We start from the raw sequence: 65,928 nt of genomic DNA, 5'->3' as shown, positions 1-65,928 counted from the left end.
AAACAAGCAAACTGTGGTCATTATTTTGTTCTGGAGATGGTCAGGAGCAGGAGGGACAGAGTGTTCTCAGGCATTACTCACCACCCACATGGGCTGGGGCTGCTCCTGGTGGCCGGGTCCTGCTCTCCCAGAACCTTGCAAGTCTATAGTAGGCCAGCAGGGTCACCCCTGCTGCTAACTCTTGTTTGCCACTTCTCTGCTGGTTAATGGTTAGAGGGTAGGCAGTGGCCTTCACCATTCAGTGGCCCCCTGCCCCCAACCATTAGCCAGTGGGAGGCTTTTCCAAGGATTTTGAGTAAACGCAGCAATGCTGCAAATTAACTTCCCTCTGTGTTCAATTCCCTGAAGTTTTACTTCTTTTAATATCAAAATGTGATTGGAGTTGCATCAGTGTTTGCTGTTTGCTGTTGGCAGAGAAGCTGTGGATACTTCTAGCACAGTGACGCTGACCCCTGGGATGAAGCAGGTGCTTAGCTGAGGCTGGGGATGAGTCAGGCGAGGGGCCCTGGTCAGACAGATGTGGAATGACATCGGCTAAGTGCTTCTCAAAGATTATCTTGTGTAGTCTTCACAATGACTCTGTGAAGTGGGTACTCTTATTGTCATTCTTCTTTAGATGAGGAAAATGAGGCTTAAAGGGGTTAAATGAACTGTCCTTGAGATTCAAATCCAAGACAAGCTGACTCTGAAGTGTAGAACCTTCCCTCTTCCCCACATTTTCATTTGTTCTCTTTTGGTTGCAGGTGACAGAGGTCAAACTCAAACTGGTGCAAGCACAAAAGAATATTTATTAGGTCTCATGAACAGAAGTTCCAAAAGGCAGAAAGGGCTTCAGTCATGGCTGGATCCAGCAGCACCAAGTTGCTTATGAGATCTCTGCCTTCCTCTTTTTCTGTTTGTTTCTGAGCTCTGCTTTCCTGCTGTACTCTTAAAAGGTTCTCTGCCCTGGGGACAAAGGGGCCACTGCCTTTCTAGGCTATATGGTTCTAATTGCTTGTGACATCAGAAGGAGACCTTTTCTTTCTCAGTGTCCATATCAGTTCCCCGAAGGACTCTGGGTGTGATTGTCCATCTTTGGATGGATCACAGTGTCCAGAAGGATGTGGCATTGTGGATGTCCTGTCAGAGGCCCGTGCCCTCTGCTGGATTAACTGCACCATTACTTGCATCCAGAGGATGCAGGGAGCTGTATCCATGAGGAATGGGTTTAGAGTTATGGAGGCACGTCAGGTTTACTCATACTTCCTAGTCTTTTCAAGTTTTCTATTCCTTAAGCAAATTTTGGAATTTATATCTAGGAATTTATTTATTTCATCCTTTCAAATTAAATACCATAGAGTCATTCATAATGCCCCTTTGTTATTATTTATAAATTTCTGTTGTATCAATGACTATTTTCCAAAATTTTGGGGGGTTCTATATTTTATTTACATATTTTCTCTCTTTTTTCCCCTTTGATAAGTCTTATCAGGGAGATATAACTAGCTAACTTATCTTTTCAAAGAACCAGTCCTTGTTTTGTTAATCTTTATTGTTCTTTTAATCTGTGTCTCATTGATTTCTGCCCTAATCTTTATTTTTCACCATCCTTTTAAATTCTCTGGTTTTGCTCTGCTGCTGTTTTTTCATTTTCTTGAGTTAAATGCTTAGCTTTATTATTTTTAAACATGTCCAGAATCCATATAAAGGTACTAAAATGAAAATTTTTCATCTAATTATTGACTTAGTTATGTCCCACACATTTTTAATGTTCACTATTTTCATTGTCATTTTCCCTAAGTCTTTCTTAATATCTTTTATGATTTCCTTTTTAACCCAAGGATAATTTAGTTATATGCCATTTAGTTTATTTAGACTTTTAGGTTATTCTTTTGTTATTAATTTTTACTTTTATTTCATTATGGTCGGAGAATATCATCTATATGATATGGATCATTTGGAATTTATTGAGGCTTTCTTTATATCATACGTAGCCTATTTTTGCAAATGTTCCATGTTTTCTTAAAAAATAATGGGTATTGTCTCTTCAATATTTATGTATACATAATTTGAACTTATTTATTATTTTGTTCAGTTCTTCAGTATCTGTGTTAATTTTTTATTTAATTGAGCTTTCAATTTCTCAGTGGGGTATTTTCAAATCTCCATGCACAACTTTCCTTTATGTCTCCATCAGTTGTTGCTTGATACACCTTGAAACTGTATGTTAAAAGCATATATAAAAAAAATTTAAAGAGCATATTAAATTATAATTTGAAAGTTACCACTTTTTTGTATATATGTTATATTTCATAAGAAATAACTGAAACTATGGTACTGTGACCCACAACATTCTTTGAAATTTCCTATATAACTTACTTGTTAAATCATAGTTTGAAGGTATAACTTTTTTCGCATATGTGTTATATTTCATAATAAGGAAAGAACTGAAACTGTGGCACTGTAACCCACAGCGTTCTTGGAAATTTGCTCTTTACTTGTTAAACTACACTTGGAAGGTTATCACTTCTATGTTAATATTTTATATTCCACAATAAGAAAAAGCATATATACTTTTTTTAACTTAGAGAAGTTGTGGGTTTACAGAAAAATCAGGTAGAAAGTACAGAGTTCACATCTGCCCTCCCCTGCCCCCCCCCCCCCCCAGGTTTCCCTGATATTAACACTATGCATTAGTGTGGTACTTTTGCTACAATTGATGAAAAAAATCATTGTGATTATACTAACTATAATCCATCATTTATATTAGGGTTCACTATGTTGAACATTTCTATGGTTTTAAAAATTTCTTATGCTAGTAACAAATACACAACCTAAAATTTCCCATTTTAACCACTTACATGCATACAATTCAATGGTATTAATTACATTCACTATGTTTTGCTGCCATCACTACCATCTGTTACCAAAACTTTTCCACACTTTTGATAATTATATATATCCTCTTTGGCTATTGTTCATTTTTCTTGTATCTTTGTTCCATACAACACATTTTTGTCTTAATTTCTATTTCATCTAATAGTAAGATTGCTTCCATAATTTTCTCTTGGTTCGCATTTGTTATCTATAACACATTTCATCCTTTCATTCACACCTTGTCTGTGCATTTTTGGTTTTGGGTGTCTTGTGTACACAGCATTTTAATTTTTTTTTTACTCCAACATGAGGGCTCTGCCTTTTAGTTTATTTACATTTATATTTAATTATTGTTTATAGTTATTTTAACTATTATTGTATTAGGACTGATTTATATTTTTTATTTCGTATCTTCTGCTTATATGTTATTTTTGTTTCTTTTTCTGCTTTTCCGTTGAATTGATTGAGCTTTCTTTTGTTGGATTAAGAGATATTCATTCTACTTTTGTTTTTATGGTGGTTGCTCTTTATGAAAAGCACATATGCATTTGCTTTTATCAATTTCTTAAACATATCAACAAGTTGATGTTTTCTGTAATTTTAATTATGTGTTCTGGATGTACTTCCTTTAAGAAAATAATACACTTTACCAGGGTTTTACCTTACATATCCTGTCTCTTGGGGCATCTCCTGGATTTGTTTATCTTTTTATTTGAACACCTCTCTCGAGATGGTTTTCTTTTCAGTTATCTGCATAGTAAACACTTGGAGGCTTTGTGTGCTTGAGAATATATTTATGACTCCTATATTTGAATGACAATTTGGCTAAAAATTTAAGTTAGAAGTTTGTTTCCTTTAATACTTTAAAAGTATTTCTTCTTTGAAATTTTTTTTTTCATTCAGTATTGTTATTCAGCCCATATCAACTTAATTTGTCTTTCTTTGTAGATGATCTGATCTTTCTTTCTGGAGAAACTTTTAAATAAATTTTTTTTAAATAGGTATAAAATATATATATATATGTAAAACAACACAAAGAGAAGTGTCCAGCTTAATGAATTTTTTACAAAGTGGGCATGCCTGGATTACCACTACCCAGATAAAGAATTGGAACATTAGGTTGGAGTTTTGAAAAGTATACTTAGGATTTTAATTGTGACCAGTTTAATTATGACCAGTTTTCTAAATATGAAAATGTGTGATATACTTGTCCAATGAAATGAAAACTCACAAAATGGATACAATAATGATATCTAGTGTTTGTATTTTAAATGATGAATCCTGTGTACTATAGGGTTCCTGAATACTTACACTAAATTTATTGTACTGAGAAATAGGATAATTATTTCAGATAAATGTGTATTCCAATACATTTTAGCATGAGAGAATGTCTATGTTTCTTTTAAAAAGTAATCTTTTGATTGTCTGATGGCTTTGACCCCTGTGTGCTTCACGGAAAGCCAACAGAATTTTTGCGAGATCTTTATAGACAGAGCCATTGCCGGTCTGGACTGGAGGAGACAGACAAGGAAAAAATTAAAGGAAAAATCTTTTCAAAGACAGAGCCATGGAGGTTGAGGTCTGGAGTCAGGAGGTCTCGGGCTGGGAGAGCGGAGCAGCCCACATGCATGGAAAGGACTCCGTCACTCAGTGAAGTTTGGAAAAAAGGACAGTCCATTATTCTCCAGAAGCAGCTTCAGCCAGAAACAGTTCCTGAAACGGCTCCAGCTCAAGTGCTTCCCAAACTGTATTCCAAGAAACACAGGTATCCTTCAACATGGTAATGAGGGAAGGGAAGGTTAAGAACCAGATGAATCCAGAGCTTCTTTTCACACTAGAAAACAAGGAAATGCTTCAAGAACGATGGGAACATGTCAAAAGAATGCAGAACTCACTCTCAAGAGCTCCTTCTGGCCAAATCTTGGAAAATTGGAGCATCAAAATAAGCAATGATAGTAGGAGATTATGACCAATTGAAAACATGGGAAAACATTAATCTGTATACATTAACACGAATACATTAAAAATTTGGTGAGGAAAAGGGTATTTACATAGTTTTAAAGTACCTCCCCACAAATACTAATTTGAAAGGGAGAAAGAGTAAACTCCATAGTGCAGAAGCCTGGAGGCTACCCTCATCAAGTAAGTAAAGTGTATGTCTTCAATTGTAAAGGGGCAAATATCATACAGCAATGAGCATATAGCATTCCTTACATATATTCCTGACAAAAGATACATGACTTAAATCTAATCATGGAGAAAAATCAGACAAACCCAGATTAAGGGACATTCTGAAAAGTAACTGTCCTATATTATTCAAAAGTCATGAAAGTCTATGAGAGATCGAGAAACTAGTCCAGACTGAAGGAAACTAAAGAGACATGACAATTAGATGCAATGTGTGATCCTGAACTGTATCATTTTGTTAGCAAAAGACATTCCTGGGGCAATTTGCAAAACTTGAATGGGATCTGAAAATTCAAGGGATGAAATGTATCAATGTTAATTTCCTGATTTTAATGACTGTCTTGTGGTTATATACAGCATATCTTTGTAGGAAATATACAGCCAATTATTGGGAGGGATAAGCAATCATATCAGCAACTTACTTTCAGATGGTTCAAGAAAAAAAAAAGTTCTTTGTACTATTATTGCAGAACTTTGGTAAGTATGAGATTGTTTCAGAATTAAATAAAATTTTATAAAATGTATTTGGGAATAATAATAATGAGGCTCAAAACCTAAAACATCTTCAGCAGCCACTGGCCATACAGAATGTTGACTCCTTAAATAAGTGTTTATGTCCCATATTCTTTCTATATAATTTGGAATCACCAGTAACATCCCTCACCACTTTCACCACCACCAATTTTCACTAAGTACTCAAGTGTACAGTTGCTCACAACCTAGAATACAATATAAATATTTTTGCTATCTATCATTAATCTTGAACCCATCCCTCACCTGCTTGGTAGAAGAAAAAGGAGAAGTAGGGATGGGAGAATAGGAAATTATAGATAAGGGGGCCTGACAAGATCAATATGATAGCTCAAAGAATGGTAGGCAGCAGAGCCAGTTCTGGGCAAAACTGGAAAGGAGGAAAGTTTAATCCTGTGTAACAAGGTGGAGAAATTTGTATTTTATGAGTTGGCACCAAAATCCATCTTATGGAGTGTGCTCGTTTGCATTTATTATGTCCCCCACAAAGCCATGATCTTTTAATCCAATCTTGTGGGATATTTGGATTAGGTTGTTTCCATGGAGATGTGACTCCAACTGTAGGCTATACTTCTGAGTAGATTATTTCCATGGAGGTGTGGCCCCACCCATTCATCATGGGTCTTGATTAGTTTACTGGAGCCCTATAAGAGCTCAGACAGGAGCTCAGTGCTGCAGCTGAGAGAGACATTTTGGAGATGGCCGTTGAAAGCAGACTTTTGCTAGCCCAGAGTTTGCCTGGGAGACACTGAGAGAATACTCCCAGATGCTTTGAGAGGAACACCCTGGGAGAAAGCCATTTTGAAACCAGAACCCTGGAGCAGATGCCAGCAATGTGCCTTCCCAGATGACAGAGGTTTTCCAGACACCATCAGTGTTCTTCAGTGAAAGTACCCTGTTGTTGATGCCTTTGTTTGGACACTTATATGGCCTTAGGACTGTAAATTTGTAACCAAATAACCCCCTATAAAAGCCAATCCATTTCTGGTATTTTGCATAACAGCAGCATTAGCAAACTGGAACATGGCGTGAATTCTTTTTATTATTATTATTATTATTATTATATTATTATTATTATTATTATTATTATTATGGCAGGGAGATCAAAAGGGAGGAGAGTTGGATATATTCACAAGCACCTGGGTTAGAAGGTTCTTGATTTGAGCTGATGCCAAGGCTTCAGACAAAGAAGAGAGTTCTTCTATAGAAAGAAAAAGAGAGAGAAAGAAAGAAAGGAAGAGAGAGAGAGAGATGCAAAGAAAATTTGCTTTTCAGTTAGTTGTTTTGATTGCTTGCTTGCTCCTGAAAGGGAACTGCAGAAAGGAAAGAAGGGAAGGAAGGAGGGGCCAGTAAGGCAAGAAAGGCTAAGATAAGTGGAAGAGCCTCACAGTGGCAAAGGCAAAGAATGGATATTTTTTTAAATGGTAACACCCATGTTGACAATTAAAGGCATGGTTTCACAGAAATATAAAAACCTCCTCTGCCTTCCTCATGAAATCTTCAGTAAATTTTACTTATCAATACTTTGTGTGAGTGATTTTGGGTAAAACTGAAAGAGATGTGAATTTCATGTGTGGATCAACATGAGAATCATATGAATTCAGGAGGAGGTAAAAGCCATTGGAATGCAGGAACTCTGAAAATTAGCATAAATCTAGGTGTGAAGCTTTCTGTTTTCATAAGCCATTTTTTTTAGCAAGCTTTGGATCCAGGTATACCTACCTGGGCTTGAACCCTAACTCCAACCACTTTTAGCTAGGTTACCCTGGATAAGCTAATTAATTGCTCTGTCTCCATTTACTCATTTGTAAGATAAACATAATGACAGTACCCCTTTTTGTACCTGGCTCATAGGATGCACCCATTAAGCATTTTATATAAACTTTACATTGCTTAGTGAACAGATTCGCTAAGAGCTAGCGCTTTTGAAGAGCTAGTGCTACAAAGTTAAAAATACAAGCACTTATGTTTTATGTTGTTAAATAAACATTCATTAAACTAAAAAAAAAAAAGTAATCTTTTATTGAAATATAATAATGTGGCAGATTATATTTTCCAAAAATGGCCATAGCCTTTTTTTTTCCTGAGCCCAAATGGTCTTCCAGAAATTTGACAGTCCTCAACCAGAGGAAGAGCTTATGCCCCCTGCTGTTGAGTCTGGGTGGGGCTTGATGGAAACCTCAGGGAACAGAATATGGCCAAAGTGACGCTGCAAAACTTCCAAGTCTGGGTCGTAGAGATGAGAGGGCTCCCACCTAGTGCTGTCTTATGGGAAACTGCCTCCGTGGCTGTGGGGATACCGATCCAGCCCATGGAGGGAAACCACATGGAAAGCAACTGAGGCCCAGCTCACAGCTGGTATCAACTGCCAGCAATATGAATAAATAAACCTTGAGGTGATTTTTGCCCCCAGTCTTTGAGTCTACCAGCTGAGGTCCTAGAATCCTGGACCAGGGAGAAGCCTTCCCAGCTGTGCCCCATCTTAATTCCTGCTCCACAGAATCCAAGAGCATAGCAAATGATTGTGTTAAGCTACCAAGTTTGGGCTAATTTATCAGGCAGCCATAGTGACTGGAACAGATTTTGGAACCTGGAACTGAGGCACTGCATGATGAAAGCCTGGAGTTGCAGCCGTGGTTTTGGAATCAGGTGTAGTATGGGATCTGGAAAGACCTTGGAGGGTTGTTAATGGAAGCTCAATGACCCTTGAGAGGCTGACAAAGAGGGCTCAAAGGAAAGGGAGGGAAGTTTTATTGGGAGCTGGAGGAAAGAGGAGCCTCATTATGTAGTGGCAGGAAGTTTACCAACATTGAGCCCTGAGGTAATACAAAAATAGATAATATAACAAAAGGAACTGTGATCTAGTTGAGATTTCCAGGAAGACTGGTAAATGTATTATCTGGCTACTTATAGTAAAATGTGAGAGGAGTTAGTTAAGCTAAAAACATGTCAAATGTAACGGGTCAACAGGCAGGGCAAGATGGTGCAGTGGGAGGTGTGGAATTTAGTTACTTTTCTAAGGCAGCTGGTAAATAGCCAGGAACTGTATGAAACAGCATTTTCAAGGTGTTTGGTGACCAGTCATGCATCATACACTAGTCTGGAATGGGTGGAATGGCTGAGATTTCAGTGAGAAACTGTAAGTTTTCCAGGTCAGGGGACTGGTGCCCCTACCCCGCAAGCATGGCAGACTGTCTTGGAGCAGGCTCCCTGAGGGAAAAAGAAACAATCTTTGCTGGGAGCAAGAAGCGGGGTTCAAACCAGCCTGAAATGCAGAATTAATTAACAGATTCAGATGGCTGAATAAAAGCTTCAAGCACAGATAAATCAAGAACAGGCATGGAAACAAACAAACAAAAAAATCCCCGGAAACCTGGGGGATCTTTGGCCAAGCAGAGAATAGGCAGGGCTAACAGTAAGAGCAAAAAACAAAACAAAACAAAACAAACAAACAAAAAAAAAACAAAAAAATCCCAGAGACTTTTGGAGTTGGAGGTGTTCAGAATACTAGAAAAGGGCTGGGCTCCAGGAAAAAGGGGCACATAGAAACAGGCACCAAATTGGGCTCTCATTTACAAACCTGGGGAGCTGGGGTCCAGCTCTGAAAAGGGATTTTTTTATTATTATTATTTTATTTTATTTTTTACTTTTTTTCTCTCCCTTTTTGTGTTGGTTTGTATATATTATGTCCCCCAGAAAAAGCCATATTCTTTAATGCAATCTTGTGGTGGCAGACATATTAGCGTTAATTAGTTTGGAACCTATTGGTTCAGTGTTTCCATGGAGATGTGACTCCATCAACTGTGGCTAAGAACTTTCATTGGATTATTTCTATGGAGGTGTTGCCCCACCCATTCAGGGTGGGTCTTTATTGGATCACTGGAGTACTTTAAAAAGAACCACACAGGCCCAGATGCAGAGCAGCTGTGAGTGATTTTGGAGAGCAACTGAGAGGGACATTTTGGAAGAACTCCAGCTAAGAGAGGACAAAATGCCTCAAGAGCAACATTTGGAGAATGCCACCTTGAAACACAACCTGGGAGCAAGCAGACACCAGCCACGTGCCTTCCCAGCTAACAGAGCTTTTCCAGATGCCATTGGCCATCCTTCAGTGAAAGTACTTGATTGTTGATACATTACCTTGGACACTTTATGGCTTTAAGACTGTAACTTTGTAACCAAATAACCCCCCTTTATAAAAGCCAATCCATTTCTGGTGTTTTGCAAAATGGCAGTGTTAGCAAACCAGAACACTTCTACTTCTTTTCTTGCTCTCTGACACTTTATCTTTTTACAATTCAATAGCCCATTTTTTTTTATCTTCATTTTATTGAGATAGATTCACATACCACGCAGTCATACAAAACAAATCGTACTTTCGATTGTTTACAGTACTATTACATAGTTGTACATTCATCACCTAAATCAATCCCTGACACCTTCATTAGCACATACACAAAAATAACAAGAATAATAATTAGAGTGAAAAAGAGCAATTGAAGTAAAAAAGAACACTGGGTACCTTTGTCTGTTTGTTTCCTTCCCCTATTTTTCTACTCATCCATCCATAAACTAGACAAAGTGGAGTGTGGTCCTTATGGCTTTCCCAATCCCATTGTCACCCCTCATAAGCTACATTTTTATACAACTGTCTTCGAGATTCATGGGTTCTGGGTTGTAGTTTGATAGTTTCAGGTATCTACCACCAGCTACCCCAATTCTTTAGAATCTAAAAAGGGTTGTCTAAAGTGTGCGTAAGAGTGCCCACCAGAGTGACCTCTCGGCCCCTTTTGGAATCTCTCTGCTACTGAAGCTTATTTCATTTCCTTTCACATCCCCCTTTTGGTCAAGAAGATGTTCTCCATCCCATGATGCCAGGTCTACATTCCTCCCTGGGAATCATATTCCACGTTGCCAGGGAGATTCACTCCCCTGGGTGTCTGATCCCACATAGTGGGGAGATCAATAGCCCATTTTTACACTTCAATAGCCCTGGGCAAGGGTGGAATTAAAGCTGTGGAGAGTAACTATCCAGATGAAAGAGATAATAGCCTAAAGAGCATATCTTTAAATAGTCTATACTGGGACTGACAAAACTTGGGGGCTGGGGAAAGGCCTTAGAAAGGTATTTCTGTTTTTTGTCTAAATATCTATTCTAAGTAGGTCATTACAAAAAGCCTCAGATATTTGCAACTGGCCTCTGGATCCAGGCAATGGAGAGCTAAGATAGGTCTGACTGACAAAGTCAATGAATCTAGTGGGGAAGACAATTCCCTAAAGGGCATAAGAAAAGGGGAGCATGGCCCAGCTCAAGTGGTGGCCCTCCTTCAAAGGACTTAGAGCCCAGGGGCTGGAAAACAGAAACCAGCTTCTGTCAGCCATGCCCCTGGCAGGGACACAGTCTGCACAGAATTAAGGCACCTGTGGCACCTCTTTATACTGGTGAGAAGCTACAGGCTGACAATTGCCACCTGCTGGGAAAGACAGGAAAGGCACAGGGTCTAGAGGCTTCACAGGAAGGTCTCATTCTCAGGGAAACCCTATACCCTCCTCCTGAGTCCTGGACCTCTCTGGACTGGGAAAACCTGATTGGGGTTGACCATATCTGGGGAGACCCTCTCAGAAAAAGAGAGGCAGGGCAAGAACCAGAAAAACAAGAGGTGAAAAATTCTGATCAATGAAATAGAAGCTATGTTAGAAGTCTAGAATAAGTTGAACTGGATGCCAAAGGATAGAGAACAAAGCCAACCAACAATAAAAACTTAGGTAAAAGAGTAAAAACAAGCTCCAGAATAAACAAATCAAGAAAATCAGATGCCCAGATAGCTAAAAATAATGAGCCATACTAGGAAACATGAAAATATGGGCCAGCCAAAGGAACAAACTAATAGTTCAACTGAGACACAGGAATTGAAACAACTAATTAAAGATGTTCAAACAAATCTCCTAAACCAAATCAAAGAGCTGAAGGAAAATGTGGCAAAAGAGATGAGGATATAAAAAAGACACTGGATGACCATAAAAAAAATTCATAAGCTTGAAAAAACAAATGGCAGAACTCATGAGAATAAAAGGCACAATAGAAGAGATGAAAAACACCATGGAGACATACAACAGCAGATTTGAACAGGCAGAAGAAAGGATCAGTGACCTGGAAGACATTTGAAATCATATACACAAAAGAACAGATAGGGAAAAGAATGGAAAAATACAAACAGGGTCTTAGGGAGCTGAATGAAAACATGAAGCACTAGAATATATGTGTTATGGGTGTCCCAGATGGAGAAGAGAAGGGAAAAGGGGCAGAAAGGATAATAGAAGAAATAATCACTGAAAATTTCCCAACCTTTTTTGAAAGAAAAAAAATTACAGATTCAGGAAGGTCAGCATACCCCAAACAGAATAGATCCCAATAGACCTTCTCCAAGACACTGATCACATTGTCCAATGTCAAAGACAGAGAATTCTGAAAGTAGCAAGAGAAAAGCGATCCATCACATACAAGGGAAGCTCGATAAGAGTATGTACAGATTTCTCTGCAGAAACCATGGAGGCAAGAAGGCAATGGTATGATATGCTTAAGATACTAAAAGAGAAAAACTGCCAACCAAGAACTCCATATATAGCAAAACTGTCCTTCAAAAATGAGGAAGAGTTTAAAATATTTTCAGACACTGAGAAGGTTTGTGAACAAGATACCTGCTCTACAAGAAATACTAAAGGGAGCACTACAGGCAGATAGGAAAAGACAGGAGAGAGAGGTTTGGAGAAGAGTGTAGAAATGAAGACTATCAGTAAGGGTAAAAACAGAGAAAGGAAAAAATAAACATAAAATAAGATATGACATATAAAATCTAAAAGACAAAATGGTACACAGTAGACATTACATTGAGTGAAATTAGCCAGAAACAAAAGGAAGAATACTGTATGGTCTCACTAACATGGACTAACACTGATGAGCAGAATTTGAGAGTTGAGAACACAGGTTATCAGGAGATAGAGGTTAGAGATCAGGCATTTGATGCTGAAGGAGTACAGAATGTTCAACAGGATTGATTGTATAGATCCAGAAATATAATGAATGGCATAATAGTGTGTGATGGTAGCACAATATTGTAAACACTCGGAACAAAGATGAGTGTGACTACGGTTGAAAGAGGAAGGCTATGGGCATGTATGACACCAGAAGGAAAGATAGAAGATAAAGGCTGCAACTGTATAACTTAGTGAAACGTCGAGTGGTCAATGATGTTGATTAAATGTACAAATATAAGAATGTTTTTAAATGAGGGAGAACAAATGAATGTCAACATTGCAAGGTGTTGAAAATTGGATGGTATAGGGGAAAAAATACAATCAGTGCAAACTAGAGTCTATAGTTAATGGTAACATTCTAACAAAGGCAATATGCCAAAGCTAACTGTCTATAAGAGGGGGTTATAAGGGAGAGATGGGATTCTTGGTGGTGATGTTGTCTGACCTTTTCATTGTATTTTATTTTCATTTTCCTATCTTTTGTATTTTTATTCTTCATTTTTTTCTCCTTCTCCTCTTTCTTTGGGGAAGAGATGGAAATGTCTTCATATAGATTGTGGTGGTGAATGCATAATTATGGGAATCACTGATTGTCTACTTAGGGTGGATTGCATGGTGTGTGAATAAAACTGTTTAAAAAATAAACAGAGGGATACAAGTGCTGGAGAAAATGTGGAGAGAGGCATGTACTATTCACTGTTGGGAGGGAAGTAGAATGGTGCAGCCCAGCTGGGGGGCAGTGTGGTGGTTCCACAGGAAGCTAACTATGAGTTGTCCTATGGTCCTGCAACCCCATTATTGGGTATATACTTGGAAGAACTGAGAGCAGGGACATGAGTGGACATTGCACGCTGGTGTTTATGGCAGCTATATTCATGATTTGTAATGATGGAGGTGGCCTAAGGGTACAATGACTGATAAACAGAAAGGTGAACTATGGTGTATACATGCAATGCAATACCAAGTGGTGGCAAGAAGAAATGAAGTTGTGAGGCATGCACCTAGGTGAATGGACCTTGAGAATAGTATGGTGAATGAAATAAGCCAGAAATGAAAAGACAAACATTATAACACCTCACTAATATGGACTAACTATAATGTGCAAACTCTGAGAATTGAATCTGAGAGCATAGGTTATCAGGGGAAAGCTTATGGTAAAGTTTCCTAGATTGTAAGCTCTTATAGCAGTCATATCTATTCATGAGTTGTAATGGTTATCTCTAAATTCTGAGATGCTGAGCTGGTTAGTCCCTGTAACTTTGGGTATCTGTGTGACACCTGAGACTCAGAGCCAGAGTTCGGCAGCTATGAATGTTAGCGTTATCCCAAACAGCAAAGGTTAAAAAAGCTGAAAAGGAGATCAGAGTTAAATTGGAGATAGGAACAAAATGGATTTGATTAGAAGTAAGGTAAACCAGACTAGAGGAAGGGCAATATTAACTGTTTTAAAACCTTGACTTCTGTGTGAGGCCAAAGGAAGAGATGTTTATTTGGTGCAAAATCTATACTTTCCATAGCATGCTGTAAAATTTAACTTGTATGATCAGTTTATTCAAACAGCATAATTACATGGAATCTTGAATAGGGGGTGAGATCTGATTGGTTTGTACAGGTTAGCCTGAAGCCCCAATATATCCCAGAGTAATTTGAGCAGAGAATAAAAAAGTGTTTTCAATGCCCCCTGAGGGGCTGGGGAAAAATTGGAAACATTAAACTTCCTCATTTGGGGAATTCCTGATACTTTTTCAAGCATTGGGGACTACCATTGTAGTAGGCCAAGTCCTCCATCTTGGGACTTGCCCTTTTGAAGCTTGTTACTGCAAAGGAGAAGCTAAGCTTACTTATAATGGTGCCTGAGAGTCACCCCTGTATTAGTTAGGGTTCTCTAGGGAAACAGAATCAATGAGAGGTGTCTCTGATTATCAATTTGTAAAAGTGACTCACGCAACTGTGGGTATGCGCAGGTCCAAATTCTGTAGAGCCGTCAACAAACTGTCAACTCCAAGGAAGATGTCCGATGAACTCAGGAAATGAACTGGCAACTTTGATGAACTCCTCAGGAAATGCTTCACTGGGCAGCCAAAGAGGAAGTGAAGGTCCTCTATCTGTCTTGCTTGTAAGTCTTCAACTGATTAATTGGATTAAATCCAGCCAATTGCATTCTCTCATTGTGGAAGGCAAGCCCTTTGGTGAGTCATCAGTCACAGCTGCAGTCAATTGACTGATGATTTAATAAACCAGCCTGTTGGTTTATTAACCAGCCTCAAATGTCCTCACAGGAATTGTTAGGCCAGTGTTTGCTTGACCAGACAGCTGGGTCACCTGGTCAGGTTGACACATGAACCTAACCATCACACCCCCAGAAAACCTCTTTTGCTACTCAGATGTGGCCTCTCTCTCTCTAAGCCCACTTGGCTGTAAACTCACTGCCTCCCCCTCTACTTGGGACATCACCCCCAGGGGTATAAATCTCTCTGGCAACCTGGGACATGACTCCCGGGGATGAGTATGGACCCAGCATCATGGGATTGAGAAAACCTTCCTGACCAAAAGGGGGAAGAGAAATTAAAGAAAATAAAGTTTCTTTGGCTGAGAGAGCTCAAATGGAGTCGAGAAGTCATTCTGGAGATTAGTCTTATGTATTGTATAGCTATTCCTTTTTAGGTTTTACTGTGCTAGAATAGCTAGAAGGAAATACCTGGAACTGTTGAACTGCAGTCCAGTATCCTTGATTCTTGAAGACGATTGTATAACTATATAGCCTATATGGTGTGATTGTGATTGTGAAAACCTTGTGGCTCACACTCCCTTTATCCCATGTATGGACAAAGAAGTAGGAAAAAAGGGGACAAAAAGTACATGAATAATGGAGGGGAAAAAGGGGTATGAGACGTTTGGGGTGTTCTTTTTTACTTTTATTTTTATTCTTATTTTTCTTTTTTTGAGTAATGAAAATGTTCAAAAAATTGGTTTTGGTGATGAATGCACAACTATATGATGATACTGTGAATAACTGATTGTACACTTCAGATGATTGTGTGGTATGTGAATATATCTCAGTAAAATTGCATTAAAATTTTATATATAATTGGCCAGAATGAAGAGTTTCTGGGGTCAACTTCTGGTCAAACTTCCTAGTTTTGCTGTGTGTTCTCCCTCACAAATCGAAGCATGTGACTACTGGCCGCCAAGTAGTCCTGAAGGACGTGAGGAAGACATAGGTGTGGTACAATCTCTGGGCAGTATCAACAAACCTCTTTACCAGTTACTGCTTCTGGTCCATAAGCAGTACGTTGCCCATGTCCAGCTGGCATTCTCCAGGACACAGCAAGAGGGCACAGGGGAGCAGACTGCAGTGCTTGTGGACCTGGTCATCTGGGGCCTCAGTAACGCAAAAGCCCAGGCCCTTCAGGATCTGGGTGTGTGTCCTGGACCGAGCCTGGAGGGCCAGCAGAGTAAGGGGAGCGCAGAAGCTCAGCGGTGAGACGTGCACATTCCTGCCTGGGTTTTGGGCCACCATTTACTTGTACAGGCTGAAGGCAAAGAGGGAATTGTTCAGGAAGGTTGAGGGGCAGACAGGGTTACTGGGGTTGGACAGTTTTCCTCGTAAGGCATAAGAACCCAGCCTTACCACCAGCCGTGGGGGAAACAGAATGGAACACATCATCATAGACATACAGAGAAACAGATCATCATCAGCTGGCTTGGCCATGCAGCCCAGTAAGACAAGACACGCCACCCCAGGAAACTTCCTGCTGCTTCTCTGTTCCATTGGGTACCCATGGGGTCAGCTTTAGTGGGAAATTCAAAGGCAATGATACACTGTTGGTTAAGGCTTTGGAGTCACACAGATTTGGACTTAAACACAGTAGGTGTTCAATAAAACTTAGGTATATAAAACTATAGATAGAAAAAAAAAATCCTGACTGTATCCTGCAGTCTTTTTTAGTTTTCAATTATAAAAAATAATATATTCTATTTAAAATACCATGTTATATAAAGTAAAAATTCAGCCCCCTTTTGTTCACTGCAATCTTGCTTACCAGAGGTAACTGGCATTTAGCATTTATTGTATGTTGGTCTAGAATTATTTTGCTTGAATCTATAGTTTATATATAATATCTATCATAAAACATACCTGCATAAATGGATAATTATACATGTGAACTTCAAAATGAAGTGGGGTTTATTTAACAAATTGTTCTACCACTTACTTTTTAATTTAACAATATATGGTAGATGTATTTTATTTTGTTAATTTGTCAGTTAGTACAGATTACAGCATAAGATGGTTAAATGAATGAATGATTCAGCAGACACAAGATGATTGAATGAAAGAATGATTGATTGGTTGACAGGCTATTTTTTCACAAGTCTAAGTTTATGTTAACTGACCAGCAATCAGAAAAGTGTCCAGACAACAAACACAGGGAGGGCCCACCAGGAATATATATATATACATTCTTCTTGGAATCAGCTTTGATGGCACAATTATTGAAATGGCTCAAGTTGATGATTACCCAGGAGCCCTTTGTGTACAATTCATTTTGCTTCTGCAGGGTGTCTGCTCATACTCAAGTCTTCACCAGGTACTATCCTGTCCTTTGGGAGGGGCTTTCCCCAACATGTAGTCACAAGGGGGTTAAAGCTTCATATTCATAGAGGCTTCAGCAGGATCACAGTTTAAGGCCAAGTGACAGTCATCGGAGGCCCAGCCCACAGGATGAGCAAAACAATGTTCATCAGGGCAGTGACTTGGGAGGTTTCTGATGGAGTTAATATTAACAGGTCCAAGGTGAGGTGGGTTTGTGCAATCATGGATCTGGCCACTTCTGCCCCAATTGACAAGCCTGCCTGTTCACCCCTGCATCTCAGCTGCCCTCCAATTTATTCCCAAGAAGGAGGGAGGTGAGTAGGGGTGCTGGGCAGGAGCAGGTAGTGATGTCACCCTGAGCCAAGAATGTCAAACACCACTCTGTCTCTTCAGCATTTTTTCAGCAGATGCTGTTGAGACTTGGGTTCCAGTGAAGGCACAGGGACATCTGAAGATGTGTGAATCACACTCTCGGGGAACAAGGGCATGTCCATCCAGGAGGGGCAACAGATGTGCATGATGGAAAAGCAAACTCTTGGATCTCCTTAGAGCTGGACTTGGCCCCCCACAACCCAGCCCCCTTGCCTCTGCCAGGATGAGCTGCTTGCATGCAAACCTGCCCTTGGCACTATCCCACTTGAGAGCCTCTACCCACAGCCACATTTTGCCGTGTTCTCCATGCCGCAATAGAGATTATTCATGAAAAGAATAGGATCCATAGCCAAATGCATTTGGGAAATATTACCCACTTGCACAGCGATATTTTAAGGAGCCAAGACATTCTGCAATTAAGACTTCTCCAGAATTTTCCAAACCCATTTTTCCCTTGAACACCAACATTGCAGGAGAATGCCTGGGGAGATGTCCTCCTTCAGGACAGGCCCCAGCCTCTCTGCCTAGGATGGAACTGCCTCCCTGAACTCCCACTTGCCTGCCAACCTTTCCTCATCCCCTAGGAACCCTCCTATTTAATTCTTAAATTAATATTGGATAACTTTGAAAAATAGAAACCTGTAAAGAAGAAAATAAAATCATCTGTGATTCTGCCACATAGAAAACCTGTACTTTTCCTTTTTAAATAATATGTGCATTGATGTGATCCAGTGAAAACATAAGTAAATATGCACCTGTACTTGAAACCTCTATAGGGTCCACATTACTAAGAGGCAAAACTAAATTTCTTACAGCTGTGCAGTGTACGAACCCCATCCAAGCCAGGCAACTGTGGCTTCTTGGCTTTATTCTTGCAGTCTTCTCTCTCTCTCCCATCCTCCAGCTGCAAGCATGCTGGCTTCCTTCCTTCCCTTGAAAACATCAGGTACATCCCTGTCCCAGGGCCTTTGCACTGGCTGGTCTCCCTGCATTGCCACTCTTTCCCCCGCTATCCACATGGCTCGCTCCCTCATCTGCCCTGGGTCTCCACCTTCTCAGTGAGATCATCCCTGGCCACACCCCATGCCCCCAGCACTCACTATCCCTTATCCCCTACCCCTGTGTCATTTTTCTACAAAACTCATCACCTCCTCTGATTCCATGCTTTGCTTTGACTTGCCTTGTTTATTGCCTTTGTTATCATTTGTCTCCCCACTGAGCGCCTCATGGGCAGTAATTCCTGTCTGTTTTGTTTGCTGCTTCATAGCAAGGCTCCAGCACATAGCTGTAATTCAGTAAAATAGTTGGTAAAAAATGCCTGTGTGTGCTCACAGAAGAGATCATACTAAACCCATTGTTTTGTATTTTGCTTTTTACTATATTTTTTGTCTTTATTAATCTTTCCCCATCAGCCTATTCAGATCTAACCTTATGTTTTTTTAAAGGCTGTATGACATTCCATTATAGGGATGTACCTACATTTATCTAATCAATTTCCTATTGATAGATATCTAAGATTTTTGCTTTTCAAACAATGCTTCAATTAAGAAAAAATTTTTTATATTTGTTGTTTGTGAGTATTTTCATGAGGTAAGTTGCCAGCAGCAGAATTACTGAGTTGAAAGATAGGTGCCTTTTTTTTTCTTTTAACTTTAATAGATGTTGCCAAATTGTCCTCCAAAGCAGTTGCACAAATTTATCCTCTCTCATAGAGTGTGTGAGAATGTCTCTTTATTCACAAGCTTGTCAGATTCGGATATTATCAATCTTGTATATCTCTGCCAATATGAAATGTGGAAAATGGCATATCTGTTCATTTGATTTGTGCTTCTTAAATTATAAAGGAGGAGAAGGCCGCAAATTCTATTTCAAGGCAGAACTGAGCCCTCTGAGGAGATACCGTGAGCAAAGCTCACCTGCCCGAGATGAAAAAGTTTATGGACAGTTATCACTGAAATTAAATGGTGGCAGACATGTCCAAAGAATATTGCAGGGATTTGATCCCATTATGAATCTTGTGATTGCTGAATGTGTGAAGACGGCAACTAGTGGGCAACAGAGCAACACTGGAATGATGGTGCTCCGAGGAAATAGTACCATCCCGGTAGAAGCTTTGGAAGGAGGATAAAGAATGGCCGTGTTCAGCAGAGAACTCAGCTGTTTCCATGTGTCCCCTCCCCACAGGGCCTGTTTTAATGTGATGTAATAATTGGGTCATATACATTCTTCATATTAAAAATTTTTGTTAATCTTTTGTAATAGTCAAAAATGCTTTCTCAAGTACTCTGAAAATAGAAATTGAATACTACCTTATATTCTAATTGTTTCTGACATAAACTTTTTCTGATGCTTACAAGTTGAGACTGATTTCAGAGGTTTACCTGCATTCAAATGGAAGAATCTTATTTGATGTGAAAAAAAAACTACAAATGAGGTTGAAATCTTGGCATATTTCTATTAGCCATTTGTAGTTTTGCTTTTGTAATGTGGCTGTTTAAATCCTATGCCCATTTTTTTAAAATTCAGTTTTATTGAGATATATTCACATACCATACAATCATCCACGGCACACAATCAACCATTCATAGTACCATCATACAGCTGTGCTTTCATCACCCCAATCCATTTTTGAACGTTTTCCTACCAGAAAGAATCAGAATCAGAATAAAAAAATAAAAGTAAAAAAGAACACCCAAATCATCCCCCCAATCCCACCCTGTTTTTCATTTAGTTTTTGTCCCCATTTTTCTATTCATCCATCCATATACTGGATAAAGGGAGTGCGATCCACAAGTTTTTCACAATCACACTGTTACCCCTTGTAAGCTACATTATTATACAATCATCTTCAAGAGTCCAGGCTACTGGGTTGGAGTTTGGTAGTTTCAGGTATTTACTTCTAGCTATTCCAATACATTAAAACCTAAAAAGTTTTATCTACGTAGTGCATAAGAAAGTCCACCAGAGTGACCTCTTGACTCCAATTGGAATCTCTCAGCCACTGAAACTTTATTTCATTTCATTTCACATCCCCCTTTTGGTCAAGAAGATGTTCTCAATCCCAGGATGCCGGGTCCAGATTCATCCCCGGGAGTCATATCCTGCGTTGCCAGGGAGATTCACACTCCTGGGAGTCGGGTCCCACGTAGGGGAGAGGCCTATGCCCATTTTTTGACTGGATTAATTATTGTGTCCGTATAAATTTGAATGACTTCCTTAAAATTAAGGCGACTATCCCTTTGTATGTCTGCTATAAAATTCATCAGTCTGTCCTTTGACTTTGCTTATGGCATTTTCTTTTTGACACTCGGTTTGTATTTTATGAAATCTAACATTTCAGTCTTAGCTATTTTGACTTCTGGGTTTTCTGTCTTGTTTAGGAAGGACTCACCCAAAAGGCCCTTTGATTTCTTACTTCAAAATCAAGAAATAAATTAACCCATGCTTTCTTCTCAAACATTTCATGGTTCGTTTTTTTTTTATGTTTTAATCTTTGATCCACTCCGAAGTCTCAACACTGTTTATTTACCTTGGACTGGGGGTGCCCACAGCCCTGCCTGGCATGGCCCCATGGGGTTTGGCCACCCTGCAGAACCTTCCTCACTCATGCCCTCTTTTCCTGCCTCCCCCTACACATCTCTAAAGCCTCAATCCAGGGGTTACCTCCCACCAAGAAAGCCCCTGTCCTGCCATTGCTGGTGACTGTTTGCCCCTGGTTGGAAATGACCACTGTTTAAGGAAGGGAGCTGCACACCTGGAGGGAGAAGCCAGATAGAGGGGGGGCCGCCAGATGGAAGACGGGCCGAGATCCCCCATGAGAGGGGGCGGGGAGGGGCAGAGAGACCACAGGGCTATCTGAGAATTTAATGAACACACGTGGGACCTTTCAGATCCGGAGCATTAACCAAGAGATCAAGGCCAGGGGGCCCTGTGGGAGGAGGGTCTGGGCCCAAAGAGCAGGTGGGGGAGAGGAGCAGGGGCCTGGCTGTTGCAATTTCACTAGAGAAACTTAAAGGGCACCTTCTCCCTCCAGGACGATGGTTAGTGAATGGGACACAGACTGTGGATCAGGCAGGTGTTTAATGGGAACGAGTGGTGAGAGCTGGTCCAGAGACTGACTTGTTCCTGCCCTCTGTGGGTGGAGAGAGACCCAGGTGCAGAGCCTGGTCCCGTACCGGAGAGGGTGGGGGAGAGAAGGAAAGAACACCAGACAGCACCCACGGGCCTGCCCTTTCTGTGGACAGCCCCCAGTGATGTGCTGGGAGCTTCCTCTCGTGGCCTCCTTCCATCCCCAGCTTACTGTGTAGGGACGACAGCTATGGCTCAGCCTCCGGGGTTTACACCCTGCTCTGGCAAACACTAGCCTACACTCTCTGTGCCTCAGTTTCCCCTCAATACAATGGAGATGATGAACGAGACACCGTGACTCTGAGCCCCCATACATGGTGTTAGTTCATGGGGAGAGTTGGGGAGGATGACTTCCTCAGTAGATCTTGCTTATCCTCAGAGAGGCTGGCTGGGGGTGGGGGTGGGGGCCCCAGGGGCTGCCCAGGGATTCAGGGGAGGAGACCTCACACTCACCTCACTTTACTTTCTCATGGGCTGCTCTAGAAAGGTGTTTAGGAAGGCTCAGTGCCCCATGGAGCAAGGAAGTAAGTTTGGGGAGCTGCAGGGCTCAGCCAGGCAGCTTCTCTCCTCGTGGGTGAGAGCCCCTCGGACTTGGCTTCCTCCCTGACCCACTCATCCCGCCAACCAGCAGGCTGTGAGGCCGTCAGGAAGGGCCAACTGGGTGGGATTCCCATGGCCCTCCGGGAACAAGGGTCTGATCTCCTTGGTCTCACCTTGTAGAGGTCTTGAGAGAAGCAAGATACATATTGGATTCCCAGACCTGTGCCTGGCACATGGTGACACTCAGTAGAGGCCAGTGTCTGGGTCACAGGGCTGGTCACTGCCAAGATCCCCTCCACGGGGCATCTCACATCTGGGCTGGTATCCATGCCCTGTCGGTCAAAGCCCATTTGTCTCTGTGAGCTTGGTCAAGTCAATGGGACATCTCATTTGTCGAGTGGCAAAAAGAGCACAGCTGATAAACTCACAGGCTCACACTGCAGCAATGGGGATTAAATGGGCTCATGGTTGGGAAGTATCCCCAGGAGGCCTGGGTCATAGAAGAAGCTCATGGATACGAGAAACATCGTTCCTTATACTCACACAATACTTCGCTATCTTTATAAAGCTGTTTTCAACATCTCATTTGAAACTCACACCAACTCTAAGGTGGTTTCATTATCCACCGTGAGGATGTGAGGCGAGAGAAGCCACGTGGCTTCTCCAGTGACACGCAGTGCTGGTGGCAGAGCTTGGACTTGAAACCCCGGTCTTTAACCCTGAACTGTCATCATTCCATGAGCTTGATGATGGCCCATAAATGGAATCTGTTGAGGTCTGAGGTGTCTAGTTTGGGAAAACTCAAGAGAACATAATGTTTGCTAGGAAAATAGTTAAACATTAACCTATTACATTGAATCATGTGAAATTGTTTTTATGTGACCATATTTGTCTGTGAACAGAGATTTTCATATGCCTCAAACAGTACCTATAGGTAGACTTTCATCCCCAAGGCTGGACTAATGGGGGGTTACAGAGTTGTGTGGGATGGAGCTGAATGAGTTCTATAGGAGAAGCTCATTTCTTTGTGATTTCACGGGGAGCAGATTCCACCAGGTGGGAGGCTCAGAAGGACTTCCTGGCTGTTGTAGTTCTTGAGCAGGGCCTGGGAGCATGGGCAGGGCTCATGGGGCCCTCCCTGAAAAGGGCTGCTCCTGGAGGCCTGACACTTTGGTCCAGGAGCTATGGTTGCCCTGCAAAGCCCATGGGATGGCCTAAGACAGGAGCAGGCCAGGTTGCTGTGCAGCCGTGTGGAAGTTCAGCTGCATGGAGGACAGGTAGAAGGTGGTAGGAGTCAGCTGGGTTCCCACCTTCCCCTTCCATTGACCCAAGAGGGTGGTAACAGCTGCCTAAATACATCTGGGCCCCTTGGCCAACCACCAGGGTAGAGAGGGGATGGAGAATAAGTGAGGTGGTGGTCATGGGGGATATTGGGGCCTTGGGTGAGTTTCACGACATGGCAGAGAACAAGATCCAGGGAACCTTCTCTTTACCTGGGGATTAGATACCTGCAACTGGAGGAGATGGGATTGAGAGTTCCTGGTCAGTAATGTGAATGACAAGCCCAGAGAGTGTGTGTACCTCTCCCACCCCATGGAGACAGGGCCGCGGGAACCTCTAAAGAGCCATTTGCAGGGAAAAGCCTGTGAGCTCAGGACCTAAGCATAGTTCTTGTGCCAAGGTGGGTGAAATTGGGGCCAGGGCCTTGTCCCTAACGCAGCTGGGGTTGCAGGAGCTCAATGCCATCTGTGGGCTCATGGCTCTGGGAGCAGCCACAAGTGGGGCAGCCTCGTGGTGGGCTCTGGGGTCCCCGGCAGAGTTGAGGGGCTGTCACAAGACGGAGCAGGGAGGCATGGACAGGGAAGCTTGCCAGGACATGGGGCACGCCTGGGGCAGGCGGGGGGCCGCGGCTGGTGTCTGAATCATGCTGTTTCTCCTCAAGTATTTCCAGATATAAATGGAAAGATGAGAGCTTTTGGATAAGCAGGATGAGGAGTGAAAGTAAGTGGGGTTCCAGTCAACCTTTTTTTTTTTTTTGGAATTCTTTTTACCTCAGTGTGTGACACTTGGTAAGTAGTTATTAAATGTGCATTAATGACTATATGAAAGAACACATTGACCTTGAATTCACCATATCCTTAGGACATAAAGGGAAATCCAAGGGAACAGGGAAGATGAACAAGTCCACACTCTAGATTAAACATTTTTATTGTTCATGGAGGGAGAAGGTCAGGCTTGGGGGTAGTTCAGAAGCTGGAAAAGCAACTATTTTTGGGTGGGATTCGTCACCTTTCCTACGAAGAGAGGAGTCTTGGTCTTTTTATCGTAGATGACGGCGAGGAAAGGGCTGTCGAACTTGACTGTGGGGGGTATAGACATGGGAATGGCTTCTACAAAGGTGGCCCCCGCAGCTTCCGTCCCCTTCTCATCGATGCTCAGCACAGCCTTGTGTATGCCCTAGAGGGGAGAAAGACCAGAGGCGGGTTCTGACGCTGGGGAGGTCGAGTCAGGCTGTGCCATCCCCACCAGCTCCTTCCCAGTGGCAAGCCAGACATGGAGAATATTATCCGGGGGGATTGGAGGGTGATCAGCATTTGACTTTGTCCACAGAGCCCTTGGAGGGTCTGGGTCTTGCAATATCCTGAGATTTATAAACAACAGTAATGACATATGAACAGAAACTCATGCTGGTGTCTTGGTCAGAGAATTTTTAGGAAAAACGCCTAAATTGACAACTGAGTCATCATAGAGGGGAAAAGAATGTGAATTTCCATCGTAGAGATGCGGATTCAAACCCTGTCTTTCCCACCTATGACCTGGGCCATCTCAGGGAGATTATGTTGCTTCTTGTAGCCCAGATTTCCTTCATGGGAAAATCACAGCCATGTGCTGGGGCCACCATGGTGGCTGATGGAAAGCCCCTAACATAGTGTAACCACTCTATAAATGTGTGTGTTTGTGTGAGTGTGAGTATGACGAGGGTGCGGTGTGAGATGTTTCTGTGCATGTGTATTCATATGTTTGCTGTGTGCCTGTGCATGTGTGTGCATTTGAAACTGTGTGACTGTGTTTTATGTTGTGAGCATTGGGGCTGTACTTTTAAGTGTGTTTGTCAGTGTGTGTGTGTGTGTGTGTGTGTGTGTGTGTGTGTGTGCATTTAGGAGAACAAAATTTAAAATTTTTAGACTGGAAAGCACAAGGCTTAATCAGCTGCTCCCAACATACTTAGTGGCCCCCATCCTGGACTCCTCTGCTCCCCCCCCGCCAGGGGACTGTCTCCCTCCCTGCCCCTCAACCCCACCCTCGCCCTCTCTCTCTCCACCAGGACTATCTTCCCCCTCTCCGTGTCCTCCTGTCCCTTCCATCTTACCACCAGGCCTACGCCAACATTCTCATCTGGCCTTTTCTGGATTGCTCTAGCTCACACTAGCCATTCCCTTCCTGATACCATCTCTCAGTCTCCCTGGGATACAGCTCAACCTCAGTACATGGGGGTTCTGTACTCTATACTGCCTTGAACATCTGTCCTGTTCCACTATTCAGTTTCAAGCTCTGAGGACCAAGGACTTCGATAGGTACCTTCACAGGCCTACTACAAAGCAGGCACCAGTACACAGTCAATAAATCCCTACTGAATTGGACTGCAGTAATTTCTTGGCTGACATTTGCCCAAATAAATGGCATCTTCAGCCGAAGCACTCATTAACTCAGTCTTGGTGGTTTGCCCAGCAGCTCCAAATGTCACTGGATGCTGGAGCTGGAAAATTCTTTGAAATCACAAGTTGAAGCCGTTCTTTGTAAATATGGGTAAAATGAGGCCCAGAGAAGGAAAGGCCTGATCAACATGAGACAGATGGTCAGTGAGTGACCTCAGAGAAGGTCACAGAGATCCCCGAAGCTCATAGAGGCCACCTCTCCATCTGGCCTTTGACCAAATTCCAATTTTAGAGACTGCGATTGTGCTTCTCAGAAGGACCTAGTCTGGATCTCCATCTGAGCTACACTGGCCCTTCCAAAGCTGTCGCTGTCTGAGCTGCGGACTCCTGAACTCTATGACCCACAGACCACAAAGCAATCCTTTGGGTCAATCTTACCTTGGAGAGCATCACAGGCCCGTCCTCCGTGATCCCCGAGAGGTCAGCCTGAGTGCTGAAGACCTTGGTGATGCCCAGTTTGCTCAGGACTGGTTTCAGATCATAAGTTCCAGAAATGGACAGTTTGGGAAAATGTAAAATGGCAGACCTGTATGAGGGAAAGAAAATGATGGCCTTTCAGAGAATATCTAAGGCCATGCTCGGCTCTGATCCTCCACATTGTAGAAGTATTTGCTTTTCTGGTTGACACCATTTAGCACCCTGCCCTCCTGCCCACACCCTGGATGGAATTTGGCCTTGGTTTTTCCACCCTATTGCTTCCTCTGCCCATGGGGTCCGAGAGGGTGAGCATCCGAACAATCCTCCTGTCCTGGCAAGTCTCTCTCAAAGGACTCTCCTCTGAGAAGGTCCTTCAGGCAAAATCGGTGAGTCCCTGGGGAAATGCATCTCACCCTGGGGGTCCCCGAGGGCCCAAGTCCCCAGTGCCCTGAATGACACTGGTCCAAGAGTAAGAGGTGGGGACTGCACAGGCCGACTAGCTCAGCCGCCCTTTCCCACAGGGAAAAGGCCCCAGGGAGGGGCCACAAGACCCAGGGGACTGATAACCTGGGCACCCCGATATGGGTCAGACCCCACACTTCCTGGTGCTCTTGAACACAACCCCTGGGGCGGGGAGCTCCGGGGTGGGCTATGGATTCAACCCTAACTTCATATTTTAGCCTTGAATGTTTCTATTTGTTTTGTATTGTACATAATAAAACAGTTGAGCACAGTGTGGCTGTATTTATGAATACACAGATATGCACATATTTGGAGTGCAGGATCAGGGATGTTTTAAACTTGGGGGCCGAGTAAAACCACACTGAACTAGAGAAAGAGGAACATGCAACATTCCTTAAACACATTCCAAACACTTCAACTTCTCCAAACAGGCTCTTCCTATATCCTCCCATTGACATTTTATCCTGTAAGTCCAAGTTCAACTGCTACTGTTGCCTGGATGCCACCATCCATTCTTGATTCTCCCATAGCACTGTACTGCTCCACCCTCCCCAAAAAAAGAGCCCAGGATATCGAGAAGGGTCAGTGTCCTAATAAGGAAGGACCTCCCAGAGGACAGGAACTTTGCCCCCTCACTCCGTGACAGTCCCTTTCACAAATCCTAGCCTGTGCTGACTGAACTGAGCACAGAGCTGTGAGTGGAGGCACCAGGCCCTCCAAGGCGGCTTTGTCCCAAGGGGTGTGCGGTCCACCCTCCCCAATCATCTGGCCACTCCTGGTGTGGGTCAGGGGTCCAGCCAGCTCTGGGTTGGGTAGTCACCTGGTGAACCTCTTTTCCAGCGACTTGGAGAGGTGCTCCTTGGTGAGCGTGGCCTCCAGGTGCTGCAGCTTCCCCGGGTCGGGCAGGATGAAGAAGGCCGTGGCGTTGCCCAAGTAGTCCATCAGCAGCACCCAGCTGGAGAGCTCGTCACAGTGGTGCAGGTCAAACATGCCCAGGCGGGACATCATGGGCACGGTGACCGTGGTCTCCTCGTCCACGTGGAACTCCCCGTCCTTGGTTTGCTCAGGGTCAAAGGGCTTCTCCCACTTCCCTGGAGACAGAGTCAGGTGGACGTCAGCCAGTGGAGGGAGGAAGGTTAGATCAACCTGGTAGCGTAAGAGCCCTGACTCCCTCTGATAAGCCACTTTCCTCTGAATTTCAGCTTTACGATAAGTAAAATGGGGAAAATGGAAATCCATGCAAGTTACTGAATAGGGATTTTGTGAGGATGATCTGAGGCTAGAGGAGGTTCCAGAATTTTTACAGCACAGAGGCTTAGAGGCACCCAGCTAGTGGGGCAGAGCCTATGGCTTTATCTTAGAATTTCCAGGCAAAGTAAACACATTTATTCGGAAGCTATGTTTATTTGAAGATGACTTGGGAGATGATGAATGAGAAGCATTGAGTATGATCTAAAGCTCTCCAAGAAATAACACTTACTTTCTGAGGCACCCTACTCTTGTAAAGTGGTGGCTCAGAAGGCATTCAGGCCAATAATCTGTTCCTAGCCGAAAGGCTTTATCCAGGACCAAAGTGTGAAATGCAGAGGCCTGGGCCATGCCAGAACGTCAGACTCAGGGCCAGTTGTAGAGGGAGGTTCTTTGGTGGCCATTGAGCCTATTCTCTCCAAGGACGGAAGAGGAAAACTCAGACCAGAGAGGGGATGAGACCTGCCTAGAGTCACACAGCAGAGCAGGCCCCCAGTGTGCTGAGCTGGGCTTGGCATCCACCACTGAGGCCTCTGCCTGGGGAGCATGGGGGACGTGGTGGGAAGCACTCAGCCCCTGCCTTGAACTGCACCTCCCCACCCCAGCCGATTTCCGTGCTATGATTTGCACAGAGGCTTCCACTGCTCTCTGCGATCCACATTCCTGAGATTTAAACAATCAGACATGGGGAGGCAGCTCTGATTGGGCATTTATTTACCAACTGCTATGTGCTGAGTGCACTCCCACGTGCTTTATACTTGTTCAGCCTTTCTGGAAACCATTCCATAGCCACTCACAGATGGAAGCCAGAGCCGCAGTGAGGTAAAGAGACCTGCCTATGGTCACGCCACCGATACATGGTAGAGTCAGGACTCGAACCCAGGTCCTTCTGACTGCAGCAACACCTCTTCGCTAGCCTAGATTCTCCCAAGTGTGTGCCCTGAGACACGATTCCCTCCATGGGCTCCGCTAAACATCCTTCTCTGCCTCTGTATTTTCTGAAGCCTTCTCCTCCCCCTCCTGCAGTAGAGATTTGCAATGCACGTTAAGACATGAAGATTCTGAAAAGTCCAGCAGAGGAAGGTATGATTTGACTATGTTTAACCCAGCATTTCGCAAACTTATTTGAAAAGGAAAGATTTTTATTTGAGGTGTTTGGAGGTTTTATCAAAATATCCTTACATACACGGCTACAACCCACACTGCATGGCCAAGAAGTTTGATAATGGAGTGTTTGCTAATATTTTTGGATATTTCCATGGGAACCAGTTCAGGCTGGTTGTGCAACCTTACCTTTAAAGGAAATAAAATTCACCAGAGCCAAAACTGCATTTTGGTCAAGATCTTTGACCAAATCCACAATTTTTCCTTGGGTTCCCTTCTCCACGTATGCATTGATCTCCTTCTTGGTTGCTTCGGCATCCCTGAAGTTGACAGAGAAGGCTTCTGAGTGGTAGAGCTTCTTGACATCGTCCAAGAACTTATCCACTAGCTTCAGACTCTGGTTGAGGAACAGCCCGTTGCCCATGGTCAGCTGGAGCTGGTTGTCCGGCTGGTTGAGGCTGCGGATCAGGTGCTGGAAGCCCTCGTGGATCTCGGCCTCCGACCTCCGCGTGAGGTTGAACTGCAGGCCCTCGAGGATCTGTTTGTCGGTGTCACCCTTGGCCCCCAGGGAGACCAGGGCCAAGGCAGCGGCAATGCTCACGGGCGAGAAGAAGACATTGGTGTTGGCGGGCTCGTGAGCCACGCTGCGGTACAGGCTGAAAGCAAAGTCGGCCAGGTTCGGGGCGATCTTGTGGGAGGCTGGGTGGTCGTGCTCATGCTCATGCTTGGAGGTGTCTGTCTCCTGGGCAGCTGCTCCCTGGGGTGCCTCAGCCAGGGAGCTGGGGACCAGGCAGCACAGGCCTGCCAGCAGGAGGAGGCCCCAAGAGATGGAGGACGGCATCTTCCTGCAAGAGGTAGAGGGGGCAGCAAGCCCAAGGTCAGCCACTGGCCACGGAGGGTACCAGGGACTAGAACCAGAGATTATTAATCATGACCTTGTTAAGCAACTGGCTGTGTGACATCACTGAAAGAAAAGAAAGGTGCAAGTGCTTTCCACAGGCCTACGCCTGTTCTATGCCCTTTACAAGTATTAACCCATTTAAACACTCAGACAAGCCTATGGGGAGGTCCTGTTTCCATTCAGAATTTACAGGTGAGGAAAGTAAGGCCCGGCGTGGTTAAGTTCCCCGTACCAGGTCACAGGGCAAGTAGAGCAGCAGACACGATTCACAAACCCAGGCATCTGGGCTCAGTGTCTGTGCTCCTGGCTCCCCAGCAGAGGGACGTGAGCACCTCCACTCAGCGGAACCTCAAGGGGGTAATGCAGGGGACTTTCCCACACGCACTGGGGGCAGGCCAGATCCAGCGAGGGGTGACGTGGGGTCACAGCAGCCCTTGAGGTCTTCCCCTCATCATGGATGGGGTAACTGCTCCCCAGAGGGGAACCACTCCCCACCATGCTCACCACTGATGGGGAAACTGAGGTCAAGGCAACAGAGACCCTGCTTACGGACACACAGCTGGGTATTACGCATGTAACTAAAATTATCTTAAAATACAAAGAAAAAGGAGTTCTCAGATTTGGGATGAGAACCTGAGATGAGAAGTTGGAAAAAAGAAAAGTATCCCTTCGGACTTTTAAATTTTTTCCTGATAAAATGACAAAACCAATCACAAACCTGGTTTCCCTCCACCACCTTTTTCCTGGTCCTCAAACCTCTAAATAATCCAAATAGAGCAGACCACGTATTAGTAAGGCATGTTTATGTTTTTCTCAAAGAAGCCAGTTGTCTCAGAGCCGAAGATGGTGCTAAAATTTGTTCCGTATATTTCCATCTGCCTTATATTTCTCTTTTACTTCCCAACTGGACTGGGGAGTCCTTTGGAGCTATGGAAATTCCCCATCCTTGCAGGGCTCGCAGTCCGGATGGGACTGGGATGTCAGCAGAGTGGGGACACCAGCCATGCCGAGTGGCTGAGGTCAGAGGCTGGGGCCTCCTGTGCCTGCAGGGCCATGACTGTCCACGTGGCCCTGGACTGGCATTGCCTTGTCTTGGGGCCTTGCTCCCCTTAACTGGACCTAGAGGGCTGGGACAGACCAGAATGAGGTCCCCTCTGTGCTTATGTTGGATTCTTATTGGAGGTAGATCTGGGGTTTGGCTGAGCACAACTGAGACCGGGAATTCCCACAGGGAGGGGCACGGGTGAGGTGTCCCCCCACTCCAGGGGCTGCTGGCCCCTAAGGAGGTGGCAGGACTGGGTGGGGTGACTGCAGCTGGGGTGCAGGCAGTGAGCACCCACCCGTAATCTTCCTGGCTGTGACATCCTACGCTCTGCCTCCTTCTTTCACCGTGAAGGGCTGACGCCCAGAGAGGGGCAGGGCCTGGCCGAGGTCACCCAGCCAGCCCGAGCCAGCCTGAACCAGCCCGAACCAGCCCGAACCAGCCCGAGCCAGCCTGAAACAGCCTTGGTTTCCCCCCTACTTCAGCTGCCAAGTGAGGCAACCATGTCTTCGGGTCTCGGACTCCCTGGTGGTCAGAACTGAGCCCTGGGGACCCTGATGTTGGCCTCCAGCCTCCTCTTTTTGGTTCATTTTCCTCCCAGTCTGTTCCTTACAACCTGAGGGGCCCAAGGCATCTGTTCTGTTCTCTCCTTTGATCAAAGCCAGCACCCCCTGAAAGCGAGGGTGCCCCAAAGCCCAGTGGAGAAGAGAAAGTGGGGGGTGACGTCCCCAGAGGTGTGCGGGCACAGGGTCCACGTTTTAAACCAAAACCATGAGGAGCTAATGGTGATGTTTTTAGTATCCCAGGCAGGTGGGAGCAGGATTTGTCAGGGCAGGGGAGAGTGGCGTGCGCTGTCCTTTGGCCTCATCTCACACCTGGCATAAAAGGTGGGGTCTAGGGAAGCAACAGTGGCAGAAGACCATCTGCCGAGACCCTGGCATCCACTAAGCCCAGACGTGGCCCAGCCCTGCACTTCCTGGCAGGGTGACCTTGGGCAAGTGACCTTATCTCTCTGAGCCTCAACTTCCTGTGTGCAAAATGGAGAGAAGAATCCCTTGCAGGTAGAGGTGAGGGACGAACTGGGTAATGGGTGGGAGGCCCCTGGGAGGCACGGAAGCCCCTGGTACCTGCACCCAGGCCCGAGAACAGCAGACTTCTCCCTGGCAAACTGCTGCCTTCCCCAGGACCAGAGACAGGGCCCCTGCTCACTGTGAACTGCCTCTGAGTTTGCCAAACAAACGCGACAATTAATTCTCCATATTAATTTAAGGTTTATTGGCTCTGAGCCCTATACTACACAAATGGCAGTAGCAGCAGTGGCATCGCACTTACTAAACATCCGGTGTTTTATATGCACTGTCCCATTTCATCTTCCCTCAAAGCTCACCCCATGAGGGGGGAATTATTATTAGCCGCATTTTATAGATGGAAAAATGGAGGCGCAAAGAGCTTACTGAAAACCACGGAACTAAGGCTAAGCATTCTGGTTCCAGACTTTGTGCTAAGCCCTTCCCTATGTACAAAGCTGAAGTGAGGGCCGTGAAACAGAGAAAGCCTCAGAAGTGGGGCTTGGCTAAATGCAAAGGAGCAGCATTGCTTAGTGGCCAAGGGGAGAGGCTCTGAGGCCAGATGGCCCGAGTTTTACTGACTGTAAGCTGTGTGAGCTTGGACAGGTCATTTACCCTCTCTGAACCTTCCTGGAGATGATCAGGTCCCCTCCCTTCCATGCCATTGTGCACACTGAATTCAAACAAGTCCTGAGAAGTGCTTGTGCAGTAAGCTCTCAGGAAGCCCCAGCTGTTGTTTCTGGTGCTGTCATGGACCTCTCCGGGCTGTTATATGGGTCTCCAGCTCTTCCAGCTTTAGTCATCCCTGGAGTCCCCATCTCCAAAACCCAACATCAGAAAAATCAAATCCTTCCAGTCTCCAGAGAGCAAGGCCAAGTGGTGGTGGGGTGGGGGTAAGGGAGGGAGGGCAGAGGTTATCTCGATTTTGCACAAGAGGACAGAGATGTTGAACTTCAGAGAAGGCCACTAGCATCAGAGAGGCCCTGAGGCCAGCCCAGGATTCCCGTTCTCCTACCCACACCTGAGAAATACACCGAGAGGAGACCGCGGTCAGAAGAGCTGGGGGCTGGGGCCAGGCCGCCTGGATGGATCCCGGGTGGTGTGTGATTTGGGGAGAGCTGTTAGCTGTTACCCTCTGTCCCCAGAGTCCTTGTCTGTAAAATGGGCAGAACCATAGTAACCACCTCGGAGGGCTGTTGTGAGAGGTAAATGCCTGGCTCGGAGGGAGCACTCAGGAGGGTCAGCTCGGGGGTCCCCATCTCCCAGGGTGCATGGGGCGCCATGCAGGCTGAGGGCCGGCGTAGTTCTGCTCCTCGGGCATGTCCGAGCAGGTCTCTACATGACCCTGGGCTGGTGGCTGCCCCTCCCTGTGTCTTCCTTCCTCATCTGCAGAAGGGGAAAAGGGGGTGCACCCCAGCACAAGCTGGCTTATGAGGCTTATAGGTTGCAGCTGTCAGCGTAATACCCAGCTGTCAGGAAAGCTGTGAAGACACAGGAGCGGTGCACTGCCTTCCTTTTGCCTCCTGGGGTCCCTGGCTCCATCCTGCCTGTGTCCCCAGGCCCCGGGGAGGCTGTCCCCAGCAGAGGGGCATACTCACGATTCACTGTCCCGGAGCCGGGGCCGGTGACCAAGGCTGAGGAGACAGAGCCCCTGTGCCCGTCCGTATTTAAGCGGTGGATGCGGATGGGGCGACGGGGAGGGGGGCTAGTGAACATTAACCAAGGTCACCCAGTTATCGGAGGAGCAAACAGGGACTAAGTCCATGACCGGGTGGTGAGCCGCCCGCCCACGCTGCCCTTCCGCTCCCGGCGTGGCCCTCTGCCCCGTCTGCCAGAGGGAGCCGGCCTCCCCGGCTCGTAAACCACAGCTCCTGCGTCCAAGTGGGAGGATGAGTCAGACCTCGGGCACAGCTCCACTTGCCGGCTCCGTGCTCCCCCTCAGGAGTCTTCAGGGCTGCCCTGTCCTCCCTATAGCAAGAGCTGCCGTTTGCCAAGTCACCTGTGAAGGCTCTGCCTGGGGTGGGGGCCAGAGAGGGGGAAACTGAGGCCCAGAGAGGAGAGGCCCTTCATCCAAAATCACCAAGCCAGTCTCAGATATAAAATCCCTCTTGATTGCCCCAAGGGGGGTGGTGGGACATGACTGAGGCCAATGTGGTCACTTTAGGCTGGGGTGGGTCTCCAGGGGTCCCCTGCCTGGGTACCTGAGAGTAAACCTGCAAAAGAGAGCCTGGCTTTGGGTCAGGCCACCCTGGGTCGAATCCTGTCTGGGTCTGCTGCTAAAGAGCTGTGTGGCCTCAGGCAAACTGCTTTACCTCTCTGAACCAGGAGATGTTATTCTGCCTCAGACTGGTTGGAAGTTCCACCTCCTAGCGTCATTGTTGGGGCTGCACAAGATAACTTACTTAGAGTGCCTGGCACACAGTAGGCCCTTTCTCTTGGCTCCCTGGCCCTTTGTTCAGCCCTGCTGGTCGGGCTGCTCTGAGCAGAAGGAGGCTCAGGTCCCAGCAGGCGAGTGGCCCAGGCCACAGGCTGGTGCAGGCCCTCGCCTTGGGAGCCCCCATGGTGGTTGGGGGTGGTGGGGCAGGACAGAGGTCAGGAGGCCCCAGCCGTGCCCCAGCTCCTCTTGATTGTGATCCCTTTAAAAACCTAAGTAAGTTCACATCACCCTCTGCACCACCTCCACCCCATCCCATGGCTCCCTTCTCACTCAGAGACAAAGCCAAAGCCAAAGTCCCTGCAGAGGCCCACAAAGTCCCCGGCAGGGCCCCCTTCTCGCTGACTCTGGTGATCTGCTGCTCCAGCCTCACCAGCCTCCTTGTCCCTGGAACCTGGCCAGCCTGCTTCAGCCTCAGAGCATTTGCTCTGGCTGTTCCTTCTGCCTGAACACTGTTCCCTCACTCCATTCAGGCCTCTGTCCAAACTTCCCTCAACCAGAGAGGCTTTCCTTGGCCCCGCTCTAAATGAACCCACATCGACCCTCTCACCCCTTCTCCCTCCCTCCATCTTGCTCCTGTGCTGCAGAGATGCTGGTGCGACTCTGGTGATCTGCACGGCATGCTCCGTAGGACCTCCTGGTCTGCCTTGTCCACTGGGTACCCCAGGGCCTGGTGCCTGCTTGGTACATGGGTTATACTCAGTAGGTATTTGCTGAGTGAGTGAGTGAGTGAGTTTTGCCCCTTCTTTCATTCTCCCAGTCCCAGTTTTGCTTCTATCTTGCGACTCTGTCAGGTGAGTGACCCACCAGTTCCTTTACACCCTGGTTGAGAACAGGGACTCAGGGACCAGGCATCTCACTGGTCATGAGATCTCAGGCAAGTTCTTTAACCTCCCTGTGCCTTAGTTTCTCTGTCAGTACAGTGGGTCCCTACCTCATTTTGCTGCTGTAAGGATTAAATGCAGCAGCCCGAGTTCAGCCAGAGCTGGTGTGCACAGCCAGCCTGCCATCCCTCCCCCACGTCAGTGGGTCTCCCTGGGGTCCCAGCCAGAGCCCCTGCTGACCACGATCAGGGAAGGCTGTGGGATGAGCAAGGAAAGGGGTGCATTCCCGTAGCTTCCTCCAGGCAGCTGGCCCCTGGGCAAGGCATTCTCTCCTTCACTCACAGGAAGCCTGTAAGGTGGCTACGTGCCCCACCCACCTAACAGCAGTGGGAAACTGAGGCTCAGAGAGGCGAGGACTCCCCGCTCTGCCCCACCCCCTTCCCTGCCCGCAGCCACATCGTCTTGCTTCCCGGCCTCTGCTCTTTCTCCTGAACTGACTAATGGGCATTTCCCCCAGGGCTCTACATCCGCTCAGCCTGGAGAGCTTGGCGGGTCCTCCATGCTCCTGGGCAAGTTTCTTCCCCTCTCTGGGCCTCAGTTTCCCCATCTGTACAAAGGCCCCACGGCCCAGCTGCGCTCCCCCCCATCTCTCACCCTGGGTGGGCACGCTCTCTGGCAGGTGGCCTGCCTTCCCCTACTCCCCGCCTCTGTCCCCTCGGCTGGTGGCCTGGGCACCTGCCACTCTACCTTGAGTTCCTGGTGCTGCGGGGCTGCCGTGGCTGCCACGCCTGCTGGGCGGGCCAACCACCTCCTCTTCCTCCTCTTCCAGCAACAGCTCTCCTGGGCTCTGGGCTGCTGCGGGGAGGCCGTGGGCACCCTGAGAGCAGTGCAATCTCTGCCTGCCCAGGAGGACTGAGGCTCCTGGCAGTGGCAGCAGATCTGGAGGGGCGGGGGCACTGGGGCAGGAAGTGGCCTTGCACAAAGCCACTAGCTTGTCAGGTGAATGCTGGGCTGTCCCTTCCCAGCCCCGGCGGTCCTGTGTGTCACCAGCCGTCCTGCCCTGTCCCGGGGCTGTGGGGCCCAGGACCTGTCACCCAGTTCCTCTGAGCCCTTGTGAGAGGGACGGCACCCAGCTCAGAGGATTAATGGAGATGGCTGGCGTGACCCTCCTGGCCCAGGGCCGGGCACACAGACTCTCTGTAGGTGCCCAGGGCCAGTTGTAGACGGAAGAGGATGAGCCAGCTCTGAAATGCCCCAAGGAAGCTCTTGGAGGCTGGAAGGGTCTGTGTATATGGGAGAAGGGTATGTCCCGGACCCCGGCTGGGTGTAGGAGGGATGGGCAGACCTCACAGGCAGGTCTAGGGGTGTGGACCTTCCCTGACACTTTTGGGTCCAGGGCTCCACTCCCCGCCCTTCCTTATCTATCCATCTTTAAGCTCCTACACCTTCTGCTTCCCATCTTCCTCCGGTACTTGATGCTGCGGGGAACTATTCTGGGTGCACTTCCTGAGGAGAAGGGGTGGGTTGTCTGGGAAAATGAGCAAGGACAGAATGCTGGGGGCACCCAGTGGCCATTCTTGAGGGCACTGCACCCACGAACCACAGGCCATGGTGGCAAAAATCATGTCCACTTGGCTATTTCTGGAATTGTCTGTTTCAGCCTCTGGGCTGATTCCCTGGAGTGAAGGCATCATGGCTGGTTGTAAATAAGGGGCATCTGGGAGACCTGACCCCTCCACAGGGCCCAGGAATGGTGTGGGATGGGGAGAGGTGTGAGACCTGAGGCTTGGGGTCTGCAACAGTTGGGAGGGGAGAGAGGAGTGAAGTGTGCTGGAGAAGGGCCTGGGGCCCAAAACTTCAAAGACCAGAGGCCCCCTGGCTGGACTTCCAGGGAAGCTGAACCTCTTGGCAGGAGAGTGTGGGAACCAGCCTGTGTCACCCCCATACACACACGCAACAGGCCCCCTCACTCTCAGACTTCCCCCTGCCCCCTCTGGCACCATTCCCTTCTTTTCGGGGTTAAAGCATGGACTCAGAGGCTAAACTATCTGGTACAAAACAACTCCACCACTCTCTTTTTGTGTGATCATAGACAAGCCACTTAACCTCTCTGTGCCTCAGTTTCTTCATCTGTAAAATGGGGATAAGAGCAGTCCCTTCCACTAAGATTGTGAAGAGTAAATGATATAATAGTGTGTAAAGCACTTAGGGCAGCCTCAGCACAGGCTGGACCTCAAGTCAGAGCTCACCACATCTGTCATCTTTGGGGATGGGTCTTGGGCCTGGAAAACCTTGGAGATGGGTCCTGGGCTCTAGGCTGAGAAAGGCCACTGTGTTTGTCCCTAGGCTTAGAAGCATCCAGAGACATGTCCTCAGATTCAGGCCTCCGCTTACCTGAAAAAGCCTCCAATCCCTTCCCCTGCGGGGCTGCCCTCATTTTGCTTCCTGGAGGTGCAGGGTCAGAAGCATCTCTCAGAGCAGCCGTGAGGTGCAGAGGGCCTGACTGGGGGCGGGGCAGTCGGCAGGAGGCAGACTTGGATTAACTTGCCCTCTCTGAACCTCGGTCTCCTCTTCTGTAAAGTGGGGATAATAGCCCCTGTCTCACATGACTATGGTGAGGCTTAAATGAGGGTGTTTTATGCAGGGCCTGCTCGTTAAGCGCAAACAGCACTTGTGTCTGCCTTTCCATAAATTGTTAGCCGGTGTTCCAAGATGTTATCTCCAGGAGGCGAATTGAGTTTGCACCATTACTTCACCTCCTGTCGGAGCTCTTGCGAATCCACCAACTTGCCACACCCCGGTGGAGCCTTCTTCCCTCCCCGTGTGTGCAACCCCTGGCGCTGCTTCCTGTGCTTGAGACAATTCCTGCTCCCTGCAGAACTATGTGGCTTGTTCATAGTTGCTTATTTTCACTCCTCATCCAAATCAGATAGGGAAAAAATAGAGCGTATCTGTGCATTGGAAAATGACAACATAATTGATGGAAGGAATAAAACACGCATCTATAGTTTCACCCCCTGCTTCTTAAAATTAATAAAACTAACATGTATTTTAACTAAGCTTGTCTACACTTTAGCCTTTTGTATGTCATTATGGACTTGCAGCCTGTCCTACTGAACTATAATTATTTCCTTTTTGATGTTCAAATGGTCACAGTTTTGGCCAATAGGAGTCCCCCTCAGTTCTTTTTTTCTCCTTGCGGCAATCCCTGCTGACCTTCTGGAAAGCACCCACTTGCTTGGCAGTGATGACACCACGTTCCAGGCCCATCCTCACTTTTTCCTGCCCGTGACGTGGATTCCCTTTCTGAGGCTGAGAAAAGCGAGAAGGGGTGGGACAGCAGGGCTGGGGGTGCGGATGTACCCCTGCCAGGGGCCGAGGGTGGCAGAGCAGGACTTTGAGACTTGTTTATCGGAAATGTAAGCCCTGCACGGGTGGCTCAGGTAACGGAGAGCAATAGGCTTCTTAGAACTTGCCTAACGCGGACCTTCAGTTGAAATGGGTCGATTGACCTTGTCCACGTCGTCGATGTTGACTTTAAGCAATTGTGTTTGTTTGGTCTTCCAGAGTCCCTCTCTGCTTTCGTTTTGTAACGCAGATCCCCAAACTGACTCCTATTATTGCCAATACTTCTGGAGCACGTGTTCTGTGCTCCTCTCTGTTCTAAATGCTGTGTGTGTATCAAATCACGTGATCCCATCCCATAATTATCATCAGATGAGGAAACCGAGGCACAGATAGTTACCATGGCGCCGACAATGCAGCCAGTCCGCCTCTCTCTCTCCCTCCCTCCCTCCATGCCTGCCTTCCCCTACCTATAATCAGCTTCCAGGATTGTCTTCTCTAACATTTTCCATCTATTAACGTAGCTGTTCATTTATTAATTCATTCACTACATGTCATGCATTGATCACCTCTGGGGTGCCAGGCTCAGAGTTTGCAAAGGAGAAATGACACTCGTGTGGAGGCCAAGGTCCATGGTGGCCCTTGCAGATGGCCAGGGGAGGAGGACAAGACAGAGGGATGCAGAGGAGGGGCGGATTCGGGAGATGAAGGGAATGGGGGGGCAGCCTGGGTGGCTGATGTTTGGGGTTGAGTGCCAGGAAGTCTCCCTGGGGTGGCTGGAACCTAGTCTGGACTCTCTGTTCAGCTCCTTTTCTTTCAACCCTCCCCATCTCCCAGGCAGGGTCTCCCCCACCTCCCAGGCCAGGGAAGAGCAAATACCCCACAGGCAGTTCCCCCGTGCCCTGCAGATGGTGAAATGCCCTGATCGATGGGGAGTCTCACTGGTCTCTCCCACTCGCTTCTCAGCTCAGCTCAGCTCAGCTGCCCCCCCCCCCCCCCTTACTCAATAGCTCCTTCTTCTCTTGTGTACTTGTCAGGAAGCTGAGACCTACTCCCCCAAGAAAGCTTGCTCCTCCTGAAGTGCTCTCCAGCAGAGGGTGCTCATTCTCCACCCCCACCCCCACCCCCTGCTGCCACTGAACCCAGACAGTCCCACCTTTCCCAGCCTGACAGCCACAGGCCTGAGGACCACACCCCACATTGCTGGAGACGGGCCATCACTCAACATCCTTGCAGAGGACCCTCCAAGCCCCTGGCCCCCCACTTCCTGTTCATCTCACCTTCTGAGACCTCCTTCACCCCGCTCCATTCACATGTGCCCTGTGACCACCCCTGGGTTGTCACATCAGGTCTGAGGCCTCATCTCCAGCCCCCTCTTGTTGCTGCCTCCCCACCCGTCCTTGGCTCTCCTGGGTCTGCCAGTGGTAGACAGAGGAAGGTGGAGCGGGGTGACCTGCTTTAACCTGTGGACCATCCCTCCAGCCGCTCTCCTGCCAACACCTCTGTGGTAGACAGAATAATGCCCCCAAAGATGTCCACGTCCAAATCCCCAGCACTGTGAATATGTGAGCTTCCATGGCAAAAGGGACATTGCAGATGTGATTAAGTTTAGGATCGTGAGATGGAAAGATAATCTTGGATTATCCAGGTGGGCCTCATGTGATTGCAAGGGTCCTTATTAGAGGGAGGTGGGAGGGTCAGAGTCAGAGAAGAAGATGTAACGATGGAAGTGAGGATGGAAGCAGAGGTTGGACTGATGCCACCAAACCCAAGGTATGCAGGTGGCTTCTCACAGCTGGGAAAGTCAAGGACCCTCCAGAAAGAATGCAGCTGGCCCACTTTAGACTTCTGACCTCCAGAACCATAGAGAATAAATTTCTGTTGTTTGAAGCCCCTAAATTTGTGGTAATCCATTACAGTAGAAACAAGAAACTAAAACAGTCTTCAACTCCCCCTTGGACATCCAGCAAAATCCCAACTCTCAGTCAGTCTAGCCGCTCTCCATCCCCCACCTTCCCCAGTACTGGGGAGCATTGTTGGAGAAAACCAGCTTGACCCTGCACTGGCTCCCCGTTGCTCTCTGTGTGAAGTCAAGCTCCTTAGCATGGCATTCAAGGTTTCCCATGGCCTGCGGACCAAATCTGGCCTGCCACTTGTCTTCATATGGCCAGCAAGCTAAGAATCAGTTTTACATTTTTAAATGGTGGGGAAAAAAAGAAGCAAAATATTTTGTGACATGTGAACATAATATGCAATTCAAATTTCAGTGCCATGATTTCATTGGCACAGTCGCCCATTGACCTACATAATATCTATGGCTGCTTTCGTGCTACAAGGACAGAGCTGAATAGTTGTGACAGTGATAGGTTTCAGGGCCTGCAAACCTATACCAGTTACCCTGGTATCTGGCTCTTTACAGAAAAAAATTGCTGATCCCTGCCTGAGCCCATGGCCACAGCCCACCACCTCCATTGATCTGTGTCACCACAGAATCAGCTGCTTTCTATTCCAGGAGAGAAGCACCTTCCCCTTCCTTTCCCACATGACTGGCTCCAGGGTGCCTGTGCCGGTTTGAATGTATTATGTCCCCCAGAAAAAGCCAAACTAGAACAGTGCCTGTCCTTCTGCATCCATCCAGGATGAATTCATTGGTAAGCCTTCCTGAGCCCCCAGCCCCCAACCTGATGGGCTGCACTAGGTCTTCCACCCACTTAGTACACAGCCTCTTCAGAACACTTATCATAATCGTTAACAATTATTGAGCACGTAGTACATGCCAGACACCGTTCCAAGCAACTTACCCAGAGTAACTCTTTTCATCCCCACGTGAGCCTATGAGGTTGGCACATTTGTTATCTCCATTTTCACAGGTGAGGAAACTGAAGCCCAAAGAGGTTAAGCAAGTATTCCTAGTTCCCAGAGCTGGAGCCCAGCAGAGGAGCCTGGAACCAGGCCGGGAAACTGCAGCGCAGGGGACCTAACCATGGAGCTCGGCTGTAGCAACACCTGGCCAGTTACCTGGGGCAGGTACCGTGTACTTCCCATCTCCCTCACTTAGCACAGAACAGGTGCTCCAAGAATGCTGGATGACCTGAGTTAAACCGAAGGAAGAAGAGTAGAAATGGAGCCTTTGTCAGATGATAATGTATCTTGCCAGGATGAAAGTGTCAAAACCTTTAGAATACTAAAATGTGTATGGGGCATGCAAATCCTGATACATTCATATCTTAGATCACGCCATTGTTTTGTCTATTTGAGTTGAAGTGACAGTCTGGGGGATGCTCCTTTTGATAGGAAGCTTGAGGGGATAGAGGGGCAGCAGGTAGCCCAAGGCCCCACAACCTGGACCTAGAGCTGGTTTTCCTGACCCCCATGCCTGGGATCCCATCACCACCCAGAGCCGCTTCCCCCTCCTGTCTTCTCTGTCTGCCCCCATGAGAAAAAAGGAACGGTTTGGGGGAAGACAGCAGAGTGAGCGGTGTGGCCGCTAATAATGAAATCCCAGCGAGAGGAAGGGGATTGCACCATGCCCCTGCTGTCCCCTCCTTCTCTGCTCTCTGTGGCTCAGCCTGGGGCGTGCAGGGGCCTCTCGGCTGGGCCTCCCTGCCAGGAGCTGACACTGATGGCCCTTCCCCAGCTCACCCCCACAGGCTCACAGCCTAACCTCAGCCAAAGCACCCCATTGTCCAACTGGCAATCTGTTAGCCAGTATATGTACAAAACTAATCTTCCCAACAGCTCTTCAAGGAAGGTTGATTTTATCTATTTTGCAGATGAGGCTCAGAGAAAATAAATAAGATGACTCTATAAAACCTCTTTCAAATCCTCCCACCTCTCTAATCACCATCATCACCTTAATTTCTGGGAGAACATCTCTTCCTGCACCTTTCCTTTTTATTCAGATGTTATTTACATGCAAAAGAACCATAAATCTTAAATGTACAGCTCAATTTAGTTTCACATTTGTGTATATCTGTGTGTACGCCCTCCAGATCAAGACTGATAGCATGTCCATCCAACCCGGAAGTTTCCTTGTGCCCTTTCCCAGCCATTCCCCGCTGAAAGTAGCACCCGTTCTGACTTCTTTCCTCATAGATTAATTTTGTCTCTTCTGGAAGAACTTCATGTAAATAGAATCTTACACTATGCACATTTTTGAGTCTGACGTCTTTCCTTGATATTATGTTTTTGAGATTCATCCGCATTGTTGCATATTTCGGCAATTCGCTCATGTCTACTGTGGATTCACCGCAATTAGTCTATCTAGTTATCTGTTGGAGGCCATCTGGGTTGTTTCCAATTTGGTTTGCCAACAAAGCTCCTAGGAGCATTCATGTATAAGTCTGTATGATTGTGTTTTCATTTCTCTTGCATGGAATGGCTTGTCATCAGGTAGGTGTATGCTAAACCTTACAAGAAAATGCTCTCTCTTCTCCACCACTACCCTGCCCTGCTCTCTACGAAGGTTTCAGTGGGACAGATATAGCTCAAATCCCAGCTCTGCCACTTACCTGCCGAGAACCTGGAGGCTGTCACTTAATCTACTTTATCTGTGGAAGGAGGTGATAATCCTTACATCACGGGGTTCAGGTGAGGGTTACATGAAAAACCAATCATGAAATGCCTGGCTTAGTAAATATTATTTCCCTGTTTCTTCACTGTCAGGACTGTGTGGCTGTTTATTTTTAATGGCTGGCAAATGGAAATGAAACGATTCAGTGTAATGACTGGGGATGAACAAACAAGATGGCTCCTGGAATGTGGTGAGAGATCAATGATTTCCATTGTGCTGAAACAAGTTCTTTGTATCCTGCATTCAACTTTCCACCTCGCAGAACATTGGGAAAGCAGGGTAAACACCAGCTAAATCAACAGTGCCTTCTGTGGTAAAGGTCTGTGAGGAGCAAACACTGAGGACCTGTGTTTTCCGGCGCATCCTTTGCTCTCTTCCCTCCACCTCTGTTTTCCATGGGGGCTAAATAGGAATAGGGTGGAAGGCTCTTGGTGGTGGTTCTGGCTCAGTTTGGAAGTTATGTGACTGGGATCAAGGGAGCAGAAGGTGGCTCTTGGGAAAGTGTCCTCCTTTCCTTGGCTGGAGACCTCGGGCTCACCAGGGAGAATGGCACCAGTCAGAGGTTAAAGGTAAAAGTTTTATACACACGCAGAGATGTGTCACCAGTCCCACATGAGACTTTTGGGGTTCACCTCTTGTATGAAGAGCTCTGGAAAAATGATGCTCCCAACACCGCCTGGAGATGGTATGGATTATTGGACCAATCATGGGATTTGGGGACAGTCCGAGCCAAGGTCAGTTCACTAGGGACAAATTACTTAACTCACATAGTTTTAATGTCCTTATCTGTAAATGGAGATTATAGTCCCAAGGTCTTGGACTGGTTGTTAGGATAAAATAAATGAATAGATGTAAAGAACCTGCAGGTAGTGGAGACTCAGTATTTATTGGTTCCCTTTCGCTTCCTCTTTTACAAAGCAGTTCACAATAGAGGTGGAGCCTAAATGCAGAAACTAAAGTACATGCATAGAAGGCTCTGCAAGGAGACCAACTAGTGATTATCCTGGAATGCAGAATTACCAGCTGGAGTGATTTTACTTCCGTCTTTATATTCTCGGGTGTTTGTTTATGTTTTCAAAGAAAAATGGGTTGCTTTTATAAGAAAGCACACCTTTAACTCATTGTAACTTAATAACCAAACAGAAGCACGCTGCATTCTACAAATACGTGAGCCTTTCTTTCAGTCTTTTGAGGAGATGATTCCAGTCTTTCAGAAAGGTAAGTTCCCACTACTTCTTGTTTACCTCCCTGGCTTTCTTCCAAATGCCCCAGCCCTGGGAAAGCAGTGTGGTAGAGTGGAAAAACTCCCACGTTGAAGTCAGATGGGGCAGGGCTCAAATCCCAGCTCAGTTGTTTATTAGCTATGGGGTCTTAGGAGAACTATTTAATCTTTCTGTGAGCCCAGCACTAAAATAGAGAGTATATTTAGGAGAGTGGAATGAGATAACAAGGTGAGACCCAAGCCTGCAGATGCTCCTTCATGGACGGTAGATCCAAGAGGAGGTGAACATCATCAGATATTCACATGAGTATTAGCCGAAACAAGGCAAAATGTGAGTTTGATGAACTCCACTTGCCAAAAAAAAAAAAAAAAAAGCATAGAAACAAAAATTCCTAAAGCCCTAAAGCTAGCATGTGAGGTTGGTGAAATCAATGAGAATACAGATTTGACAGACTAAATTATTTTGCAGGACTGTGGGTTGCTCAGGCCCCCTCTCTGCCTGATCCTAAGGTTTTTTTGGTGCTGGTTCAACTGGACATTTATTTCCCAGAGTTCAGACACAGAACCCAACCTGCCAGAACAGCTCTGGTACTTGCCCTGTTGGGTTTTCTGCCTGGAGCAGACCTCTGGATACCCTCATGGCTGGTCCCACGTTGTGTTTGGGTTCTCTTCCAAAAAAGGGCTTTCCTTTCCACCTTGTCTAAAATAGCAGCCCTCACTGACCATAACACATGCCCCTTGACCTGCTCTGTTTTCCTTCATAGCATGTATCACAACATGACCTTGTATTATTTATCTATCTGTTGATTGGTTTATGTCAGTTTCCCCCACGAGACTGTGCATCCATTCGAGTATGAACATTGCTTGCTTTGCCCATTGCTGTATCCCAAGTTTCTGGGACAGGAACCGGTACATGGTAGGAGCTCAAAAATTATTTATTGCATGAATGCATGAGTGGCGTGAAACTCGAAAATCCTAATGAAACCAGGCATACTTTCTTTTCAGTGCCATAATTTCCATCTAAAACTGAGTTAAATAATTTAGACACAACTGTCTGAATTTTAAAGACAGTTACAAAAACTTAGAGAATCATTGCATTAGAATGTAATCTCCATGAAGGAAAGGATTATGCCTGATTTTTTCCACATCGAATCCCCAGTCAGGATAACTAAAACTAGCTGTTGCAACAGCCTCCAAATCTCAGAGGCGAGCACAATCACATTAGGGGGGCCTTCTCCATGTTAGAGTTGCACCTTCTGGAACACATGCGGGGAGGAACAACTTGGAAGAGCCACATCAGCTCTTATCTGCTTTGGCCTGAAAACCAGGCACTTCTCCCTGCTCACCATCCACTGGCCACATCCAGTCACATGACATGCACCTAATTGCAAGGGAAGCTGGGAAATGAAGGAGGGCACGTGTACATTGAATGCCAGTTGTCTCTGCCTCACCGGTGCCTGGCCCCTATACAACACATGCCGAATCACTGTTTGATGAATGACTTTATATTCTCTAAAATCCATGCATAAACTCGTCTGAACTGTGACTTGTTATCCACCAGATAGGTGATTCTTGAGGATCTGCAATTCTCCTGAACTCAGGATGGTTCCACAGCAGGTCTCCAGGTGCTATCCTCTAAGACAGGATCCCTGCATTCCTGAACCCATGAATAAATCAATAAAAATTCTCTCAGTATTTTTCCCCTGGAAATTCAAGTTCAGTGTATCAAAACATCTCATTAATCAGGAAGTAACTGTATGTCTTTGTCACTGGGGGTCTAATACTTTGGGTGTCTTGGAGCCCTGGGACTGCACAGACTTCAATATTCATCCCACAACTTAAAAATTTCCAGATTTTGCTCCAAATTCTTTCTTCCTTCTCTGACATTTGGGATGATGAAGGGCTCTAGCAGGAAGCCAATTTATGATATTAATCATTTGTCTAATCACACTGTGTAATAAATCTGATTAGTAAATCTCAGCATACATTTCCTGATGAATTTTGCAAAGGAGGTAAGAGCACCACCTTGATTTTATGGTTCACACGTACATTTGAGATCTCCCTTTCCTTTTCGTTTCATTGGTTAGTTCCACCCTGTAATGGGATGTGAGACCTGTTTCATATACTGAGTATGTGTGCACATACACACATGCATACAAGGTTAGCACCTGGCATCCTAAGAGCCTAGAAAATCACATCTGCCCTGCTTTGTACCTAGGGAAATGGACCAGCTACTCAGGAGAGGTTGTAGAGAAGAATGTGATGGAAGAAAAACAACAGTGAATGGTGACATTCTATTCTCCTCAACTCCCTATATCTGGTTTTGATGCCAGTCAGTTTAACAAGTGGCAAGAGCCAATGCCCAATCCCTCTGCTTCCTAGGCCCAGGTGGCAGTTGACTTTACACCCTCCTTGCCTGTAGTAATTGTAGGAACCTGGGTATCATGTGCTCGTACTGAGCAACATTTATCAGACTGGCCATTTTGAATGACACCCTTGCCGACTGCAAAGTTTGAAACAGACCCTAACAAATGAACTACTGGTGCTCACATTCAGAGCCCCAGCCTCTTTTTCTTGGGGAATGTTTCCTGAAACTAGGTAGCAGGACACAGACGGCTGAGTAGAAACTGCCAGAAGAAGGAGACATTGCTAGTATGCTTCAATATCTGGCTCCTCGTATATCCTGGGCATATGGGAGGCAACACTTCCCAGCCAACTTGCGTGGGTGGGCCCATGTTCTGGCCAAAGGAACACAAGAAATATGTGTGTATCACCTCTGGTGGAAAAAGTAAGATGCCTCTGAGTTATTCTCTAGTCTGACTTCTCACCGTGGTCAACGTTGGGGCCTTGCGTTGAAATACGAAGCTCTAAGTGCCAGCAGCCTTGCTTATTGTACTGTCAAGATGGATGTGTCCTGCGGAGCTGCTCAGACTCTCAGGGGTAGACTTGCATGAGAGAGAAATTTTGTCTTTAAGCTATGAAGATTTCAGGAGCTGTTACTGCAGCATTACCTAATCTATTCTAATACAAGAAGACTGATATTTTGTTTAAGCCACCCAACGTTACAGCCTATTTCTTCTTGTGACCATAGAATTCCTGTTATAAAAATTATCATTTTAGCTAAATTAAGAAATCTCTCCTTTGTCTGGAAGTCACTAGAGTTGTCACTTTTTTTTCAGCAAACCTTTACTAGAGATGAGAATTTCATGTGGTTGATGTAACACTGGGCCATAAGCCTTAGGAGTCCATTCTTGGACATATGAGTTCAGCTTTTCCATTTCTAGATAAAATGTCTCAAAATTTTTGTACTGTTAGGTAGGTGGTTCTAATTTTCTGCATACTGGCTTCTTAAGTAATTCAGTTTTTTCTTAAACTCTCAGGCATAGCAGACTTCGGGTTAGATGGCCCCTATGAAAGTCATGTAGAATATATTTTTAACAATTGCCCGAGTAATGCTGATTGCAATGCATCAGGATCAGGAACAACTAATCTAGGCAATGTGACTGGCCAAAATTAAGTGAGGACTTGTTCAAATCTCAGGTTAATGACTCCTGATTCACACTCCAGCTCTGTTTACCTTACATCTCACTCACTAGGACAACTATGTCTTCCTTCCTTCTTCCCTATATCTGTGAATGACACCACTGATCTTTATTAACTCACACCCCTGTGCATCTCCTAAGTATGTTGTACTATGTTGATCACAGGCCCAAGTTGATTCTTAAGTACCCTGTAAGATGTATAATTGACATTTCTCCATCAGTTTCCTCAATTATTTAGCAAGTACCAAGACAGGAGCTGCAAACCTATTTCCACATTTGGACATCAACGTGTGAATTTGCTCTCCAGCAGTGATGGCCCTGGTTGAATCTGCCCGAAAGGGCCAGGCTGCCTGGCTGCAGTCCTCGTTGGTAACTCAGATCTTAGATGTGCATAGAAAATACATCATGGCTAGAAATTGGTTACACTGATGGATAAATAACAAAGGCAGATTTACAAATAGCAGCCAGCAAAATCTGTCCTAAACACACCTGAGATTTGAGAAGTATTGCATTTATTAGATCCTACGAGCCAGAGACCCTACTCGATGGTAACATTGATTAGGTACGTCTGGAAGTAAACACGAATAGTGTTTGACTCCATGGCCTTCCCTGAGAAATGGCTGTAACTGCAAGGATCACAAGTTGCTGGGTGACCTTCTCTCCTCTCTTCCCTAGCAGTATTCCAGATGGTTGATACGTTGTCCTTGAACGGTATTAATTGCCCAGGAGGCATTAATAGCTCTCCTCTCTGATTTAATCCATGCCATACACTTTTGGCATCTTCTCATGCCCAGGTCTAATGCTAAACCCTTGGTGCTACTTCATACAAAAATGATCATGCCAGTCTTTGAAATCCCAAAATAACTTCACTCCTTCTTTAATGTGTAGTCTGAGTTCAGGGACAAGATATGATACAACACTACTGGCATATTAACAGCATTAGCTCCCATTTCTTCCAGGTAATTTGGGCTTCTGTTAGCTGAGATTTCACTCAGGGGTCTCAGAATGCCACTCAAAGGATCAGTTTGGCTTCTGATTTAACTGAGCAGTCTCACTTTCCTTATGGGGACCTCCAGTTTATTTCTAATTATTCTAATTATTTGTCTCCAGTTTATGAAGGAACAATAGTAATGAGAGGCCAGAGATTGAATTGCACAAGACTCTTCAGCCATGTCTTTTGTGTTCCAACTTACAGCTCTGCACTGGGCTTCCAAACTCCACCTCCCATCACGCCACAGAGAGAACAGAGAGCCCCTTTGTCTCACATTGCAAATTATCTTGTCAGTGCATATAGGAAAAGGGTAACTTCTGGAACCTGTTTATTCACCTTGTGTATCCCAGGGCACCTGACACCAGGTCTGGCAGGAATGAACTATATTTGTTGCAGAGAAGAAAGATCAAGTAGCAAGGAAAACACTGGTGGGACGGGAGTGAGAGGAGAGATTGCTGGAGCATCGTCCTCGATTTGGTGAGGGAGGTGGTTCTAGCACACAAGTAGAGGGGTCGACCTTGTCAGAGAGTGTGGACCCTCCACCCATGGTACGGAGGAGAAGGTAGAGTATAAAGGTAGATTTGTGGGAAAGTAGAAGGATGTTGAGCTGGAAGTTGTAGAAGTTCTTTTCAGATTGCTTGATTTTCTCAGTGCTGCAAGAAGTAAAGTCATCAGCTGAGAATAAGAACGGGGGAAGTATTGGGAATTGGAGGAGAAAGATGAAAGTATGATGTAGTCATCTAGGGGAAAGGGAGACAAAGCATTAGGGAAATATGGTATGATCGCTCAGTAGCATTATGGTCCCCTTGTGAATATAGTGACAAAGTGAAAGTACAATCAACAGTATGGCCATGTTGTGTTCTCCCGTCCCATTCAGCTGCATTGGTATACACATGGACTAGATGGAGAGTAGGATTTAGTTGTGCCAGCACGACAAAGGGAGAGGGGAGCGCGTCGATTGAGTAACTAAAATAATCGATCACATGGTCATTGGCAATGACAAGATCAAAGGTGTGACCACGGGACTGAGTGTGTTAGGTGGAGTGGAGGCCAAAACCATTGGAGGAGACAAGGGAGCCCAGCAACTAGAAAGCTCTATTTATGAGGATATTGAAATGGCCGAGAACTAAGAAAGAAAGAGTGTTAGAGTAACAATGAGCCAGTAACTAAAAATCTTCCAGAAAGATAAACAAATAAATAAGATATTCCTAAGTTATGTTATGAAGGAAACTAACAAGGAGCTGAGATAGAAAATAAAGATGTGTGTGGGAATCCACTTTAGGTGGCCGGGGAAATCGTCTATGAAAAGGTGACTTAGAATTGATATCTACAGGATAAAGAGTGAGGAGGACAACATGCTTGGCAGAGGAAATGATGGTAAGTATAAAGTTCCTGAGGCAGGAAAGAGCTTGTTCAAGGACCTTTAGGAAGATCAGTGTGGCTGGAAGATAATAGCAAGTGGGAAAACAGTGGGAGATATTTGCTAAATAGAAAAAAAGAGGAAAAAGAGCAGTATAAATTGTAAAATACAAATTTCAATTTGGATTTCTTTAATTCACTGAAAAAATCTAGAAAGCATTGGGCCTCCAATTTTTTCTAGTAGGTGGTGTGAGGTGCATTAACTTGACTTTCACTTTGGAGTTGATATCTGGGCATGGCCCAGACCACTGAATCCCTAGAAACTTCAGTGAGGTGGCAGGCTCCTGAATTTTATGGGATTTTCCTCCCACCCTTTAGTATGCACATGTTCCTAAGGATCTAAAGTATTTGCTAATTTCTGCCCCTTCGATGCAGTCAGCATAATACCAGGGATGTGTGGACCAGAGTGCTGTTTTGTGGCACTCCAAGAAGATCAAGATTGCTGCTAATTATAATTATAATTATCAAAACTGAAGGAATGCTGCTAACATTTGGAGAACTTTTTGTTATAGACTCAATGATTAGAAATGTTACACTTAATTAGTTTGATTAAATGCTACAAAAACAACATGGAGTCAACCAGCCAACTGCACCTCAATTCTTATGCAGTTAGATATAAATTGTACTTAATGTGTGATACAGGTGCATTTATACTGTGAGATAAAAGGAAGTGTTTTTAAGTCCTACAAATAAGTATAAGGGCTATAAGTATCCCTATAACCCTGAGACAGCCATACACCTCTCAGACCCAAAATGTCCAGAAAAAACAATCCATGATCTTTCTTCCAGCCTCAGCTTCTTCCTGTGTTTGAAATCCCAATGATTTCCTTTCCTTTGGTACAAGCCAGAAACTTCAAAGTCATCCTAGACTCTAGCTCTCCTCACTGATAGGTTATCAAGTCTTCTTGATACATTTGAATTTCAAATCCTTCTCCTCTTTTACAGTCTTGCTGTTTTAGTCTCCCATCAAGTCTCATTGAACAGTTATGAAAGCCTTGAAACAGGGATAAAAACAAAAAGTCTTCTTAGAGAGGCTTGAGTTCAAGTCTGAGCTGAAAATACAAATGAACTTGGTGATCTTGCCTCTTTATACCTCAATTTTCTCATGGGAAAAATGAGGATAATAGTAATACTCTATCTTAGGGTTGTTTTGAGGATTAACTAGATCATACAGGTAAAATACTTAGCAGAGTGTGCGGCAACACAGAGTAGCAATTGCAGTTATTACAGTCTCCTTGGCTCCCACTGAGCCTTCCTCTTCAACCCACCCCCCCATGCCATGGCCAGAGGACTGTTTGAATGATGCTCATTTTTCACCACCACCTTTAAATCTTTAATGATTTATGAACAGAAGAATAAAACCAAAATTATCAGTATAAGCAACTTTTGTGACAGGACTGCTGATCCAGACTCTGATGCAGGAGCTAGAGTTAGTCTTATCCTTCTACCATACCAAAAAAAAAAAAAAAAAAATTATAAAAGCTAGGTAAAACATTACACACAACTGATAATCAATGAACAGGAACCACTGCAAGGCTTCTTAAGGTATGGGACACATGAAGTGAGTCCACAGTCACCCCAGATTTCTCCCTGACAATATTTTCCAAATTGTAGCATAGGGAAATAGGGCCAGGCAGATGGTGATGGTTGCTCTGCATGAAGAACACATAAATTTGGATTAAAGGTTGCTAAAATGGCTGGGATTTGGGGATCAGGATCACAGAGAGAAGGAAGTAAAAGAAAAATAGCTCACTAATTCTGTTTAAAATTTTCCTCAACTATTAAACTGTATATGCATGATGTAGAAATCTGGGAGACCTAGGGTAGATGTCAGAGGCTGCACAGTGCTGGGAGGTGGAGGTTAGTATTCTGTCCCAGCCAGAGTGGAGAGACTCTGGAGAAAACCTCAAGCCTTCAGCTGAGATTCCAGAAACATACATCCTAGGAGTAAGGATACACCATAGGGGCAAAGCTCTGCCCCAGGATTGAGGATAAAACTGAAATAGGCCTGACTAAAAGAGCCTAAAACCAAGCTTTCATAGCTTCAAGATGATCTGTGAGTAATTTAAATTCCTGTGAAGGTAAACTTAGCACTCTTTAGAGAAATATAGCCTGCTAAAAATCCTCTAAAAATTAATATGCACAATGTTGAGCATTCATTAAAAATTGCTAGACATGCAAAGAATTGGGGGAAAACAAACCATAATTCAGATATAAAACTACTAATAAGAGCAAGCCAGAAATGATTAAAGTGCTTTGGTTAGCAAAAATAACCTCAAAATAACTATGATTAAAATGTTAAAGGAAAAAGGGCAAAAGGTGAACAAAATGGGTGAATAGATGGATAATTTCTATCCATCTATAATTTGAACCATTCGAATATATAATATTTGAATATAATTTGAATCCATTAAACATAAAATGAACATTATAGAACTGAAAATTATAATATCTGGAGCATTCTGTCTCCAGGATACTGATATAAGCTCTTAATAAAGCCAACCTCCCACAGATAATTACTATAAACTCCGGAAAAAATACAGGGGGTAATATCTGCTTGAGGGCTTTGGAAAGTAAACAAAAGCATGCAGATGTTGGAGGGGTGTTTATTCCTGGAGGAAGTGATTAGCATGGAGTGAATTCCCATTCTTGTGGCTCTTCACCATAGCAGGATGGCTAAAACCCCAATAGAAGGGTCACCACTCTTTGGCCAGAGACACCAGGAGTAGGAGCTTGGGGCAGTCATGGATGCTGGAGAGGGAAGAAGGAACACAGGAAATGAGAAGGTTAAGACAGGGGAACACACAATTCTGGGTGTAAATTCTGACCAAATCTCTGGCTGGCCCTTGAACCATTCATTCACAGGGCAGACTGGAAGCCGTCATCACGGAGAGATGACCTTCAGCCTTCCACAGGTGAAACAGACTTTGCAGTTGGAGCCTTACCTAGTTAATAGCCTGCTAAAACAAAGCCACCAACACTCTTCAGAGGAAAGATGGAATTCAAAGTCTTCACATGACAACATTCACAATGTCCATGATAAAATCCAAAATTACCCAAAACATAATAAGCTAATGACTTTATAATAGCTGTCATGATGTCCAATGAGGAAAATGAAAATATGCTCACAATGAATGAAAAAAAAGGAATGAAATTTCAGGAAAGAGAGAGGAAATGCAAAAAAGAACCAAATGAACATTTTACAACTGAAACATGCAATATCTAAAATAAGAATTCATTGGGTAATCTTAATATTGGAATGGAGATTACAGAAGAACAAGCCAGTGAACTTCAAGAGAGATCATTAGAAATTATCCAATCTGATGAACAGAAAGAAAACAGAACGGAAAAAATGATCAGAGTTTCAAAAATCTTGGTGACAATATGTAATGGTTTAATATACAGGCAATTGGAGTCCCAAAAGTCAGAGAAAGAGAAGGGGGGTTGGTGGTAAGGGGAGGGGGCAGAATATAGCAGAAAATGTCTTTGAAGAGACTATGACCCAAACTTTCCAAATTTGGTGAAAGATATGAATTTACAGATTCAAGAAGCTCAGTGAACCTAAAACAAGATAAATAAAAATGATAATAAAAATACAATAAAGCACATGATAGTCCAACTGCTAAAAACCCAAGTTAAAGAGAAAAACTTGAAAGTAGATATCTTACAAGAAATCTCATCTCATCAGAAACCATGAAAGTCAAAGATAGTGGAGTGTCATCTTTAAAGTGCTAAACGGAAAAAAATTTTAACCCAGAATTATAGATACAGACAAAACATCCTTCAAGAATGAAGTCAAAATAAAGAAATATTCATATAAAGGAAAACTAAGAGAATTCTTTGCTACCAGGCTCTAAAGGAAATTCATCAGGCTGATAGCGGAAGAAAAATGGGTCTTCAGAAATAAATGAAGGGCGCCCGCGCCGGTCCCACCCTCGGGCCCTTGCCCCCCTGGAATGAGTGCCGAGGGGCGCCAGGCCGCATCTCCGCAAAGGCCGGAGCCAGGTGGGTGGGCCTCGGGAGAGGGGTCGCCCTCTTGGAATCAAGCCTGGAGCTCAGTGCTCAGACGGGGTGGGCCCACGGAGAAGAGCGGAGCGCGCGGGTCCTGGGTGCCAGAAGCAGCCAAATCCCTGCGGAAGTGAGCAGTTTTTTGTTTGTTTGTTTCTGTTTGTGTTTGTTTTTGTCCTTTTTTTATTTTTTAAAGTGCTATTTGATCACTTCATTGAGACGTCGGTTCTTCAAGGGCCTCTCCCCGGCGCGGGTGCCGCAGTCAGAACCGAGATGACCCGCCGCGCCCGCACCCGAGCCCGCGAGCCCCCAGCCCGCCGCCCCCGAGCCGCCCCCAGAGCGCGACCCCAGAGCGCGACCCCACAGCCGGCTCAGCTGCGGGCGGAACCCACCACCACAAGCGGAAGGCCAGGGGGCGGGCCTGCGCAGCCTAGAGGACCGGAAGGAGCGTCCCTGGCTCCAGGAGAGCTTCCGCTCGGAGCTGGAGAGCAGGCGGCATCCCTGAGGAAGAGGAAGGTACACCGCGGAGTTTTTGGAGACTTTCTGGTGAATATTAGGCAGAACCTGAAGCACGTCAGTGAGTCAAAAACAGTTTCAGAAGGAAATATGGTAAAGCTATTCGTAAACTCTTTCCAACTGACATCCTGTCCCCAGAGGGTTGTCTGTAAGTACAGCATCAAATTTGATCTGGACCCAGATGCTGGAAATCTCCGTGAAGCGTTACTTCTTCATCCTGAAGCGGTCATTGGAAAACGCCATATTTTTGATGGAAAAACTTTACTGTTACCTCAAGTACTACCAAAGATAGAAGTGGAAGCGGTCAGCTGGACCAAACACAATCAGAGTGTGAAGATTACAATCAGTCTCCGAAGAACTGTCGACCACTTCCCCAGATTGTCTATGCTACTACAACGTTCATTTCAGAAGAATTTTGAGGACGATGAGTTTACAACAAATGGCTGCAACTATTACAACACAAACGAGCCAACTAAGATCCCAGATCTTCGGGTTGGAGATCTGGCCTGGTTATACAACTTCTATTCTTCGGTATGAAAACAGCGTTACCCCTGCTCTCATGTGAACCATAAACTCCTCCTGCAAGAAACTGTTTTTGACTTAATAGTCAGACTGTATCCACAAACCAAGAGGGAAGAATTCCGAAAGTTTCCAAAGAAATAGTTGGGTTAATTGTTCTTACAAGGTATAATAACAACAACAACAAACCCACAGGGTGGATGCTGTTAATTGGGAACAGAATCTCAAAGCTACTTTTAAAAAAACAGATGGCAGCAAAATCCCCTTTACTGATTACTACAAGCAGCATTATAATCAGGAGCTCCCTGACAAGACAGCCGCTTTTGACGGGCCAGGCCAAATGGAGGAAGAGCCAGAAAAACCAACAGAGAGAACCTGCACGGCTGATCGCCAAGTTCTTCCTTCTGACAAGTTTAACAGATAAAATGCATAAAGATTATAGGATGATGAAAGATTTGGCTGTTCATATCAGGTTGGATCCATAAAAAAGGCAACATGAATTTAAAAAAACTCATCAATAGTATACAAAAAAAATAAGCATGTGCAAATGGAGCTTCAACTCTGGGATTTGAAATTTGATAGCAAATTTTTGTCCTTCTGGGGAAGAGTTTTGAATTCGGTAAAATCATCCAAGGAGAGAGAGAGAGCATTTGTCTCCCACCCACAGCTTGCAGAATGGTTGTAAGAAACAAGAGGTGGGTGCTTACTGAGGGTGAAGGCCCTGTAGGATTGGCTCTTGCTCTGTTCTGGGAAAAATCAGGGAACAGCCATATCCTTAGAGGAGAGTCTATGGAAAGTCACAAAAAACATGGGCATGGTCATGAACGGTCCAAAAATGATTGAGGGAAGTGATACAATTTAATGGCCTTAGACCAACATACTTCATCAAAAATACAGATGGTTGTCTGTGTGCTATCCAGTGACAGGAAAGACAAGTATGACAGCACAAAAAAATACTTGTATATTGACTGCCCTATCCAGAGCCAGTGTGTGCTGGCCATCAGCAGACCCCAGATGCTAATGAGCATTGCCACCAAGATTGCCCAGCAGATGAATTGCAAGATGGGAGGGGCCTTGTGGAAGGTGGAAACAGTTCTAAACCTTGCAATGTTTATTGGTATTGATTATTTACACAATATTGAAAATCGATGGAAGTTCACGCAGGGTTTGTCTCAAACTTGAATGAAGATTTGACACAGTGGTACTTTCAACACATCTTCCAGGAGTCAGGACAAGAGCTTGTGGATGAGCTGAGGGCCTGGACTGAGTGTCTCTCATCCCTGCCATCTTACATTATTGTGTATCCGGATGGGGTGGGAGATGGGCAGTATCAAGCATTGCTTGCTTACAAAATACCACAGCTTTCAGCCTCCTTAAAACAAGTTGCCAAATCCTTCAATACCAAACCAACTGTAATTGTGGTGAAGGAAACAATCAACACCAGATTTTTTGTCGAGTCTCAAGGAAGAATTCAAAACCTACTTCCAGGAATGGTTATTGATGTAGAGCTGACCAGAAGGGAATGGTATGATTTTTTTTTTTAATTGTGAGTCAGTCTGTGAAAGATGAGACTGTCACTCCCACACACTATAATGTCATCTGTGACACAGTTGGCTTGAAACCAGATACAGTGCATTTAACTTACAAGTTTGCACACGTATTATAATTTGTCAGGTGTTATTTGTGTTCCAGCACCTTGCCATTATGCCCACAAACTGGCTTACCTCATGGTTCAGAGTATTCACCAGCAACCACATGATTTACTGTCAAAATATCTCTATTGTCTTTGGCCTGCAGAAGAATAATTGGCTTTGAAAATTACAATTTGTAAATTTGTTTCTCCTTTTGAAGCTGGTTGTTTGTATTATATTCTTAGATACATATTTCAAATTCTAATTGTTCTTAATTGGACATAAGAGAAACTCAGAAGGATATATTCTATTTTCAATAGTACCACTCACTTAAAATGAGACTTTATGCATTGTTTTCCAGGAAGAAAAACTGACAGTGAGAGTTTTGTCTTACAGCTTACCTTTCAAATATATTACAAAGAGTATAGACTTAAACATAGCTGAACGCTGCACTTCAAGCAGAGGTGCTCAAATTGAAAAGGGTTGGCCATTATTCACATGCAGGTGGCAATTACATCTATGAATGAATATATTATGTTGGAACAGCAACTAGCAAAAATGCTCTGGGAGAAAGAAGCAAGGATGCACAGAAGTTGAGAGAGAGGAGTGAAGACAGAAACCAGAGACATTTGGAGAAAGCCATTTTGAAACCAGAACCCAGGAACAAAGGATCAGCGGACGCCAGCCATCACCCCCTCCTGGGTGCTCTGTTGTGTGACTTAATCCAAGTAGTCCTTTGCCTCAAGCTGCTTGGACTTAATTATTTCTTATAGTGCTTTAGTTGTCTGCAAGGTGCTTTTGTCTGCCTTCAGGACAAATTCTGGGAGGGTGAGCTGGAGACAAATTTCCTGGCTCGGTCTTTCAGTCTTTCACCCAATGGATTGGCAATGACATGCAGACACCCCGGTATGCATATAGGGTTTACTCTTATCCCTCTGTAATGGGGCCAGGGTCCCACAATGGGAGCACATACTGGCTCCACACTGTGCCAGGGAGTGGGAGCAGAGAGACTAGCTGTGTACCATGAGTTTTGCCTACCATTTTTCAAGCTGCTTTTTCTTGATTTGACACTTGTTCAGTTAATGCAAACCTTTAACCATTTTCTGAAATTTTGATGAAGATGACTCTGCCAGTTTTTGCTAGTTGTTCAAAGATTCTGTCGGGGAACAGCACCTTGGAGTATCTTATGCTGCCATCTTGGTCTACTGGAAGTCTGATGTTCATGTCTTTGGGCATGCTGCAAACTCTGAGAATTGTCCCCACTGAAAGATAACAGGAATTTAGTTTTATTTAGCCAACATTTATGTAACACTTACTATGTGCCAAGTGTTGTTCTAAATGCTTTACATTTTAACTTCATTTTCCCTCATTGAGGTGAGTGGTGTGTGGTAGATGGATTTGATGTAAAAGTCCAGGGCACAATTATCTCCTTTGGATATAAGCAAATGGATCAGATGGAAGAAGTTTTTGAGGTCAAGGTGCTGACTTAGTAATCAAGGTCGTGGAGAGCAGGCCAGATGGCTGGTATCTCCAGTGTGGCTGCATGCCACTCCTACAGGGTCTGTCATGACTTGGACAGGGAATGTTTGCAAGAGTCACATCAAGTCAGTATGTCATAATTCTGGGCAAGGTCCCAGGAATGGAGGTTGTTGAAGCCAGGAAGAGCATCTCCATCCAGCTAAAAGCCTGGAATCAGCACCCAGCCAAGAGGCCAAGGGCCAAGGGAAAGCAAAGAAGGCTGGGGTGGGAGTTGAACCCCCTTTAGCAAAACCTATTTCCAGGCTTAGAGCAGCAAGACAAAAGCTATTTTGGAGTACAAATATTGGGAACATTATTCCAGAACCTTTTATTCAGAAATCTGTGAGCCAAAATGACATGCTAGTGTGTTGTTTTTCTCATATCTATCTAACTCTGATTTAATGAAAGGCAAATTCCCTAGGAATAAGATATAATATTTGAACCAAAGAATAATATCTTTATTGATATGCAGTGTCAAGGTCTTTAAAAATTGGACATAATGAATTTTATCTGAGAGTTTTAAGTGAGTATACAGCTTTCTCTATTTCTCCTGGATCTGGTGGTGAGTCCAGCCAGTTTCATTGTGGACATAAAAAGAGAAACTACCAGAAGAAAAAGAAGCAGTAACCTTATTGTCTATTAGTATTTGCTTACAAGCAACTAATTGATTATTCTACCAGCCATTCCCATCAATGTTCTAAAATCAGCTCAGGTCCTGCTGTCCTTCTCTGAACTGTAGAACCCAGAAAACTTGCTTTCTGTTGCTGCATGTGAGTCTGGGCTCAGTAAAGACAAGCCAGATAGGTTTTTAGGCCTTGTCAAATGCAATCTTCAACTGCATTTCTAAGGCAAACAGACACTGCTGGTGGGTAATCATAGATGGAGGGACAGACAGGAGTCATTGAGAAGACACATGGTTTTCGTTGGTTAGCAGATTTCTGCTTTGGATTTACATAAAAAAATTGAATCTTTCCATGTTTTTGGTTTGTTGGAGGATTGTTCTATGATAATGTTTCCTTGTTTCTTTATGCCAGTTATTAATTTATTGTTTCTCGCTCCAAATTCACTCTTCAATACATGCTCTGTGATAATGGAAGGCATTTCTTCCAACATTTCTCCTTTACAGGGAGCATGATGTTGAACTTCCCCAGTGGAGAGCGCTAGAGAGGAATTGCAGGAAAAGATGGACTTTGCTGATTCCTGACACTGGCCAGGAAGTCAGTGGTGTTAGAGGACAGGTTAGTGGTGTTGGTATGAAGACATCTGGTGATGCTGTGCCCCAGAACACACCCAGAACATGTGGTCCCTCACCGTCACCCAGCATGGTGATCGTTACCCCACAGCTTCCTCCACACAGACTCCATGTACTTCGGTCCTCCCGTCCATACAGGTGACCCTGCTCCCTCTGCTTGCCTGCCCCTCTGGAGTTTTGGCTCCCATGACTGTTTTAGTTTCCTAGGCTGCTCAAGCAAATACCATTAAATGGGTTGAGTTAAGCAGTGGGAATTTATTCACTCACAGTTTGAGGCCAGGAAAAAGTCCAAATCAAGGCATCGTCCATGTGATGCTTTCTTCTTGAAGGCTGTGGCATTCCAGGGCTGGCTGCTGGTGATCCTTGGCTCCTCTGTCACATGGCAGTACACATGGTGGTGTCTCCTGGTCTCTTCTTTCTATTCTGGGTTCTGATTCAGCTTCTTGTTTCCTGTGACTTTCTCTGTGTGTGTGTGTCTGAATTTCATTCTGCTTGTAAAGGATCCCAGTAATAGGATTAAGACTCATCTTGATTGAGGTGGGTCATAACTTAGATAAAGTAACCTCATCAAAAGGTCCTGCTTGCAGTGAGTCCACACCCACAGGTATGGATTAAATTCAAGAACATGTTTTTCTGGAGGTGGATCCAGCTTCGTACTACCACATGGCCTTTCTGATGCTACAGTCCCCAACGTTTGCTCCAAGCTTCCTGCCTGCACGGGAGCCCCCACTCCCTCTGAATGCTCACACAACCAGCCACGCACTCTGGCTTGTCTGTGCCCTGGAGGGTTGCCTCCTTCTTGCCCAACGACTGTGGACAGCCATGGCCCAGGAAAACCAGCAAACTTCTCTGACATCCAGAGGGCTGCCACTATACCTTCTCCAACCAGGTCTGAACCCCTTGGGAAGGAGGCCCCTTTCAAGTTTGTCTTTCCTTGGATGTTCTCTCTCAGCCCCAGGGAACGCTATAAAGTTTTCTTACATTTTATAGTCACTCTTTTATCATAGTTTAATACTTTTTATATTAAAATTCCTCTGTTGAACTGTTTTGGAAATATTTGGTTAAATGTGTGTTAATTTGGCTGGAATGGCGTTTAAAGCAAACAAAAAGCTGCGAAAATGGCCTTGGAGCATTATCTTTAGCTACTTTGAGAGTTTCTGTTTTTTTAAAATACAGTTTATGTTAAGATGATTTTTATTAATTTAGAGAAGATAATGTCTGTGAGAAAATGGACTTTCTTTTAGATTTTCTTTTTGTGGTCATTGTGAGTGATTGCTTTTTCCTCTTATTAGTTTCACATTCTTTCTTTGTTCTAAAACTTAGACTGGCAGCTAGCTTTGATAATCATAGTTTGTTATATTTTCCTGAGGGGGGAATAATTTATAATGCTGTTTAGTTTTACAGTGTTGGTGTGTGGGTGAATTTTTAAACTATATGCTAACTGCAATAAACTATATGAACTGAGTAAAAATTACCCTGTTGAAATCACTATGTGGTTTAATGTAGAAATCAACATCTAATTGGCACTTACTGTGTTGCATGAAGTTTATATATGCTGTATATGTATATGGACGTGAGGTGCATTGATGTGGTGTAGCACAGTGGATAAAAACATGAGCTTTAGAAGAGGCGGCTCTGTCTTACAGTTCTGGCTCCACCACTTACTACCACTGAGATGTCTGGGTAGAGGCTGCTGTGATGAGCCGCCCAGATCCTCCTTCAGGACCGAGGTTCTCATTCGTTCAGCTGCTGACAGTGCTGGCTGCTGAAGGCTCGTGACTCTGTTTCCCTGAAGATTGTTGTCTGCTGAAGGAAGCTGCCTCACCCAAAGTTACAACCCCTCTGCGAGAAGTCCATAACCAATGGCTGGTTGACACGGGGGAACAGAAGACTGGTCCCCCTTGCTTCTTTGGCACATCTGAGTTTCAGAGCACCCTTTGGGACCTGAGGTTGCAGTTACAGCTGCTTCAGTGTTCAACTTCTCCTGCCAAATCTTGCTTCTCTAGCTCCTTCACAGGGATTGCTCTTGAGAGCCTTTCCCAATAAACCTGCTTGCAAATCTCAGAGTCTCGGAGTGTATTTTCCAGGAAGATGAATTGCCATAGTAAGTTATCAAACCTCTCTGAACTTCTGTTCTTTTACCCATAAAGGGGAGATGATAATTGCAACCGTATCAAAAATTATTTTGACTTGAGATAATGCTTGCAAAATACTGGCAAAGTATCTGACATCCACTTAGCACTCAAAGGAATTTGTTATTAAAATAATTAATAAAGCAGAGGCATTATAATCCCTATTTTGCACACAAGGAAACTGAGGTTTTCAGAAAGTTTAAGTGGCTTTCCAAAGTCACATGGTAAATAGCTGGGGTTCAAGCCGATAAATGTACATATAACCACATTATGTTGCTTCTTGTTCTTTGGAGCTAACTGGTAGAAGATTTTGATTAGAAAAAAATGTTTGTGGAGGAAATTGGGAAGGGAAGAAACTTGGTTTTGAGGTCTCTGAAAAATGTGTGAAAATCAGCTTCAAAGAGGTGGAAAGAGGAGCCAGGGGAACAACAGATCTGCAATAAAGGTCTCTTTGGGAATGGAACAAAAGAACAACAAAGCACTGGTGTTTAAAAAAAGAATCTGCCCAACCATTGTTTGGGACTGCCATTCACAATGCAGAAATTGAAAAACCGAAGCAATATACTTCCAAGAAATTGTAATTGTTTTCAGAGTTATTTTTAACTGCTTGCCAAAGTCTTAGAACAGGATGACAAAGTCATTAGAGTTTCTGTTTTTTATACAATTTGCACAATCTGCAGGTGGTTTCTCTCTCTTTTTTTTTTTTGTTTTGTTTTGTGTTTTTTTTTTTTGGCTCCAGAATAGTGGAAATAATAATTCCCTTTGGAAATGATTCTTCTGAGAACTTCTAGTTGAGAGTAGAAGGAACATAATATGAAAAGCAAAATAAGTAAGGAGTCTCTGCTATAGAATTGGGAATTCATAGGAAACAACATGAAAAAACATGCCGCTTAAGATATCAGTGAGCCAGTAAGCATGCTTCCAGCTCTCGATGTCCACAGCTCGGGGCATTATTGTCCCCAAGATGCTTGCTGTGAGCTGAATTCCCACCATTCATTTGAGGCAGAGTAAAATGCAAGAGGGAATGAGTGAAGGGCCTGTGGTCTCCTACATCCTTCTACACTGTTGGAGGCCCTGCAGACCACTGTAAGGGAGCAAAACTTCCCAAGGACTGAGCACCTTGATGGAAACATAATTAGCTGCCCTGGGGGAAGGATATGCTAGGTTGTGCAAGGAGCACAGACAGGCACGCAGGGTCTGGAGGAGAAGGCAGATCTGCCAGACGGAGTCAAGGGGGTGGTGGGGAGGCTGAGAAGCTTCCAGAGCTCCTAGGAGGGGCAATAAAAAGGAACTTTTGATAAGGAATTGTTTTGTGCACAAGATCACACATCTCTAAAGATGGATATGAATCATGGCCTCTACTGCTGGGGATTGGAGTTATGGGATCAAGGAAAGTAAAAACCCAATTTTGGGAATTTCCATCCAAAGCTGCCGTTCACTGAGAGCAAGTGCTAAAGCTACAATCCCCAATCCCATGTTGCTTGTGGATCCAAACTTAAAGAATCTCAGTTTCGTCTCTGGCCCTGAGTGGAGTAAATCATTCTAAAAAATAATCATTGCATGCAGATGACACGTGTGGTATATCTCTGGAAGAGCCAGGAGAAAAAAACTAAAATATTATTAGATGCAATAAAAATATTCAAATGTAAAGTGAGATGATCAGTTAAGAAGTTAACGTACAAATGTCAGTAGTTATATGTAGAATTATAGTGTAAAAGGCAGCCAGCAAATTAAAGATCTGAGTCACGAGAACAACATAGAATACAAAACACCCAAGAATGATATTAAGAAATGTGCAGGAACTACAGGAAAATAAAAGGAAAAGAAAACGTGGTTAGGACCACATGAAGATGGAAGTACGAGAAGAGATCCATGGTGTTCTTAGATGGGAAGGCTCTATATTTTACAGATGTAAATTTTCTCTAAGTTGATTTATACATTCAGTGTCATCTCCATTCAACATCACAGCAGCACTTTTCTTGGACTTTGTTTTTGTGTCTTTGCTGCTGAAACAAAATACCAAACAATGGGTTGGTTTAACAAAGGGAATTTGTAGGCTCATTGTTTCAGAGGCTGGAAGTCTTGCTTCCACCCAGGGTCAGCATCTTCTGGCAATCTCCAGGGTTCCTTAGCTTTTCTGTCACTTGGCAGTTTTCACACGGTGGCATCTTCTCCTTCCTCTTCCAGGTTCCTTTGACTTCCCGCTCCTAGCTGCTCCCTGAGACTTCTCTCAGTGTCCAATTTCCATTGTTTATGAGGACCTCAGCCATATTGGATGAAGGCCCACCCTCATTCACTTTGGGAACCTCAACTAATAACACTTCAAAGTTCCCATTTACAAATGGGTTCACACCCACAGGACCAAGGGTTGGTACCTGAGCTTGCATTAAGTGGAGGACGTAATTCAATCCCCAACACACTCTGACAGAAGGATTCTAAAATGCATATGGGAGAGTTATTTTATTTTTTAAATTCTGGAAAATCTTTGAGAAAATAAGAATACTGTGGGGGAATTGTTTCCTATATAGTAAAACTACAGCAATTTACACACTATCTTATTTTGCCAGGGCTGCTGTGACAATTACCACATAAGAAGTTGGCTTAAACAGCAGGAATTCATTATTTCATGTTTTTAGAGGCTAGAAGTCCAAAAGCAAGATCTCGACAGGCCATGCTTTCTCCCAGGGTCTGGAATGTTTTGGTTGCTATCCTTGGGGTTCCTTGGCTGTCATCTCTGCCTCCGTCACATGGTGAGCTGCTTCATTCTCTGCCTTCTTCCGACTTCTGGATTCTTCTGACTGATGGCCTCTGAATTTTCTCTGCTTATATGGACTCCAGTCATACAGATGAAAGTCTACCCTGATTCAATTTGGCCTCATCTAAATGAGATCTTCGAGGATCTTGTTTATAAGTGAGTTCACATCCACAGGAGCACGGGTTAGGACTGGAACATGGCTTTGTGGGGGACAGGATTCAATCTACCACACGCACTAAGGTACCAGGTACAAAAGCACAGTTCACCTTGCAAGAGAGAAGAAAGAAATAGACCCACGAACATATAGGAATTTGATTTACCAAAGGTCAAACCAACTGGCTAGCCATAGTTGGTGGGGACATACACTGTTGCAATATTTTTGACAGATATTCTGGAAAAAAAATGCATTAATATTCTATAAGCTTCATTTTCTTTGAGTGAGCAATTTTAATTCAACAAATACATTTCAAAGGATATGCATCTTGGTATTGTTTTTAAAATTTGGAAACAACTGGGAAGTCCATTAAAAGAAAATTTTAAGCTAACAACTTGTGGCATACCTAAAATGGAATATTATATGGCCATTAAAACAATGTGTTATTACATCCCCCTAAAAGTTTAAAAAGCAGTATATTTAGTAGGATCCAATTTTGGTAAAACATTAGCTCAGCATTCCTGAGTTCCTCCAACCCTGGAGACCCAGGCCTCAGCATGCAGGGGCACTGAACAAGGAGAGAGAAGCCTGCAGGGTGGGCACCTGAGCCAGGATGGCGTCCCTGCAGCTTGCAGGAGGCTGTAGGCACAATAACAAGGCCCACAGTGATGGAGGCTGAGATTGTGTGGGATCATTCACATCCATGGCCTGTGACTGCTGCCTCCTCTTTGTTCGATTCCTCTTGCTCCAGGGGCTCTGGATTTGGGACCTCTTCTGGCCCCCCTGTCCAGCCTCCCTCTCCGCACTGCACAGAATTACTCAGTGTGATGTTACTGAGAGGTGTGTGTGCACATAGGGTCAGCGGGCGGAGAGAAGAAAGCGGAGGAGCTTGG

The 65,928-nt window shown here is 44.9% G+C and overlaps 2 protein-coding genes and 1 long non-coding RNA gene across 4 annotated transcripts; 2 read left to right on the top strand and 1 right to left on the bottom strand.

Moving 5' to 3' along the window:
• Nucleotides 1-15,430: 15,430 nt before the first annotated feature.
• Nucleotides 15,431-19,707, top strand: LOC119531122 (small nuclear ribonucleoprotein G-like). Its single transcript, XM_037831979.1, has 2 exons — nucleotides 15,431-15,442; nucleotides 19,521-19,707. Exons 1-2 carry the CDS (start codon nucleotides 15,431-15,433, stop codon nucleotides 19,701-19,703), a joined length of 195 nt encoding a protein of 64 aa, XP_037687907.1. The 3' UTR covers nucleotides 19,704-19,707.
• Nucleotides 19,708-24,433: 4,726 nt separating this feature from the next.
• Nucleotides 24,434-33,954, bottom strand: LOC119531114 (alpha-1-antiproteinase-like). Its single transcript, XM_037831968.1, has 5 exons — nucleotides 33,799-33,954; nucleotides 29,380-30,035; nucleotides 27,659-27,929; nucleotides 26,338-26,485; nucleotides 24,434-24,700 (listed from the first exon to the last, which is right to left on the bottom strand). The coding sequence occupies exons 2-5, from the start codon at nucleotides 30,029-30,031 to the stop codon at nucleotides 24,509-24,511; spliced, it is 1,263 nt and encodes a 420-aa protein (XP_037687896.1). The 5' UTR covers nucleotides 30,032-30,035; nucleotides 33,799-33,954; the 3' UTR covers nucleotides 24,434-24,508.
• A 7,729-nt stretch (nucleotides 33,955-41,683) lies between these two features.
• On the top strand, nucleotides 41,684-61,951 carry LOC119531118. 2 transcript variants are annotated; one of them, XR_005216220.1, is made up of 3 exons: nucleotides 41,684-41,830; nucleotides 43,469-44,110; nucleotides 61,641-61,951. It is a non-coding gene; the product is annotated as an uncharacterized LOC119531118 (long non-coding RNA). The 2 variants fall into 2 exon arrangements; XR_005216221.1 differs by lacking the exon at nucleotides 61,641-61,951 and adding an exon at nucleotides 43,269-43,365 and having other exon boundaries at nucleotides 43,469-44,222.
• Nucleotides 61,952-65,928: the final 3,977 nt, after the last annotated feature.

Source organism: Choloepus didactylus, chromosome 4 (assembly GCF_015220235.1).
Source record: "Choloepus didactylus isolate mChoDid1 chromosome 4, mChoDid1.pri, whole genome shotgun sequence".
Lineage (NCBI taxonomy): Eukaryota > Metazoa > Chordata > Mammalia > Pilosa > Megalonychidae > Choloepus > Choloepus didactylus.
This window is presented reverse-complemented; position numbering and strand designations above follow the sequence as displayed.

Coding starts and splice junctions, on each gene's coding strand:
- LOC119531114 (XM_037831968.1), bottom strand. CDS start 30,031: ATGCCGTCCTCCATCTCTTGGGGCCTCCTCCTGCTGGCAGGCCTGTGC. Junction 26,486..27,658: donor CTGGAAAAGAGGTTCACCAG/GTGACTACCCAA, acceptor TCCCTCATACAG/GTCTGCCATTTTACATTTTC. Junction 24,701..26,337: donor GGCCTGTGATGCTCTCCAAG/GTAAGATTGACC, acceptor TCTCCCCTCTAG/GGCATACACAAGGCTGTGCT.